This window comes from Magallana gigas, chromosome 8 (genome assembly GCF_963853765.1).
Source record: "Magallana gigas chromosome 8, xbMagGiga1.1, whole genome shotgun sequence".
Lineage (NCBI taxonomy): Eukaryota > Metazoa > Mollusca > Bivalvia > Ostreida > Ostreidae > Magallana > Magallana gigas.
In genome coordinates this window covers 23004868-23060767 of record NC_088860.1, presented here as the reverse complement: position 1 = coordinate 23060767, position 55900 = coordinate 23004868, and the positions used below count along the sequence as shown (strand labels likewise).

Sequence of the window (55900 nt, the reverse complement as noted above, 5' to 3'; positions counted from 1 at the left end):
AGAGTTTTAGAAATAATGGACTCCAAACTGTCTTCATTCGAGCAAGAGATATCCAAACATCAAAAACAGCAACACGAACAGCAATTGTCCAGGATTCAAGCAGCAAATGACAAGACATTTGTTTTTAAGAGGAAGGGAAACAAAGCCCAGTACAAATTCAACAACAGCGTAAGAGAAAAATTGATAGAAGCCAACACCAGCCTAAGCGAAGAGAACCAGAAATCGTCTTCCACAGCATTTCGTCAGGTATAGAGCTTATTCATCAGAGAGAAAAGTTAATTAAATTAGCAGGTTGGCGAACAGTGCAAAAATATACACAGCATGAATTAGCGTCAGACAAGGAGGACGAAAACGTATCTTAAAAACTGAATTCAAAGTGGAAAAGAAATAATAAGAAGAGAGGTCAGAGGATACAGAAGGCAAGGGCGGCCAGGCGTACCAACCCATACTCGGGGCGAGCAAGCAGCGTGCAGAACCAGTCCAAGTCCTACGACAGCAGTAAAAAATCGGGGACATGCTTCAAATGCGGTTTTCGCGGACATTGGGCAAAGAATTGCACCAACACCACCACGACAAAGAGACAGGCTATAAGTTAGGCACTTTAGATAGTATCGTTCAAAGTATGTGTAATGTTTGTAGCAAAGATTTACACGCATATATGAGTGAGAATTTTTCAGAGAGTAAAATAGTGTCAGTTTCAAAACTAGGTCTTTATCAAGATCTTTATCAAGATATTTTGTGAAGATTCAGTTTTTGGAGCTTATGTAGCTACCTCTGAGATATCAGAGGTAGTAGGCCTCTGGACTGGAGAGGAATCCACGAAAAGTTCCACCTGGAGGGAACTAGAAGCAATTCACAGGTGTTTGAATACTATAGGAGAAAGTATTCAGGGTAAAGAAGTAACATGGTATACCGACAGTTAAAATGTTTGCAGAATTTTCGAAGTCGGTAGCAAAAAGTCGTATTTAGTTGAAATTGCTGTTACAATTTTTGAAAAATTACAGAATTTACATATCATTTTATTCAGTGGTTGCCAAGGGCACAAAACATTCAAACCGATATACTTAGCAGGTGTTTTGACAGTGACGACTAGAGAATAAAAAACAGTATTTTTCAAATTATTGATGAAGGATGGGGCATACACACTTGTGATAGGTTCGCAACAGATTATTATAGTAAATGTACCAAATTTAACTCTAGATGGTAGTGTCCAAACACAAGTGGGATAAATGCTTTTAAGCAATTCTGGGGTAACGATAATAACTGGTTAGTTCCACCACTAAGGTTGGTTTGCAAGACAAGAGGCAAATTGGCCTAAACGGTCACCTGAGTAGCATATATCCCATACACAAACTTGTCATGGAGTCTCATATATGCATCTAATTAATTAGGTTTCATACTGGAGTAGAAAAATTATAAATTTGTAATGACGACCACATTTCAAAGAGAACTGTGAAACCTATAATTTTGGTGAAAAATAAAAGATCTGGTCTACAAAATCATGAATTCAGTTTTCCTTTCAGGTGTGTGGGAGTAAAGAAGATAATTTTTTTAAGCTGCTTGGTCCGATTTTTTTGTAATTACGGTATCAAATTTTTTTTCAGACAAATCATTTATGTTAGAAAGTTATGGACTCTCTCCTATTTACACCAGCAGAATCAGTCTCCTTTCAAAGTAAGAAATATTAAAAGTAAATAAAAATAATTTCTCTTTGGGCAAACGAAAAAACAAACCAAAATACATCACGGGAATGTTTAGAAAAGGAAACCGCATCGTTTCGTCCCCCGAATGATTGGGGTTATTCAACCCGCATGCTATGCATCGATTGTAAAGAAAGCAGACTTTGGAAATATTAGCGAACAAAACGTACACATGTTTAATTGTAATTTGTCTGATCATTTCGACCTTTATTTAAAGCGATGTCAAAGTCGTAATACAACCATACCCGTCTCGTCGTCAGGGGTGAAATTTAACATGAGGCGAAATAACGCGGTACCTTTTAATGTCGTTTGTTTTGTTAGCAAATTTTATACGTATTTTTCTTCGTTGAAATTTGGCATAATTGACGGGTAAAACTACTACAATGTCTATTATTATACATATACTAAGCATAGACATCGTTTAAAAGCGTGCATAAAATTTGATATAAAATCGGACCAAGCAGCTTTAACGTTATATATGCATTAACATCTATACATCCATTTTGGCCCCGCCCTAGAGTCAAAACCCATACCCCAGGGGACATGAAAATTAAAATTTCAGTAGAGGACTACCTGGTAAACATAATTATTAGTCATTTTTTTTTATACAGATGTGTGAGAATAGAGAAAAAGATTATTAAACATTATATGCATTAACACTATATTGCCATATTGTCCCCCCCTCATATCCTGAACCCCTGACCCAGGGGCCATGAATTTCACAATTTAGGTAAAGGAGATTGTGGATATCATAACCATGTATTAAGTTTTTTGCCCACATCTGTGAGAGTAGAGAAGAAGATTTTTTAAGATTTAAAACATTTTTACTATTTGGCCATATTGGCCCCATCCTAGAGCCTGAACTCCTAACAAAAGGGTCATGAATTTCACAATTTTGGTAGAGGGCCTCATGGACATCATAACCATGCATTTAGTTTTTAAAAAATATATATGGTAGTAGAGAAGAAGATTTTCTAAGATTTAATACATTTTCACTATTTGGCCATATTGGCCCCACCCTAGAGCCTTAACCCCTGACCGAGGGGCCATGAATTTCACAATTAAGGTAGAGGGCTTCATGGACATCATAACCATGCATTTAGTTTTTAACAAAGATATATGGGAGTAGAGAAGAAGATTTTCTTAGATTTAATACATTTTTACTATTTGGCCATATTGGCCCCACCCTAGAGCCTGAACCCCTGACCCAGGGGTCATGTATTTCACAATTTTGATAGAGGGCCTCATGGACATCATAATCATGTCTTTAGTTTTTAACAAATATATATGGGAGTAGAGAAGAAGATTTTCTAGGATTTAATACAATTTTACTATATGGCCATATTGGCCCCACCCTAGAGCCTGAACCCCTGACCCAGGGGCCATAAATTTCACAATTCTGGTAGACGGCCTCATGGACATCATAACCATGCAACCAGTTTTTTCCTCACATGCGTGGGAGTAGAGAAGAAGATTTTCTAAGATTTAATACATTTTTACTACTTGGCCATATTGGCCCCACCCTAGAGCCTGATGCCCTGACCCAGGGGTCATGAACTTCACAATTTAGGTAGAGGGCTTCATGGACATCATAATCATGCATTTAGTTTTAAAAAAACATATATGGTAGTAGAGAAGAAGATTTTCTAAGATTTAATACATTTTTACTATATGGCCATATTGGCCCCACCCTAGAGCCTGAACCCCTGACCCAGGGGCCATAAATTTCACAATTCTGGTAGAGGGCCTCATGGACATCATAACCATGCAACCAATTTTTTTCTCACATGCGTGGGAGTAGAGAAGAAGATTTTTGAAAATTTGGCTTTTTTTGCATATTTGGCCCCGCCCGTGGCACCCCAGGGGTGGTAGAGCCATAAATTTCACAATTTAGATTCTTCTTACCATAGAGATGCTTCACACCAAAAATGGTAACGATTGGCCTGGTAGTTTTCAAGAAGAAGTTAAAAATGTAAAATTGTTAACGCACGACGCACGACGACGGACGAAGACCAATTGCAATAGGTCACCTGAGTGACTCAGGTGACCTAACAATAAAAGGGTAAGGGTACCCTTATTATTCCTCAGTGGAAATCAGCTTCGTTTTGGCCATTATTGTGCAAAGGGGAAGAATGGGATTATTTCCTTAATAGTGTAAAAAAAACTTAATTCTTTGATAACCGAAAGAGGCAGAGGGGCAAACGGCATATTTGGGGGCCACAAAATGTTCGACATGGCAGCATCGCGCCTAGAATTTTAGATATTAAATGCCACTTGTTCAGTTTTTTAATTTTTTTTCCAGAGCTAAACATTAAACAGAGAGTACAAGACAGTTTATTTTTAGCTGGCATCGACACATCATCATCGGACAATGCAGCTCTAGCAGAGAAAGTGTGTGAATATATTGTGAAAGCACAAGCAAAAAATATATGTCATCATTCAATAGGTGGTCAGAATTCATTAAGAACAAAGGAAAATCAGCTATTCCGGCCAATTCAATGCATGACGCTCTATATCTGACACATTTGTTGGATATCATATTTTCTTTTCACGTTATTTCCAGTGCTGTGTACGCTATCAAGTGAGTTCATTCCATTTTAGGATATGAAGATCCAACAGAACACCCATTCATTAAAAATACAGTAGAAGCCTCCAAACGTTACAACAAAGCCAGAGTTATCAAAACAGAAATCTTCACGACTAAGGATCTCGTCTTATTATGTGATATTTATGCAGATAGTTCCAGTTTGTCGGAAGTGCGTGATTTGTGCATGATTCTACTTTCCTTTGCAGGTTTTTTACACTACGAAGAACTAAGTTCACTTCGTTGTTCGGATATTACATTCTTAGATGGATAGGTCAAAATTTTCTTCAACAAAAGCAAAACCGATCAATATAGACAAGGAAGTGAAATACTAATTCCAGCAGGTGTTCGGCTTGTCCAGTAAAAAGGTTGCAACGTTATATATCGCTAGGAAATATAGACATTTTTTCTGATCATTTTTTGTTTAAGTCCGTGTTTAAATTTAAGGAGGGTATAAAGTTAATATACAAAAATTCAAAACAGAGTTACACACAAGCAAGAGAGTGCAAAACTTAAATCCATTAATATTATGGAAAATGTCAATTTCGGTCTTCATTCCTTGCAATCGGGAGGTGCAACAGCAGCAGCACGTTCCAACGTAAACGAGCGATGTTGGAAAAAGCACGGAAGATGGGCATCAGATTCGTTTAAAGGTTTCTATAGTTTTTTTTTTCAAATATTTTATCTATGGTTTTTCCTAGGCGGTCATTCATGGGGAATTATATTTATATGTTACATTTTGATTACACATGATTTCGATGATGTTTTATCATTAAAGGCCAGCTGCCCGCAAAGCTCGTCTGGCTCATACCTAAGTTGTGTTGATGTTAATGTTTTGGAAATATTCCAGTAAGTGTATATTATACCACTTTTGTCTTCTGATCATCTTTGTAATCTGTTGTTAAGGATACGTGATAAGAGCTTCTACAGGCAGCTTAGTAGGGTTATGTCCCTTTAGTTCTTTGGAATCTTGTGATCTTTTTTGAAAATTTGCACAATTATACCCAATTTCCAATTTGAAGGATAATAACCACTATCAAATATTGAATTAACGAAGCTGGGCCTAATTTGTTCTGTCCTAGAATTTTGAATGAAAGTTTTTACAAGAATTTCACTTGATATGATTATTATTTTAAGATAAAAAAAATTTACCAAAACATTTACCACACCGTTTGTTTAAGGGGTCATCTCAAAGTTTGTTAATTTTGAACATAAGACCCTATGGGATTTTCATTGAAATGTATCAATTTTGCACATTTTTTTTTTCTTTTTTACATATTTTGAAAACTTCTGCCCTCGGGATTTCTTTTTCTGTTCTACATATTAAAGTTATTGCTAAAATGCTCAAATGGTCAAATAAAAAAAACCTTTTATCTCCTGGTTTGTTCCAGGGGTCTTATCAAAGTTGGTTTTTTTTTGTATGCCCAATTTCCAAGATTTGTCAGATAATGGCTATTTTTTATTTGACAAAGGCGGAAATTGTGATCTTTATAGTATTATAAAAACATTCAGAAATATTTAAGTAATAAATAAATATATTACATCACATATTAAGGGTTATTAATATAAAATACATGGTAACTGTCTTAAAATATATCAATTAAGCTATATTTAGGCGGGTTCAGAAAACGTGACAGAGGGCTAGGCTTGCTGAACCCTCTTCACGTTTTCGACCCGAGCCCAAATATAGCTTATACTTTTAGACATTTATGTTTATTCCACAATATAATATCAATTTTCCGCATCAAACGAACTATTTTCAACAAATTTCGCTGAATATATCCAGTTGAAACTATCACGCCATGGCGTCAACCAAACAAAAAGATGACGTCACAATACAAATGAAACGCTGCGCGAAAGCGTGCGTACTCGATCTGTACTCGGCCTCGTTAAATAACACATTCAACACTGGTTCAAGGATCAACACTTCTGCACTGAGCATCTCGTCGATAATGTTGCCATGATTGGATATTGCTTGTCTAGCTTTGGAAAGGCGGTCTTGATCGGGTCCATTTCTTTGGTGTCCTGCACGGTGACATATGCATCCTTTTCGGTTCGCAAACACATATCCTGAAAATAGCTGAAAAAATCGTCAGGTGCCACTTTCATTTGATGCGCCTTCTTGTATGGACTCAATATTTTCCAGAATTCTTTGGGATTTTTTGATTTTTATTTGCTTTAATTTACCTCTATGGTTAAGTTTGTAGCTTGCAATTTTCCTTCGAATAAGAAAAATATTTGTAGCATTTCTTTAAATACATAATATAATGTGTTTCATTTGTCTATTGATTACAATATCAACTGAGAAATAATATGTTAATCCATATTTTTATCTACTATTAGCACTCCCAATCAATAAACAAAATACAAATGATCAAAAGAGTTCATTGATATAAAGTGGAGACAATATTAATTCCAAAAGTTATTTTAGTATTAAAATTTCTTTTGTCACCTTTCCCCCCTCAGCTTCCTCTGATGATTGTTGCAAACAGATACACGGTCAGAGACAGATAAAGTAGAAAGAAACTCCAAAATGCCAGGAAATCGATTGCGTACGTTACATCCTTCCATTCAGGTCTGATTTCCTCCTCTTGGGAAGTTTCCCCTATAGAATCAAAGTCATCTCTGTATTCACTGTCCTTATTTTCCGCGGGGGATATTGTTTTACTCTTTTTACAAGATTTGCGGCAGTGAAAGTAATGCATGAGGCGAACCATAAACCGAAAGGGTTTTGATATTGGAACTGACGTGTCTCGGTGATGCAAGCGTATTTGTAAAGCTGTGATGAACAAAACAAGAAAGCCCATCGTCATCTGCATAAGAAGGTATATGCTAAGAACAGGTGTTGTTTCCGAGCTTACTGGAAGCAGAGTGTTGATAATGGTCAGAAAGACAGTGTAAGATAGGAACACGGTCATTGCATAGGTTATCTTTTCTCCGTCATCTACGGGTATAGCAAAAACGAAAATGATTAGCATTCCCAGAAAAAGAATTGGAATGATAATGTTGATTACATAATAAAAGGGCTTCCTCTTGATGTGAATTGAAAATGTTACCTTGGATTCAAAGGACTCTTTGCTTACTTTAACATCGGTTCGTGTGATTTCCCAGACGCCACTTTCTGTGTATTCGTTCAGGTTAATTCCATTCGCGGATTTGAAAATCTCAACTTCGAACACCGTGTAACTCCAAACCACGAAGACAATCTCACAAACTATATTTTCGTAAGGGAAGTATGTGGTATCGATACTACATTGTGTTTCAAAGACTTGGAAAGGTTTCCAGAAAACGTCACCAAAACTTTGAACTTCAACATTGTAAAAACTGCCCCCAAATTCTTCAAATTTCTTGAATCCATTGCCCAGCACTATATCTGGTTTCCAAATGTCGTTCTAAAATTAATTATTTTCCATTTGATAAGATCAAAAAAATTTAAAACTGTAATTGCTAACTGGTATATTTTACAAATTATTTGATATTTTCCTAATAAAACGGATCCTTATCATTTGTAATGTTAATGTTTACAGATAAACTGTTAAATATGCAATATGTGTCATCGAAGGTACATAAAGCCTACTAATCTATAAATAACAAAATGTTATGTTTAATAAAAAAAAAGTTATTGAGCTCAACAAACCTGAGGCAGAAATATCGTGGAAATACCGTTATTGCTGGCCGGATCCCATCTGAGAAGGGAGTCTGTCCACTGTATGGTCAAATAACCGGACGTCTCTAGTTTTTCGTTCACCTCATCCACCCCTATGATGCTGATTAGGCTAAAACTCACGTCTAGAATCACAGGGAGAGTCTGGTCTTCCACCGGACGAATTCTCTTGTCGTAGTTAGAGAGAAGATTGTCCACAAGACTCTTAACTTGCACCGGTGTCTGGCTATTGACCCCTCCGAATAAACACACAGCAAGGACAGTTGAAACTGCAGCCATAGTTTGACACTAAATAGTTTATGCAGCAAAAGGTTTGGATCTAGAAACTGTTAGACGGCATAAACTCAGTTTGAAGGTAAAAAATGGAATCTACAAATTAAATAGTAATCTGCGTATTAAACTATCAAACAAAGGTCACTGCACGACTTAAGGTAATGGTCCATACCCCACTAGATAAATAAAATGCGTACAGAATTTTTTCATATTTTTCAAACGTGTATCTGAGGATATGTTCTTATCAAATTTTAACCTGTTGGCTGGTCCATCGGTATTATAAAAGCTAGGACCGTTGCTAAAAATAGAACCGATTGCGGAAAATGGCGCTTTTCTCATACATAAAGAATATAAACCTAAGCCTGAAATTTGACTTCCACAAAATCATTTTTTGACTTATATCCCATGTAAAATAAAGGAATTATTATTTCAAAACAAAAATTTCATGTTACACTTGCTAATTTATCAAAAAATTGATAAATCTGCATACAAATTAGTTAAAATGAATAAATTTTCAAAGAGAATTTAAGCTCTTATAAATTTATTTACGTACAGAATTCTCTAAAATTTTGATATTATTTACACCTCAACGCCCTTAATCAATTGAAAATAAAATTACCCAAGGGACCGGCCTTTTCAGGATCACAATTGGCATATTTTTGGTAAAATCATTAAAATATATATTTTGAAAAAATATCCGTAAAAATAAAACTGTGCATAGGTTTATTATTTCATAACTCTAAAAAAATATGTTTTGGTTATTGTTAAATAGAAAACATGATTTAAACAAACTGTTGATTAATCTGTATTATTTAAATCGCAAAAGATGGTTTCTTTGAATATCGTCAAGTATTACGGATCGAGATCGGTATTTAGAAATTGCAGTCACATTCGTGGATAATGCTAACTACCTGATATATGCCTTCAAGACAAAACCTCTATTCATACCTTTTTTACTGGTTTTAAAGACTGTTCTTATAATGAAATAACTTCTCTTCAGCGCATGATTTTAAATCTAAAAACATTTTTTTTGTGGAAATAAATCTATGCTCATTGCTAAGCGAATTGGATAAAGATGATAACGTGTTATAGGTCAATTTAATTCCCCTTGTGTATTTATCTCCCTTACGCACTGGAATATAAACTCGGTCAGGATTTCATTTTCGATGTTTATAGACTTTCGGGGATTTATGTTCAAAGAATTGGATTAAATTCAACCTTATAACGGATTGATGTTTATGCAGGACAAAAGTAAGCGGTCTAACGTTATATTTTCAAAACGAGTACGCAATCGACACAACCCAGTCATGTTATTTCGCTGATGAATACCCCGGTAGGCCTAATTGATTGCAGTTGTCAGGATTTTTGATATATTTGTTTTGAATCAATTTCTATGTCAGCTTGATTTCTTTGTTTTGAAATACACTTTTTAACGTAAGGTCTCAATTAGATCGGGCACGGATAAGACGTAATAATGCGTGAATTACGTCAGACGTTGTTTTGTGACGTATGGATAATTACCTTAATCACTCCGAAAATGCCAAAATTTAACGTTTTTGTTTTATTCATTTTGGTTTTAAAATTTTAAAAACCAGTTGAGTTTAAAAGCCACCAATAACGAAAAATGCTTCTTTACGCGTTGTATTAAACTTTCAAATATTTTTTAAAATGTCACGTATCTGATATCGGCTGTTAGAATAACTTTTCTTTAAAGTTTCTTAACAATGTGTTTCAGTTTTGTCCAAAACTATCATAACGTTTATTATTTCTAAAATCTTGAAGGAGCAACCGTATCATATTTTTCATTATAAGAAATTATGTTGTGGATTTATTAATTATTTGATTAAAAAACACATCTATTTATTACATTAAATAACCTGAATGATTAATGAAAACAAGGAAAAGAAAATTGACAAAAGGTAGGAGATATGATTTAACTCTTCCTTAGAGAAACAAACCAAAAATATTGTTCACATAACTGCTTTAAATAGCACCGTATTTGAATATTATTTAATCTTTAAAAAGGTTTAAAATCAACAATTGTTAGCTATCGATGTTCGAAAATGAAATAAATTAAATCATGAAACAGTTTTTCTCCGCTTAAAAAAGCGAAATTGAAAAATCGAGGAAAGCCAGAAGATCGAAATTAAGGTGGAATAACACACCTGAAAAAGTAACTAAATTAACAGTAACTTGTTTGATTGTAAATAATATAAACTACACATATGTCAAATAAGCAAAAATTTGCAGTAATGCAGTAATCTTCAACAAAAAGCCCCTGCTGGATTCGAACCCGGGATGCACAGATTACAAGCCCGACACTTTATCCACTCGGCTATGGAGTAAATTACATGTTGCCGTATATAAAGTTCTTCAAATAAAATATAATGTCGTTTCGATCTGAGGATAGCCATTTTGTGATGATGTGTTATTCCACTATAACATATCTAAGATATGCCAATAAGTACGAAAGCCCAGAAACTCATTCGAGAATTCGAGATTCTTTATCTGAATTAGACGATCAGATCATCTTAAAACATGTTTCTTTGAAACATCAAACTGTTCTAATAAAGATATCTGTATATGCTCCTACCTGCAAACAAATGTTATTTTATCCCTGGCTTAATGATTATCTGTATGATTTATAGGAAGGAGTACAATTAGTATGCAATGTGATCACATATATAATGTGTTAATCAAAACAAAAATCATCATTCCGATTTCATTAACAAATATAATCACTTTATACTGTTTGTTTTGTTAACAATACGATTATAAATTTATTAATGAAACTGTTACAATTAATTACAAGACAAACTTTCAGCACTGTTTTCAATATAGAAAAAATTATTTTTTATAAAGTCAAAGTTGGATGAGGGAGTACGGATTTGTTCACGTTTAGAAAAAATAAAATATTTATTCCACACATTTTTCAAAATTAATATTAGTTTAATTTTTGTATTTCATTCTACCAACAAGAAGGAATAGAATGTATAGAAGGCAAATGTATCATACCTTAGTTAAATCTTTCTGAATTTTACGATCCCCCAAACTCCTGCCAAAATTGACAATAACATTTTAAGCATGCCTTTACTTCGTATATAACATTATTAAGATGTAAACATGCACTGCAAATATATGTGTACTTACACTAGTACATTATAAGCTGTACATCACACGCAACCGGATAAAATTTTAATGATGGTAAATAACAATGGCGTTAGATATGCAAAATCACTACTGCACATATAAATCCTGTTTGTGATGTTACATTAAGGATGACATGCAGACTTCACACATTTTCTGACCGTGTCAATTTCAATTTTACTTCAACATTAATTATAAAGATTTTTCTATTCATGTAATCTTCTATCATGTGTTTTACTCATTAGATTATCTAAAAATGTATTTATTTCCCATCAATATTTTTTGATATATTAACATAATCACTTAAAAACTACTGAAACTCATAATTATGAACATTCTTCGACGATAACTAAATTGCTAATTGTTTATATGTATATTTATCAAAAGACATCTATTCTATGATTCAGATATGCATAGAATATATATGTCCACTTACATTTGCATGTAGAACTACATCATAATCATTGAATCCATAAAAATTTTACACTATGATTGAAATTTTCTTAATTCTGAAAATAATACAAATTCTTAATTCTATAACAAATGAAATACAGTTTATGAATGGTAGTGACATTAAATAGATACAAAACATTAAGTTTTCGCCCCCAATTTTTATAGATATTCTAGTCCGAATTTCCTCTATCAGTTTTCAAACTACAACCCATATATCGCTTGATTGTATCAGCGACACTTAGTTTGAAACACGATTACATTAATACCACTCAGAAAAATCTCCTATAAATTTTAGAATTCAAACTTTGAAACCTGTGGATCACGAAAACAAATTTGCGGGGTAGATTTTCTCACAAGCAGTAAACCCGCAAGCCACCTTAATATTGCCTGCAAATCAAGTGCCATTTGTAACGAAAAAACATCAAGAAGTGAATTAAACAATGGCCTTCTAATTGGTTACAATTAGCCATTTGCTTGAGTCAAAGGTGAACCTCACTGCTCGCAAACAAGGAAAATCATTAATTAGATTATCATGAAATGAATTGTGTATAATAACGCAAGAAAGGATGAAAGTAGAAATTACCTTCAGTATTTTAGCACGTATTTTTTTTCTCTGCGAAATAAAACATATACGAAGTCAACACTTTTTATCTTGAAAGCAGACACTCATTTTAAAATATGAATGGAATATAAAATATTCGATAGAGTTTCCTATCTTTGTGTAGTAACATAGAGACGACATACGAATGTTTGGTTTGCTGGAATTGTTCTCGTGGAAAAAATATTTTATAAAAAAAATCTATTGGCCATTCGATTATTTAATATAGAATAAAACAAAATTATTTTGAAGATGACGAGGTCGACAAAATCCGTAAAAGAGGATATTCAGAGGCTCAACAACTCTAGTGTTCTATGAAATAAGATACGTACTACACTTATACGATTATATACCAATGATTATGTTGCTAATGTAATTACAAACCATTTTATACAGTCACTAAATTAGAGTATACCAGGAAGATATGTTAAAGGAAATTCATAGAAGAGATGCATTATTTTCACAAAGATTTTGGCGTTTAAATCTTTACGTCTTCTCAGTTCAACACTGCTTTTACATGCAAAACACTTATGAATGTACATGTATTATATTACTGTTTTGAGGTATTTATTGAAAAAAATTTCAGGAGGTTAATAAAATATCATTGAATGCATTGATTTTGTGTTCACCATCTGTTGACCCAATTTCCTACAGCATGCAAGATAGTCAGCGTTCAAATTAAGTATAATTCTTCTGATAAGATAACACTAACATTCAACATACCATATGCATCCGTTATGATTAATTTTTCTTTGCACCAAGACAGTTAAATCACCTATTTTTAAGGTGTCAGATTGGTAATTGTCAATTGATTACCCCAAAACTCGAGATTATTTTTGGTCTGTTATAGGTATAGGTCTGTATGTTGTTTTGGTTTTTTAAAACCAAATGAATTTGCTTACTTTTAACAAAGGCAATGTATATTTATGCAATTACCTTATCTGGTGAATGTGTGATTTTGGATTTTGCTTGTCTTTTATCATTATTGTCCTTTATATCGATGCTCTTTTAAAAGATTGATTGCTATATGTTTTATAATTACATATTATTCACCTAATTCTGGGAGGTTATGGTTAAATGATGTTGAAACTAAGGTAAAACATTTTAAAATTATATGTTTCTGTCCAGCTACTTTTAAAGATGAATTTTTACCTTGAAAGTAAATTAAAGCTATTACCCTTTAAACCTTTGGTTACCCGATTAAAATTGCAAACCTGAAACCCGTATAAAGCAAATTTTGTTTGATATCTTCATGCTTCCACCGCTAATAAAGGAGTTAAAAGCTTACATTTTTGGTACACTTGTCTTTTATTAAGGTCTTCCGTTTCAAACGGAAGACATTATAGTGATTGTAGTGTTTTTCTTTCTTTCTTTCTTATTTTCCCCCTTTTTTGTCGGCAGAATTTCTACGAGATGGCTGAATTGATTTCCCTGAAATTTTCAGGGATGATAGAGAATATTTCCTTAAAATAATATACTTGTCACGTAAATATTAAGTGTTACGTTAATCGAAAAAATGAGAAAAGTTATCAAGCTTAACAAACACGAGAACGAAATATCGTAGATGCCATCATCAATGGCCGGACCCCATGTGAGAATGACGTCTGTCAGCTGTATTGTCAGGTAACCGGACGTCTCCAGTTTTTCGTTCACTTTATCCACCCCTATGAGGCTGATTAGACTAAAACTCACGTCAAATATCATTGGAAGGGTTTGGTCCTCCGACGTACTAATTCGCTTGTCGTAGTTAAAGAGAATTAAGATTGTACATGAGACTCTTAACTTGCACTGGTGTCTGGGTATTGACCATTACAAGCAAACAAAAAGCAAGGACAGTTTAAACTGCAGTCATATTTTGGTACCAAAATGGTTTGTGCAGCAGGAGATCTTTAAATTGTAAGACAGATCTCGCTGATTTAATTGGAGAAAAACTGGAAAATACATATAAAAAAGTAATGTGCTTAATGTACGAGTCTGATGGATATGTGAACATTAATATATCATAGAAAAGTCACTGCACGTCTGAATCAAAAAATTAAAAAATATATATAATTAATTCATTTTGATCTTTATTGGATTATAAAACATTGATAAACCAGCTGGATTTAAAAGCAACCAAAAACAAAAAAAGGCTTCTTGAAACGTTATTTTAAACTTTCAAATGGTAAAAATGTCACATATCTGATATGAATTCTTGTATTGCATATTAAAGAGTACTAGTATTTACATTTAATGTAAATACTAGTACTCTTTCATATGGAATTTTTAGCTTTGATATAATCGTGACATTTATCTTTTATCTGATATTCTGTATCCATGAATAACTTCCAAATTCCAAGATTATGGTTTTTAATTTTGTACAAAATGAACATTTCTATTTACATCTATTTACATTATTATATTTTGTGATATTTTTATCATTTTAGAGGAGTAATTATATGTTATCTTTCTTTTCTAAATATTTTTATCTTAATATTTCATATTTTGATTTGCAATAAAGCGTGCATTATTAATAATTGTAGCTTTGTGACAAGTATATTATTTTAAGGAAATATGTCGTGAATTAAGCAATTACTTGTGAATTGAAATTCGTATATCTATTACTGAATAATTAAGGGAAACGAGAAAAAGAGTATGGACACAAGATGGGAGATAAAATCTTAACTCTCTCCTAAGGACACAGACAAAAAAGAATTCACCTAAAGCTGACATGAATTCATAAATACACATTATTTTCCTTTTATCTCCGACTACCGCTTTTTATTGTTCTTCTCATCGCTACACACCCCCTATATAAGGAAGGGAGCACTATTCATGCTTCACCGCATTCAGGTATTTCATACACCCGAACACAACCATGACAATGTCTATAATTGCATGGATTTTAGAAACGGAGCGTTTTTGTAGGAACGGATGGAAACGATGTTACGGTTTTACTTTCTTGGATTTACTATCATTTAGCTACTGTTTTGGATATAGTGTCGCCAGGATTTTCAAAAAGATGCAGACGTTAATTATGCACACGTGTTTGATGTGAATACGAAGTAAGGCAGCACTATCTGTCCAAAATAATACGGATACCTTGGAATTTTTTTTCCAAGAATAGATATATTTTGTATTTTATTTATTGTGGTTTCCTTTATTTTTTAGTACAAACATTTTACTACAATTTGTAGTTCATGCATTTGGAAGTCTGTGATACCTGAATGCCTTGTTGCAACCACTATTGAAATAAAACCACTTTTGAAATAAATTATTTCAATAGTAGTTGGGGACGTATTTCATTAGAAAAATCACTTTGCAACAACTATTAAAACACAACCTCTATTGAAGTTATGATTTTATTAGAGGTTGGGGATGTATTTCATGATAAAAAACTACTTTACAGACATCATTAAAGTTCAACTACTTTTAAATTTATTTTTTTTTAATCGTAGATGGGAATGCATTACTTATAATCAAAACTATGTAATCAATATTATGTAACACATTTGGAAAGAAAGAAGTTGTTTATCATATTTGCAAACTATTTTGAAATGCAAGAAATCTAACAAATAATATCAAATACACAATTATGTTTCAATTTTCACTGCTGTGTAGAAGTAAATTCTCGCAGATAAACATGCATATACATTTGTTTTTATCCAACAAATAATTTCAAATACACAATTAAGGTACTAAAGACTTGCATATTTTACGGTAATAGTAATCAAAACTATGATAAAAATGTACTTATTTTAGGATTTTCACTGTTGTGCAGAAATAACCAATCATCGCAGATTAACATATTGAATTCTTTACACATTTTTTCTTTACCTTTTTCTTTCTATAGATATATTATGTTTTATGGAAATTGTAAATTATTTGTACTAGAAGACAGCGTTGTAAATTGCCAGAACTTCTATTCAAAACCCCTGCATATTTAAAAAATAATTTGTAGCTTATATATCATTATAGATTTATGTAATAAAGAATATCACTATTAAGATAAATAATTTCAATAATGGTTGGGGATGTACTTCATTAAGAACAATATTGAATGAAATAAATTATTTCAATAGTGGTATGGTATGCGTTTCATTATAACCACTATTGAAAAAAATTATTTCAATAGTGGTTAGGTATGCATTTCATTACAACCACTATTGGAATAATTTATTTCAATTGTGGTTAAGGATGCGGTTCATTACAACCATTATTGAAATAAAATATTTCAATAGTGGTAGGATGTTATTTTAATGCCTATTATTCCGACTGTGTATAACACTTTCGGTTCCAGATGACATGTGGTATGGGAAACATGACCATATAGAATAAATTAAAGAACATCATAATCAAAAAGGAATTCATCATCTCATAAGACATACTTCTTTTCTTATGAAATTCCCCTAGCAGAATGGAAAGTGTTACAAACAGACATTATAATAGACATAAAACTGAAATGAATCATACTTTATTTCAATAGTGGTTGAAATGAAAGGTATCCTCAACCACTATTGAAATAAATTATTTCAATAGTGGTTAAAATAAATCCATTCTTAACCACTATTGAAATAATTTATTTCAATAGTGGTCGTAGTGAAGTACACCCCCAACCCCTATTGAAATAATTTATATTAATAGTGATATTTATAATAATATTTATCAATAAATAATTATTCAATATACAGGGGGTTTAAATAATAGTTCTGAAAAAATACAAGATGTTCACAATAATATCATAGGACATGATATGTTTGTAGAAAGAGAAATCTAAAGAAAGAAAATGTAAATTTTCAAAGAAATATTAATGAAGAAATTCATTCTAAGCTACGATTGAAAAAATAATTTTAATTGTAGTTGTACTTCAACAGAGTCTGTAAATTGATTTTCAAAATGGAATACATCCCGGAACACTATTTAAATATTTTAATTTAATAGTGGTTGTATTTCAATAGTGGTTGTAAAGTGATTTTTCAAATGAAATATATTCCCAACCAGTATTGAAATAATTTATTTCAATAGTGGTTTTATTTCAATAGTGGTTGCAAATTGATTTTTCTAATGAAATACATTCCCAACCACCACTATTGAAATAATTTATTTCAATAGTGGTTTTATTTCAATAGTGGTTGCAGGAACGCAACCGACCGTAACTTTCTCAACCGGTATATATACCCCAGTAGCAGTAGTGGAGTGATCAAAACTAATATGGCGATCAAATGCATTTATGAATTTATGTCAGCTTTAAACAGCTTTTATCAACATCACTTAGTAATTTAAATTCTTTAAAAAATATATAACACCAACAAATTTCAAAATCAACATTTGTTTGCTTTCTATGTTTCAAAAAGAAAAGGATTCAACAAAACAAATAAATTCCCCTTGTTTTGCATAACGAAACTGAAAGTTCGGGGAAAACCATATGATCGGAATGAACTGTAAGAGGTGTCAAAAGAACCAATAAAATGTTTTGTAAATGATCATGTGACTATCGTTCTTCTTGTCATAGTTAGGCAAGATTTCAGGCAAGTGTTGTATCAAGGCTTAACTAAATATCAAGTTGACATTACGGTAAGAAAATTATCTAACGCGCCTTTGCCTTTAGTTAGATAATTCAAGCACAATATAATTTTTTCGATTCGTTTTATATGCATTAGGATTTGATAAAAAATAACCTGATGTTTTCTCCTTATCAAAGTTTTGAGAGAAAATAAATTAATTTAGTTTTTACTTTTGCCTAACCTTTCGTTAATGTTTTTTTCATGTTGCATATAGTAAGAACAGAGCTTTCAATTTATTTTATTCTTATTTGTTCTTCCGTAAATGTTGGTGCCTATGAATTTTTGTATAATTATTTGTAACAATAACTTTGTGACTTATGCACCTGTTATTTGAATTATATAATAATTATAGAAATTGATTTGTTCTTAAATATCCTTTTTTGAGCATTATGAAAACAATCTATATTTAGGTTTAACAACAATCTATAATTAGATAAGGGAAATCCCAAGAACACACCTCGGGCGATATCAGGGATCTGAACGAAAAAAAATGAGCGACAATATCTTTACTGGAGGACTGTTGATATGGATATTAAGAGGAGTCCTAACAATTCCATTCTGGTTCAAGTCTTTGTAAGTTATAACAGTAATCTAAGAAATATTCTGTAATAATCTCTCTCTCTCTTTCTCTCTCTCTCTCTCTCTCGTTTGCGTGCAACAGAAGCACGACGTATATTATGTTTCTTCTACTCAATCACCTACGAATTTATTTTTGTGCTGCTCTTAAGGTTTGCTTTTTAATATGTAGGTCAATTCCTTTCCATGGATTGGCAATCTGGCCCTTCTGTTTGGTCAGTGGAAAGGTAAGTACACCAGATGTTGATCGTATGGAAAAAAACGGAACCAACCTCGTTTATTTTTAGGGTGTTTTTATTTTATTTTATTTTTTTTTGGGGGGGGGGGTTAAGTTGTGTTTTGTTTGTGTTTCTGGTTCTTTTTTTTCAAAAGCCAATTTACAAAAGAAATTCATTATTGAAATATGTAGAGACATTTAACTCAATATGTAACAAAATCATATTGCGCTTTACAATGCGCATCCCAAGTTCTGAGATATGTGACCTGTAAATAAAGGCTAGAACAATTGGGGGAAAATGGGGTTAAGTTGAGCAAACAGAAATTGATACTCGTATTTTTATCGTTAGAAAAACCTGCCGATCATAGTTACACATACAATACTGTCTCGTGATAAAGATATATAAAGTAAAATACATTTGGTCTATAAGACGCAATTGACATTTCTAGCATTAAAAAATAATACTATTTAAATGATTGTTCAAGTTCTTAAAAGACAAGATAATAAACAATCTTATTCATTCATATCATAGACTGTCTAATAGAATGAATCCTCTGACTGAAGTATACAACTGGCCCATGGTTTTGTTTGTTACAGATCATATTTGACATGACCTGCCTGCTAATGAATTCTTCACTTGTGAGACGTAAGGTATTCAAGCCTTACAAAACAAAGAGGATGACGATTATTCTGACCATATTATTGGTAAGACCTTCCTCTATAGTCACTTTAAGTTATGTATTTTAAAAAAAACACCGTTTTATTCATTTTATCATTTCGTTTTCCGTTTTCAGAGTTTTTCTGGGGCAGATTGTCCAAGTGGCTTTGTAAGGCACAAAAGTCCAAGCAAAGAAGTTTGCTGTAGGTTTATATCATGTTCACCAGGTAACCAATCCAATTATAAATACATATACCAACAAGTCTTATTTTTTGAAATGTAAATACAAATTTCACAAGCATTTTCTCAAGTCTAAACGTTTGAAATATGAATTGCACTCTAAAAAAAACCAAAGGAGGACTCTTGTTAAACATCAGAATATATTTAAGGTACCTTTGTGCAACCTTGTCAACATAACATGACCTCTGATGTTTGTCTCCCATGTGCGGCAACTTCTTATCTACTGGATTCCACCAATTCCAGCTTCCCATACCCCTGTATCAAGACCAACTGTCCTCCGAGTACGTGACACTGAATATATATATATATATATATATATATATATATATATATATATATATATATATATATATATATATATATATATATATATATATATATATATATATATAATGCGCAATATTACTTTAACACACTATTGTAAAATACATATCGTATATAAGAAAAAATACTTATTTTATCTTTCTAGTGTCACAATTCACTGAAGAGTTTTATGGTGTTATTATTGTACATATCCTAATAATTATTATTTTTGAAATTTCTTGAATACATAGAACATTTTCACAACCTTTTCCTGCAAATCTTGCAGAAAAAGTCTTTCAAATACTCATGTGCTTTTATGAAATACAAAGTTTCAAGTAGTAGATGTGAATTGAAACTGCTTTGCAATTAAAATGTTATCTGTTTCTTCAGATGTAATCAATATAAATATTTCTTATTAATTTAAATGCTGGTAAGATGCAATAAAGATTTAATTGTTTGTAAATATTAAAATTTTCAAATTAAAATTTTATTACAGAGGCCACTACGTCAACAGCTTTCTCTCGGTATGGATGCAGATTAAGATGTAAATGTAACGAAGAAAGGGGATACTATGGAAAAGACCCTTGCAGTTGCAAACGGTACTATTGCGATAGACAAATCTGTGTTCACGTAGCTGAACTTTTAAATATTTTAATATACAGTTCAAATAATAATATTTAATTATATCTTCTCCCAACTCTCTCTTTTTCTCAATCATTACCTTCTTTTATGTCATTTGTGAATTTTTAATTCGAATTCTGCATAATTTATAAAACATAAATTCTAGCATTGTAGACAAAACGAACAAACAACGAAAAGAACAAGGTAAGAAACATAATTGTAATGCCCTTTAATAAAGATGCACTGCATTTAAGTAAAATGATTTTTACATTTTATTTTAAAAATTTCATGTAATCTATTTGAAGCCGACTACGAAAAACAGCGAGATAACCTGATGTTCGTCCATAACCAAACACAGATCAATTTAGTCATGTGAGTATATGAATCGACCAATCAGTACAGAAAATGTTTATTTTTTTCTCTACAAAAATTGATTATTTTGCATGGTATATTAAATGACGGTTCTTTATACTCTCCAGTATTGCTGTGGCCATCACCATAGGACTCATGATCATGATGTGTTTTCTGTATCTCTACTGCGAGCTACAGAGTAGACGATCAACATCATTGAATTTGGGCCAAGGGGGACCAGGAGTTTATACCCCTTGAGGTTTATGTATATAAATGGATTAGGCAACAGGCAATGTCTATGTAAGCCTTTTCCATAAGCCTTTTGTCACAAATTTCTTTAATGTTTATCTTTAAGTTTGAGTAAATATTAAAAATTTTAATGATGTTTTTTATTCTAAATGTTAAAAATAAATGTTATAAATTTGGGCTTATATAAATACTAATTAAATGTATAAATTGGAAATTGTGTTTACTAATTTATATAATAAAGTATATACATGAAGCAGATTTCTTAGATTGTTTTTTAGATTAAATGGGCTATGATAACTGAAAAAAAGAAATCCAATAATCATTTTTAGGTACATGTACTTGCGTGCCTTCCCCGAAAAATGGGAATGGTGAATTTTAGAAGTTAGGTAAGCAACACAAAAAACCTAAACCTAACTCTTACCCAACTGTAACATTAACCCAACCAAACCCAACTCAATTATAAACCCAACTCAACTCAACCCTCACTCTAATCCATTATCCGTGATACGAGTATCTTAAACGAAAGAATCGCCTCCAAATCCACTTGATAGGGCTCAAGTGTCATTAATAACCCAGACACATCAAGAAGTTACCATTAGAAACTTTTAACTGGTCATAGTCAGCTTTGTGCGTGGGCCAAAGGTAAACTCTACCACAAGCCAACAATGTGAATCCAGGGATATTGCATATGTTCTAGCTTGGTTACAAATAGTGTCTTGCCTTTATTTTTGGTATAGATTAAAACAAATATCAATATATAAATTTCGATTTACTTTGTGACTCTAAATAAGACGAAAAATGTTTTAAACATCAATTGAAGAGGAATAACACATCATCACAAAATCACTGACCTCTGATCAAAACGATATTTCGTTTTATTAAAAGAATTTTACCGACAGCACTATGAAACTTACTCCATAGCCGAGTAAATAAAGTGTGGGCTTTTGATCAGTACATCCCGAGTTCGAATGCCGCTGGTGCTTTTGTTGTTACTTACTAAATCGATTTTTTTTTTAGATAATTCTTTATCCCCAGACTGCAAATTTTTCGCTTATTTGGCAATGTACAGTTAAATAAGCGTTATATTTTTCATAATCAAATAATTTACTGTTAATTTGAGTGACCTTTCCAATGTGTTATTCCAACTTAAGTTGAAGTTGAAATGTTTACAAGTCGTGTAAAGAGAATTCTTTAAAAATTTATCCTATTTCTTCAAAACGAAATTTTAGTAGTTGTAAAACCCAAAGTATATAAAGTATATAAAAGTATACAGTACAAAGTATATAAAGTGGTCCAGATATTGAAATAAAGTTAAACTTCATCAGGTATCAACATGTTTAATGGCTGTTCCATTTATAATTCATATTCTTGACAACGAGCGTTACAATAATTCTAAAGCATAAAAATTGATTATATGTATATTATGTTTAATGATGTATAAATGACAAAAATTTAATATAAATTTCACATAGTAAGCATTTATCTAGAAAAATCTCGGGAAAAAGGTAGTTTAAAATATTTGATAGTTCATTTTCGAATGGCCAACAATTATCGAATATTTGAATATTTACATTATTAATAGGATTAGAAAAATCCAATAGAATTTACTATCTTTGTGTGGCATCATACAAGAACCATACGAATACTTGATTGGTTGGAATTGCACGTAAGCAGAAACTAAAAAGCCCTTTTAATATTTTCATTCCATTACTTAGCTATCTTCAGGTAGAATAAAAAAAATGTCAATTAGTCTATGACGAAGATGTCACATTTTGCCAAAGATAATACAAGCTTAGCAATCTGATTCGTTGCTTTAAACTCTCGTCTGATCAAATATTATTCCAAGGTGTGTCGTTTGGTTATGTAACCCCAAACTATTCCATGCACTGACAAATGTTTAGAATAATAATTCGTAACATTTTTAGTCCCAGAAAGGCACGATTGAGGAAATATTTATAAATATGTTGTGCATTATATTATTCTCACACACTCAGACGTGTTGATGCCTATTGCAAACATTCATGTATCAAACTTCTCAGTTAAGCACTGTTTTCTTAAAGTATCAAGATTTTATACACTTATGAAAATATAAGTTTCTCTGTAACATCCAGCACATAGATTTACAACCTCTCTTTTTTTAAATTTCAATTTCTGTTGAATCATGACAAACAAAAGAGTTACCAATGTGTCTTATAAAACGGCCAAAATGCATTTTCCTTTCCTCACAACTCGAGATCATTATTTGGGATCAACTCTAGATTATGACTACCTGCATGAACATCCGGTTTCTATTTCAAAGTGATAAGAAAACCGCAGGTGAGTGTACAGTTAATTTTAAATCCAAGTATTTTCTTTGCTTAATATTTAATGCGATAAAAGATGATCAAAGTATTGATTATTTAAATGATGCTAAGAATATAGGCAGGATTATATCAGTTTCAGAACTTTAAGATAATGCATGCAGCATCTCGCTCATCAAAACATTTGATAAGATATAATGACCTAGATGAAGTATGTTGTTGGTTGTACTAATATACAAATGTAAATAATTACACGAGTTGTACTAGTATGTTAAATCATTAAGATGCATCATTAATGTAATACTGACAAACTATTTTCAAGCAATATGGGAAATACTCTTTGTTTTTTGACTTGCCATTTTCCAAATCTGTTAATATTTTCCGTCCCAAGCCCTCTACTATATTGCAACCACACTTATCCTGTCTTATCTGTGCCTCAACTTTGTAACTTTGTGAACGTTAAACTGTGAAACTAAGATACTATCATAACGTTTGAATGAATTAGAATGCAGTATCTAATTATTTATCTATTACTTTATTTGTAAATCTATTCATTTGGCTATATTGACTTGATACAAGAACTATGGAAAGGTATGTAAACAAATGATCGAGCAAAGCTGTTATATAACGAATCTTTAAGTGTCCTCACGTTTCAGATAATATGTGCTTACACGAGGTACATGATCAAAAATTAAAAAATAGCGAGGGAGGGGGGTTCACGTTATTTAAACATTATATCTTTTAATTCAATTGTCATTTAGCGAACGCATTGTATTTTTCAAACATAGAATATAAAACAAATCTTTGCAGTTTAAAGCTATGGCAAACAATGAATATTCCATATTACTTTACAAAGATTTTTTGAGAGAAATTCTTCTTTTGAAAGCCTGGAAATAAGTCAGAATGACATTTCTAGTCGACAGATGTCTTTCAAAAAAATTATTGCCAGTAGAAAATTTACCAATCAACTTTTAGTTGTATAATTCCTCTTTCTTTCCGGATTTGTTTAAAATGCCATTCAAAATATTCTCAGTGGAAAATACCTTTGTGTTAGTCTATGTCACCGCAATTTGGAATTTATAAACATTAGATTAGATTAAATGAATATTGCAACATCTCTTGAAAGATCATCTCACGAAGTCAAGCTAAGGTTTTAAGTTGAAAGTGTATAATGTTTCTGAGGGTTTGACATTTAGAGCACTTTTCAAATGGTACTGAGTCATGTCTTTGCAAAATCCTGGGTATATATATGGTAGGATACTAGTATGCCATTTTAAATGCAATTTCGGTTATCTTCGTACGTAAGTCAGACATATTCCATATAAATATGACAATACAATCTATATGTTTTCAACTATAATTGTATCATTTTAAACCGACGTAAGTTTGTTGGTATTGCACTTCGAAACCTGCAATGAACTCTAATTGTCTTCATATGAGTATGACGCAGGTCCGTGTACCTTGTAGTTTCAGACAAAAGCGTACTAGTTGTTCGTATAAGAAATGTACAACATCGCCGATTAACTTTTATTTGCTTAATTTTTGCAGAAACACGCAGTGGATATGTAGGTTGCTGGTAAGACAGCTCATCAACAGGATCAACAAGTGTGATAGGACGGTCCACAGCTAAACTCCTTGCAGCCAAGGGTTGTTCGGTCTTGGTGACGGGTTCAAGGTCACCTGATGATGCACAGGAAGCCCTGAAGGATATCCAAAGCACGTGAGTATGCACGATGGTCTCATATATCGTTATAATTGCCTTAATATACTGCGTTGTTCGAAAACGACAAAAGAAAAGGCGTCAATCATAAAATACTTTGTCCTACTTTGCAACGAAAAATGCTTCAGCATTTTGTGGCAAAAATGTCTTTAAAAACGTGATATTTTCATTAATTGCTAGCTAAAAAGTGTTCATTTTCGTATATTGAATATTTGAATATCATATTTATGATATCTAATAATCACTTATTCTAGAATTATAGCATTTTATATCTGTCATCAGATAACAGAAAAGGTTGATAACATTGCTTTTTATGTTTGGATTTGGCAATACTGAGTACTTTATGATAAACAATGTACATTAAATCGATCCTTTATTCTTGCAAGATTGAGTTTAAAATACTCATATAGATACTTTTTATTTTTCTTTGGTATGTTCCGAAATCTTAAAATGAGATTCATTAAATATATCTGGTTATGTCAGTGCCTTTGTGATTTGTTTGTTAAGTAGGATTATGTTAATTACTCTTCTGCTTGGTTGGTAGGTCTGATATATAGTGTGTTATATGTCCTATTTGTCGATAAATACTGATGTATACTTGCACATATGTATGACTTGGGTACATTGACATCTCTATCTAAAAGTTGTAGCATCGCTCTTCTACGCTTAACATAGCATATTGCACAGGAGCAAGATCACAAATCTATTTTTAATCTAATTAGATTGGATATGTTGTAGTTTTTATTCATTATTTTGTTTCTTTGTCGGGTAGGGCTGTTGACAAGGTTCAGTACGTACAAAGCTCCGAGATGTTACTCAGGTGCTAGAACTGTGCAGACAAGCAGACAAATTATTTCCGGAGGGAATAGATATCCTTGTTAACAATGCTGGTAAAACTTTTGAATTTCCTGAAGGTTATATCGATGGCAAATTTGAAAACAACATGTACACTCTTTGAAAATGCTGGACCTTAAAAAAAGATGAATGTGCTTTACAATTCAATTTGATATCAGCAAGTTTAATATATAACTCAAATGGATATTCATGATTTGATATTGATGATATTGATGTTTTTAAAATGTTCGTGTGATTTTTCCTTTCCAAAACTATGATAAAATTAATATATTTTGTATTTCTAGTGTTTGACCAAGAGGTTATTGAACATAAAAGATACATAACTTGGAATAAAAATCTTTGTTATGGCATAAAATATCGTAAAGTGGTTTGTTTCTAATGGTATGTATTGTTAAATGTGAGAATCAAATATTCTATTTAATTGAATTTAATTTATGAAGATAATTTACTTAGTTTTTCTGTAATTAGTAATTAGTGTAACTAGTAATTTTATTTATCCCTTTCTTTACTTGAAATGTAAACATAAAGGGGTACGATAAACCAAATCAAAGTACTGAAAGTACTGTTAGACGGTGGCGCCGTTTGAAAGTGGCATATTACAGGTATGATAATTATTGTTGACGAAAATCCAAATGTTGTCTCTCTTTATCGTCATCTTTTGGGGAAAACCCATAGATTTTTCACAGTAGCCTTTGTAGTATAGAAGTTTGTATCTATGTGTTTGTATCTATATCAGTTGACATTAAAACTCCGTTTTCGGTAATACATGTACTACATGTTTGTATTTTGATTGCCCCAGAATGACTCATTAAAGATGTGGGTTGCCACCACATATTGAATGAATAAATCAAATCAAAAGCGATTTCATAACAGTGCGCCCAAATATTTGATTGTATAAAGAAGGGGATTTTTGGGTTTTTTCCCTTTTGACCTTTGGGTTGACCCCGTAAAGGGGAACAACTTTTGAAAAGTGTGGATTGGATATAATAAATGGATAAAATACTTATCAGGTTTTTACTAATTATTTGGTAGACATGTAATATGTTTATTGTCCCTCTCGACAGCATTTTCCGTCAATTTCTTCACGGGGAAAAAGTTGCAGTCTTGTGGACCATCAACTTGCTTTTGTCTTCATAGTCAGTTGATACGTTTAGGTGTAAAGAAAATAGAATGGTTTACAAGAACCTGTTTGATAAAACTGGTATTGCTTTTGGAATGCACGTCATCATGAAACCGAAGAGTCAATCAATATTTTATATTTTTTTATCGACTAAAAATTTGAATAAAAATATCATACAATACTCAGTCGCGGCAGTTTCATTAATCATTAATTGTATTTAGCTATACATTCATTCAAATCATTTGAATGGATTTGGGAAAGCCACATGTATATTTTATCGCTTCTCATTTGCTCACAGCGAAAGTGAATAAAAATTTGAATAAAAATATCATACAATACTCAGTCGCGGCAGTTTCATTAATCATTAATTGTATTTAGCTATAGATTCATTCAAATCATTTGAATGGAACTGGGAAAGTCACATGTATATTTTATCGCTTCTCATTTGCTCATAGCGAAAGTGAATAAAAATTGGAAAAAAAATATCACACAATATTCAGTCGCGGCAGTTTCATTAATCATTAATTGTATTTAGCTATAGATTCATTCAAATCATTTGAATGGATTTTGGAAAGTCACATGTATATTTTATCGCTTCTCAGTACACTTTAACACGCATAATTTACTTGCTACATTAAACTCTTCTAGTAAACTTACAACAAATATTGATAAATTATTTAAAATTAGTTTTCAAAAAAACCAAACAAACAAAATCCAAGTTGAACGCATGTTTTTCTGACCGTACAGCTGTGTATATAAATTTCATTTTATTCTTTGCATGTACTATATACACTTTATCTAGGGTTTGCAAATTCCAGCAATATTTCCGGAAAGCTATAGTTCTGTAGCCCAGCAGAAAACTACAGTCATCTATGAAGCACTTTTTTTGCCTTCATGTTTCATTATTTATCGCAAATATAGCATGGATGTATACGCTATGGCTGATGTAGCATTTCGTTGAGTGATGACACTTTCTGACCGTTGTGTATTTCGATTGCGAGTCGCAACAAACTGGCGCATTTATATATTAGGCCTGCCTATTATGAAAACAAATGTCGAAGAAAGCTCATAATAGAGTTGTACTCGCGAGATAAAAAATATTTGAGAACAAAAGGGGCAATATTTACGTGCATGTGTAATAATGTTATCTGCTAGTGAAAAAATCCCCCCAAAACCAAAGAAAAGGTTCTCTAATAGCAGAGACGTCGACGGGTGCATATGGATTAAAGTCACAGAATGAGATTGTACTTCGCTAATCAAACTGCGTTATTCAATTTATTGTGAAAAAATTCGTCAGAAACTGTTTAGTGAACAAAACTATTATATCTTACATTACCGTTCACAATGTACCATAAATGTATATGGAATATTGCATGAGTTGAACAGATTGTTTTTTCTCACAAAAAGCTAGCGTTTGCTGCAAATTATGTAATGGATAAATAACGAGATAGTGTTGAATAGTTTAGAGAAAACATTCCCTCCGAGGTTCAATTCCCCCATTGAACCTCCAAGAAGCATTGACCCATTCATATATCCAACTGTGCTGTAATACAAAAGCATCAAGGTAATTTGAGATTCCAATAGTACCATACACAATAGCCTAACCAAACACACCTTTTATTCATGGACGAGTGAACAGGTGGGCATGTGATAGTAAACCATTCCGCTGTACTGAGGAGACTTAAATGTAGATGATGAATTTTTTAACGCAAAATACATTCAATGTATATAGATCTAAAGGTCTAAACTACCGGGAAAGACACGAATACCGTTTGAATGATATTTTAGACTTGCAAGGAGAAAGGACAAATCAGAAAGTTGACGAAAATTAACAGACAAATGATTTGTGAAAAATTTTATAGGAGTCTAATGAAGTCAAAGTGCGACAATATTCCCTATATTGTTAAAACTAAGGAAAAGGAGTGATATGGTTTAAGGTTCAAAGAGGAAGTCTAAAAGTGTCTATGGAAGTGATTTATATGTGATCCCAAATCTATTTAAATTAAGAAAAGGAGATATTTCTGCTGAAATTTCATTTGTGGCTTATCGGATATACATTTACGGATGACAAGATTCTATAAATTTGGATTTATGTTGGAAATACATGTTTTAACATTTTGTCATTTTTATTTGTTTTATGCACTGTTGGATATTTGAATATCCAACTGACGGGCGGTTGGATATTAAAAATATCCAACTGCCCATCAGTTGGATATTTATATATCCAACCACTGTTGATTGAGTAGTGAAAATAAACGTTGACAAAATACAATGGGTGACGTCATAGAAGTTTTTTAATTAGAGATACACGAGCTGACACGCCGTGAAATCCATAAGACGTTTTACAGCATATGTCTTCAATCCCTTATTTGCTTAAAGAAAATCTGAACTGAAAATCTTTGAAACATCGTAAAATGTGGTTTGTTTATATATGTAAAATTGTAAAATGGCGACTCGATTTGCACGTGAATTTTACAATCCGAGGTCGACCGATTAGCGTGTTTGAGAGAAAGTCAGCAGTAAGTAAAGCGTCAAATTCAGTAGTAAATATTGTCTGATGAATATTGAGGTTCCTGTAATAAAATTAATGTTCCTACAGACTGAGTGGGTTACAAAATAAGGTTCATGTAAATCACAGGTCAGTCCAAAATTAAACACATTTGTATCGTAAATTTCAAGTTTTTTGTATGTTTGAAAACACATGCACACTTGTAGAAGAAAGTGTGCCATTGATCGGTTGAAGTTCAATAAAATGTAATTTATGAAATATTCATTGTCAGTATCTGTTGTGAATTCTTTGGAATAAGCTACAACAAAATAAATATTCTGCCTCAACTAAAATTAATGCGTTGAAAAATTGCTGAAATATGAAATGGCAAACCTGTTTAAATAGTGTGTTTCTGACAATTGTTTACATCATAAAAAACAAGAAGCGATTATTGTGAGATCTCTTAGCAAATTATCGCAGTGATATAGTTTATGCAGCCCTGATACAGAGTTTAACGTCACAACTGGCAGTTGGTGCATAAATTATCGATACCGCGTAAGCAGACAGGGTAACGGCCAATTTTAAATAAAAAACAATTTCATAAATTATTTAAACATATGTACAAAATAATTAGCAGCTATAATGCTTAAAATATCTGATAAGATAAAAATAAGTTCTCATACTGAAATCGACACATAGATAAAACATTGTCTGTAACATTGCATACCTAACAGAGTTATCGTTCCTTATCCGCCGGGGTCCCTGTGAGAAATACTCTCTTGTCTGGACGGTAGCAATAGACCGTGGCTATTTATAGCCACCGTCTAAAAATGGAGTAAAATTGATATAAAATTCATTCAAAATGAAAGGGAGAAGTGACTTTACGTTCATGACGTCGTGAAGGACATATATGTCCCTCTCGCAGCCAGCGGCAAAAGGACATATATGTCCCTGCCGCAGTCAGAGGGTTAAGGTAGCATATGGAATCTGAGTTACATGTTATTCCGTGAAATCACAAATCTTAGTTATTATGTACGTACTCAAATATCTAAGCAACGAAACGTAGACCAAACACAAATAAAAATACTGAAGACAATTTTTTTTCAGAAATAAGTTTGTATTACGTAGATTTACACATTGATGATGTCATGACTGAAAGTTGAATGTCGTGTGAATTTGATCGGAAAGCACTGTAAACATATTCAAAATATAACTAATATAAGAACTCTAATAAAGTATTGTTGTGTGATTTATTGAGAATTGAACATAAGAATACTATGAGAGATGTAAGTTTTATCAACCATCCCTAAAAGGTATGTAAATTTGCTTCTATTTCTCGGCCAGGCTTTCCTCTGTTATTGTTTACGATATAAAAATCCGACTAGAACAACACTAACCCGTATATATTGAACTTGAAATTTTATACATATCGTTAGTTTGATCAATTCTTAAATCGAAAAGTGCTAGAATCCCATGTTTTGTGTTGTTTTGATGCAACACACCGTTTTCCGTGCAAACTTTATAAAAGTTGGAAAGGTTTTACGCTAGCCGGATGAATAGCTATTTAATTAAGAACATAGAATTCTAGCAGCGGTTTTGATTAAACTGAGATGTTTTGCCTTCACTTGGTATGTTTATTTTATTTTGGAAACCGCGGGGTAGTGTTGTTCTATTACATTTTGTGTTAGGCCCCTAAGGAATATTCGTAAGCTATTTATAGTTGTCACGTGATAATGCACCAATGTGGCAGTAATGTACAACCCGATTTTATTGCACTGACATCTATTTTAAAGGATAATACTAAGTTTTTGATATTATTCAAAATAGTTATTTAATTTCACGATTTTCAATATAACAGTCAAAATAAGACGTTAAATTGCCCATATGCTTCCTTAACACCCCCGCGTTCTTTACATAACAAAGAATTGTGAGCCCTGTATCTTGCTTACAACACTACGATTGACTCTCAAATTTTATATGATCATTAGAAATGTATTTCTAAAGCATTTTAAAAAAACATAAAAAACGAATTTGACCAAAATCGTGACCATGCCCCTTTTAATACTTTGTGAATGTGAATTAAATGCTTGCTTGCCGCTCTTCCATAAAGAACTTTGCGTAACAAAATGAATAGATTTGAAGGATTTTATAAAGGAGCTGCTAATTGAATTGTTTGAACGCTAATTAAATTGTTTGAACTGACACAGGCCCAAAAATATCGAGAATATTCAATACACTATTCATGGAGAACGGTATCTTTTAGTACATCTGTTATGCATTTAATCTTAATATAATCTTCTAACTTTTAAATCAGACATTAAGCTCGTGTATATATTTAGGCGATCAATAAATCCAGGTTTAATAAGTTAACCCTGGTCAGACATTTAATTAACTAAATTCTTTTATTTTTGGTAATAGCTTTTTCACAGGTCTTTTTATGGTTTTGTTTTCTGGTTTTCTGTCTTTTCTTAGTACGGGTTTAACTATTTTCATTTATAAGAACATCGACATTTTTGTCTTGTCACTGAAATTATACAGGATATAATGCAAAACAAGGCCAGTAGGTCATTAATTCAAATTTAACAGAGGGACAACTCATGGTAGCAAGCATAAACAATATTTTGATGAAATATCCTATATCAATGATATATAAATCTAACAAGAATTGCACATGGTAGTGCTCTTGTCATTTAAAAAGTGTGCTTTTTGCTGCATTATAGAGTCGATACGAGATGTTAAGTCAAAAGTAAAACGTAGAAAGTAAAATTATTCTTCAAAATTCAGAGACATAATTATAATAATTTATACTGCATTATCAAGATGGTTTGTTTTGTAATTTTGTCCAATTCTCCATTAGTTTTGGTGTTAATACTCATGTGGCGATTAATTTTAATTGCTTAGAATTAGCACTGTCAACACTGGATTGAACAAGATAATATTACGTCATATAAACGCTACTCACTAAGAGAACTATTTTCACTCTTACTTTTAGATGAGATTCTCATATGAATGAAAACATGCAGTTTAACATAATTATTTTAGAATAAAGAATTAAATTGTCCTTCAAAGTTAAACTTTTTACTTAACGTCTTATTTTGAGCTGTGTGTGTATTGATTATGATTGATAGGAACGCTTAGCATAGCGTTACTTTTCTCAGAAAATTGTAGGTTTGTAGGTTTTATAATTATTTAAAACCGAATGTATTTGCATACTTTTTACAAACACAGTGTTCATTTATGCAATTACTTTTTTAGTAAGTGTGATTTGTGCTTTTACTTGTTTGTCCTTTGTTATCGTCGTCTTTAATAACAATCCTCTTTTTATAAATCGATTGCTAATGTATGCTAACGTACTGTACACTTGAATAAACATAGGAGTTTATGGTTAAAAGATGTGGAAACTAAAAATAAGAAGACATTTTGGTTATAGTTGTTTCTGTCCAGCTAATTCTTTTCAAGGATGAATGTTTACCTTGAAAGTACACTTATTACCCTTTTAACATTAGGCTACTCAAAAGAATTGCAAAGATAAAATCCGTATGAAGTAATTTTTGTTTGATGTCTTCATGCTCCCACCGCTAGAAAGGTAGGGGTTAAAAGTTTACATTTTAAGACACTCGTGTGTTTCCAAATTTATCATATTTATTCAGAATTATTTGATAATCAATTAAAAACTGACAAAGACAATGAAAGTAGTTTTAGATATGGTGCATGACAAAACATTATGAATACATTGCCAACTGTTAAACAACTGGAGACTCTTTAATGCTGCTCTAAAACGCATTACCTTACTAGTTTCTTTGCATGGGTCGATTGATTGAGGTACATGTATATATCGACCAGTTCATTCAAAATCTAAATGCATGAATACTTGTATTCTTATTATAAAGCTTCCAAATAATTTTATGCTATTTTTTAAACTAAACATTGCAATGAAGGAAGCATACATTTCTTATTTGATAATGGATCGATCTAAAATAAATTACGTGTACATTGAGCATATAAGTAAATTAATGTGTTTCATTTGTCTGTTGATTACAATATCAATTGAGAAATAATATGTTAATCCATATTTTTATCTATTATTAGCACTCCCAATCAATAAACAAAATACAAATGTCCAAAAGAGTTCATTGATATAAAGTGGAGAAAATATTAATTCAAAAAATGTATATTAGTATTTAAACTTCTTTTGTCATCTTTTCCCCCTCAGCTTCCTCTGATGATTGTTGCAAACAGATACACGGTCAGACACAGATAAAGAAGAAAGAAACTCCAAAATGCCAGGAAATCGATTGCGGACGTTACATCCTTCCATTCGGGTCTGTTTTCCTCCTCTTGAGAGGTTTCCCCCACTGAATCAAAGTTATTTCTCTCTTCACTGTCCTTGTTTTTCGCAGGGGATATTTTACAAGATTTGCGGCAGTGAAAGTAATGCATGAGGCGAACCATAAACCGAAAGGGTTTAGATATTGGAACTGACGTGTCTCGGTGATGCAAGCGTATTTGTAAAGCTGTGATGAACAAAACAAGAAAGCCCATCGTCATCTGCATAAGAAGGTATATGCTAAGAACAGGTGTTGTTTCCGAGCTTACTGGAAGCAGAGTGTTGATAATGGTCAGAAAGACAGCGAAAGATAGAAACACGGTCATTGCATATGACATCTTTTCTCCGGCATCTACGGGCAGAGCAAAAACTAAAATGGTGAGCATTCCCAGAAAAAGAATTGGAATGATGATGTTGAATACATAATAAAAGGGCTTCCTCTTGATGTGAATTGAAAATGTTACCTTGGATTCAAAGGACTTTTTGCTTATTTTAACATCGGTTCGTGTGATTTCCCAGACGCCACTTTCTTTGTATTCGTTCAGGTTAATTCCATTCGCGGATCTTGAAATCTCAACTTCGGCGATCGTGTAACTCCAAACCACGAAGACAATCTCACAAACTTCTCTGTCGTAGGGAAAGTATGTGGTATCGATACTACATTGTGTTTCAAAGACTTGGAAAGGTTTCCAGAAAACGAAACCAAAATTGTCAACTTCAACATTGTAAAAACTGCCACCAAATTCTTCAAATTTTCTTATACCATTTCCCAGCACTATGTCTGGTTTCCAAATGTCGTTCTAAAATTATTTCCCATTTGATAAGATCAAAATAATTAAAAACTGCAATTGCTAAGTGGTGTATTTTACAAATTATTTAATATTTTCCTAATAAAACGGATTCTTATCGTTTGTAATGTACATGTTACAGATAACTGTTAAAATATGCACTTTGTGTCATCAATGGTACATAATGCCTACTTATTTGTAAATAGTAAAATTTTATGTTAAGTAAAAAATTTATTGAGCTTTACAAACCTGAGGCAGAAATATCGTGGAAATACCGTTTTTACTGGCCGGATCCCATCTAAGAAGGGAGTCTATCCATAGTATGGTCAAATGACCGGACGTCTCCAGTTTTTCGTTTACTTCATCCACCCCTATAATGCTGATTAGGCTAAAACTCACGTCTAGAGTCACAGAAAGAGCCTGGTCCTCCACCGGACGAATTCGCTTGTCGTAGTTAGATAGAAGATTGTCTACAAGACTCTTAACTTGCACTGGTGTCTGGCTATTGACCCCTCCGAAAAAACACACAGCAAGGACAGTTGAAACTGCAGCCATAGTTTTAAAAAGAAATTTTTATAGGAGTCTAATGAAGTCAAAGTGCGACAATATTCCCTATATTGTTAAAACTAAGGAAAGGGAGTGATATGGTTTAAGGTTCAAAGAGGAAGTCTAAAAGTGTTTATGGAAGTGATTTATATGTGATCCCAAATCTATTAAAATTAAGAAAAGGAGATATTTCTGCTGAAATTTCATTTGTGGCTTATCGGATATACATTTACGGATGACAAGATTCTATAAATTTGGATTATGTTGGAAATACATGTTTTAACATTTTGTCATTTTTATTTGTTTTATGCACTGTTGGATATTTGAATATCCAACTGACGGGCGATTGGATATTAAAAATATCCAACTGCCCATCAGTTGGATATTTATATATCCAACCACTGTTGATTGAGTAGTGAAAATAAACGTTGACAAAATACAATGGGTGACGTCATAGAAGTTTTTTAATTAGAGATACACGAGCTGACACGCCGTGAAATCCATAAGACGTTTTACAGCATATGTCTTCAATCCCTTATTTGCTTGAAGAAAATCTGAACTGAAAATCTTTGAAACATCGTAAAATGTGGTTTGTTTATATATGTAAAATTGTAAAATGGCGACTCGATTTGCACGTGAATTTTACAATCCGAGGTCGACCGATTAGCGTGTTTGAGAGAAAGTCAGCAGTAAGTAAAGCGTCAAATTCAGTAGTAAATATTGTCTGATGAATATTGAGGTTCCTGTAATAAAATTAATGTTCCTACAGACTGAGTGGGTTACAAAATAAGGTTCATGTAAATCACAGGTCAGTCCAAAATTAAACACATATGTATCGTAAATTTCAAGTTTTTTGTATGTTTGAAAACACATGCACACTTGTAGAAGAAAGTGTGCCACTGATCGGTTGAAGTTCAATAAAATGTAATTTATGAAATATTCATTGTCAGTATCTGTTGTGAATTCTTTGGAATAAGCTACAACAAAATAAATATTCTGCCTCAACTAAAATTAATGCGTTGAAAAATTGCTGAAATATGAAATGGCAAACCTGTTTAAATAGTGTGTTTCTGACAATTGTTTACATCATAAAAAACAAGAAGCGATTATTGTGAGATCTCTTAGCAAATTATCGCAGTGATATAGTTTATGCAGCCCTGATACAGAGTTTAACGTCACAACTGGCAGTTGGTGCATAAATTATCGATACCGCGTAAGCAGACAGGGTAACGGCCAATTTTAAATAAAAAACAATTTCATAAATTATTTAAACATATGTACAAAATAATTAGCAGCTATAATGCTTAAAATATCTGATAAGATAAAAATAAGTTCTCATACTGAAATCGACACATAGATAAAACATTGTCTGTAACATTGCATACCTAACAGAGTTATCGTTCCTTATCCGCCAGGGTCCCTGTGAGAAATACTCTTCCGGTCTGGACGGTAGCAATAGACCGTGGCTATTTATAGCCACCGTCTAAAAATGGAGTAAAATTGATATAAAATTCATTCAAAATGAAAGGGAGAAGTGACTTTACGTTCATGACGTCGTGAAGGACATATATGTCCCTCTCGCAGCCAGCGGCAAAAGGACATATATGTCCCTGCCGCAGTCAGAGGGTTAAGGTAGCATATGGAATCTGAGTTACATGTTATTCCGTGAAATCACAAATCTAAGTTATTATGTACGTACTCAAATATCTAAGCAACAAAACGTAAACCAAACACAAATAAAAATACTGAAGACAATTTTTTTCAGAAATAAGTTTGTATTACGTAGATTTACACATTGATGATGTCATGACTGAAAGTTGAATGTCGTGTGAATTTGATCGGAAAGCACTGTAAACATATTCAAAATATAACTAATCTAAGAACTCTAATAAAGTATTGTTGTGTGATTTATTGAGAATTGAACATAAGAATACTATGAGAGATGTAAGTTTTATCAACCATCCCTAAAAGGTATGTAAATTTGCTTCTATTTCTCGGCCAGGCTTTCCTCTGTTGTTGTTTACGATATAAAAATCCGACTAGAACAACACTACCCCGTATATATTGAACTTGAAATTTTATACATATCGTTAGTTTGATCAATTCTTAAATCGAAAAGTGCTAGAAACCCATGTTTTGTGTTGTTTTGATGCAACACACCGTTTTCCGTGCAAACTTTATAAAAGTTGGAAAGGTTTTACGCTAGCCGGATGAATAGCTATTTAATTAAGAACATAGAATTCTAGCAGCGGTTTTGATTAAACTGAGATGTTTTGCCTTCACTTGGTATGTTTATTTTATTTTGGAAACCGCGGGGTAGTGTTGTTCTATCACATTTTGTGTTAGGCCCCTAAGGAATATTCGTAAGCTATTTATAGTTGTCACGTGATAATGCACCAATGTGGCAGTAATGTACAACCCGATTTTATTGCACTGACATCTATTTTAAAGGAAAATACTAAGTTTTTGATATTGTTCAAAATAGTTATTTGATTTCACGATTTTCAATATAACAGTCAAAATAAGACGTTAAATTGCCCATATGCTTCCTTAACACCCCCGCGTTCTTTACATAACAAAGAATTGTGAGCCCTGTATCTTGCTTACAACACTACGATTGACTCTCAAATTTTATATGATCATTAGAAATGTATTTCTAAAGCATTTTAAAAAAAACATAAAAAACGAATTTGACCAAAATCGTGACCATGCCCCTTTTAATACTTTGTGAATGTGAATTAAATGCTTGCTTGCCGCTCTTCCATAAAGAACTTTGCGTAACAAAATGAATAGATTTGAAGGATTTTATAAAGGAGCTGCTAATTGAATTGTTTTAACGCTAATTAAATTGTTTGACTTGACACAGGCCCAAAAATATCGAGAATATTCAATACACTATTCATGGAGAACGGTATCTTTTAGTACATCTGTTATGCATTTAATCTTAATATAATCTTCTAACTTTTAAATCAGACATTAAGCTCGTGTATATATTTAGGCGATCAATAAATCCAGGTTTAATAAGTTAACCCTGGTCAGACATTTAATTAACTAAATTCTTTTATTTTTGGTAATAGCTTTTTCACAGGTCTTTTTATGGTTTTGTTTTCTGGTTTTCTGTCTTTTCTTAGTACGGTTTTAACTATTTTCATTTATAAGAACATCGACATTTTTGTCTTGTCACTGAAATTATACAGGATATAATGCAAAACAAGGCCAGTAGGTCATTAATTCAAATTTAACAGAGGGACAACTCATGGTAGCAAGCATAAACAATATTTTGATGAAATATCCTATATCAATGATATATAAATCTAACAAGAATTGCACATGGTAGTGCACTTGTCATTTAAAAAGTGTGCTTTTTGCTGCATTATAGAATCGATACGAGATGTTAAGTCAAAAGTAAAACGTAGAAAGTAAAATTATTCTTCAAAATTCAGAGACATAATCATAATAATTTATACTGCATTATCAAGATGGTTTGTTTTGAAATTTTGTCCAATTCTCCATTAGTTTTGGTGTTAATACTCATGTGGCGATTAATTTTAATTGCTTAGAATTAGCACTGTCAACACTGGATTGAACAATATAATATTACGTCGTATAAACGCTACTCACTAAGAGAACTATTTTCACTCTTACTTTTAGATGAGATTCTCATATGAATGAAAACATGCAGTTTAACATAATTATTTTAGAATAAAGAATTAAATTGTCCTTCAAAGTTAAACTTTTTACTTAACGTCTTATTTTGAGCTGTGTGTGTATTGATTATGATTGATAGGAACGCTTAGCATAGCGTTACTTTTCTCAGAAAATTGTAGGTTTGTAGGTTTTATAATTATTTAAAACCGAATGTATTTGCATACTTTTTACAAACACAGTGTTCATTTATGCAATTACTTTTTTAGTAAGTGTGATTTGGGCTTTTACTTGTTTGTCCTTTGTTATCGTCGTCTTTAATAACAATCCTCTTTTTATAAATCGATTGCTAATGTATGCTAACGTACTGTACACTTGAATAAACATAGGAGTTTATGGTTAAAAGATGTGGAAACTAAAAATAAGAAGACATTTTGGTTATAGTTGTTTCTGTCCAGCTAATTCTTTTCAAGGATGAATGTTTACCTTGAAAGTACACTTATTACCCTTTTAACATTAGGCTACTCAAAAAAATTGCAAAGATAAAATCCGTATGAAGTAATTTTTGTTTGATGTCTTCATGCTCCCACCGCTAGAAAGGTAGGGGTTAAAAGTTTACATTTTAAGACACTCTTGTGTTTCCAAATCTATCATATTTATTCAGAATTATTTGATAATCAATTAAAAACTGACAAAGACAATGAAAGTAGTTTTAGATATGGTGCATGACAAAACATTATGAATACGTTGCCAACTGTTAAACAACTGGAGACTCTTTAATGCTGCTCTAAAACGCATTACCTTACTAGTTTCTTTGCATGGGTCGATTGATTGAGGTGCATGTATATATCGACCACACACCTCACAGCCTTATTAGCATAATCGGAACCTTTCTGGTTTTTATATTCACGAAAGAATGAAAAAACCCGAGAAAGTCAAAGCTTCGTATATATCGGGATGTTAACGAGACCAGTCTCATACTCGTGAAAATCGAGAGAGGAGTTTAAATGGAAAAAGTAAGTAAAAGTTTTTGTTTCTTATATTGGCAAGCTTTTAAATTATTTAAAGTTGCAGAACAATTGTTTATTAATGTGAAGTCGAAGTTTGGGGTGATTAGCCTTATCTCTTTAAATTTTGTTCAGCATGAAACAGTCTGAACAGCAATCCTCGATTTTGTCAATAATCTAAAACGTGCTAAGGAGTAGTCATTCGTCGGTAAGAACATCCTTACTTACATTGTTAAACTACTCAAAAACTCTTTTAAAAGCATACAATGCATTAAGTCTAGTACAAGTGTTACAAAAATGTCGATAATTAATGGTCGTTGTGAAATGTGACTTGAAAGACATGTTTTAGTATGAAATGTGTATGCAGGTGTATTATAGTCAGTTTTTACACATATTGTTACGTATCATACGTTAAAAAAATATTGTATGTTTTTCCTAGAATATTGACTATTGAGTTTGTGTCAATCATGCTTTCAGTCATTTCCATACAGAATTTCCTCGACACGTAGTATGTACACTGAACATGTGGTTTTGATATCTGTATCTCATTCAAACTGTTAACTTTATGTCTTATTTATCTATTAACGATGAGAGTGTTTATGAATCAAGGGTCTGCATTTGTTATGTAAATATAACATTATACGATTGAGAGTATGAGATAGAGAGAGAGAGAGAGAGAGAGAGAGAGAGAGAGAGAGAGAGAGAGAGAGAGAGAGAGTATGTGTGTGTGTGTGTGTAATTACTGTGTACCGTACATGTAATTGTTATTGATTGCCTAGCTTCCATGAACCATATATATATATTTCAATAATGCCACATTGCACTAGAAATATTGCTGACAAAGATGTTAAGAGAGAGAAAGAGAGAGGGAGAGAGAGAGAGAGAGAGAGAGAGAGAGAGAGTATGAAAAGCCATAGCAAATTTTATAGTTATATGTCATTTCCCACTTAATGAGTTGTTATAGCTGTTATCATGGTAATGTTTTGACCATGTCTCAGATACTGCATGTGCCCATAAAAAAGTGTAATCTATGACACACCCTTTTGTTTGATAATGACAGCATTTAGCTTTGTAATGATAGCTAGTGTATCTTATTTCTTCTAATCTACAGGTTTACCTGCGGCTTCCAGATGATCTGAAGATCAGGAATATAGAAAATATTGTCAATTTGATATTGCTAATGACCCAGTCAAGTCTGCTGAAGCCCAGAAGGTACTTCTTTGTCATGTAATAAACTTACAACTTGTTTTCCATATGTAGATATATTTGGTTTAAGCTGATTGAAAACCAAGCAAGGTCATCTAAATAGCTACAATGTCTTGTGTAAAAGGGAAAGGTTTATATGGGCATCTTGTTGCAAATCTGCTTGATTATTAGCTGCAGATCTGTAGCTCTCTGGTTGAAAAAATTCGGATAGACTGTCCAATTTTTTTCAACCAGAGAGCTACAGATCTGCAGCTACTTGATTATCTGTATTTTAAGGGATGGGAACCTCTGAAAGGAATACCAGGAGTTTGAAAATATTATAAACTTTAAGAGATGTGTTTTACACTCTCTGAGAAAATGCAGAAATCCCATGAATTTCTTATGCTGGAAATATGTTTTTCAGATTAGTTTTTGTTATTGACGCAATTATATTTTGGTGTACATAGAATGTTGATAGTTGAAACTCATACAGACAATCTCTCTGTCCACTGGATATCTAAATATCTTTGAAGTTACACCATAAGTCCATTGAAGTTACACATTCATTACATTTATCATGTGTGTGCAGAATTGATTGAGCCAGGTTTCCTGATGTTTCCTGATGTTGTCATATAAGTGATACATTGTACTGCTTTAAAAAGTATATATCACTTGTGACTTACTGGTATATTAGTACATATTTCATTGTACAATCATTTGACAAATTTAAGTGTTTTGTAGTACTGAAATGTTTTTATGGCTTTTAAAATTACTGAAAGTACATGCACATGATGCAACTATCTTTTGACGCTGTATATATAACAAAAAGAAACTGTCAGCTGGGTTTAAAATTAGTGGCAAAATGATGTAATACATGTATGTACAATAATAGAAAAGATTACATTGTTAGTAATTGCACATTCCATAAATAACTTCATTGAATATACACATGTAAGTATTTGATGAGTGCACAATGTTTGCAAAAATTACATGTAATTCTCTTAACACTTTATGTTAATTCTATTTTAGTTTCCAGACCATGACATTAATAAATATTCCTTGAATCGAATGCATGAGGATTAGAATGGAACCTTATTCTGCCTTTTTACCAACTCACACCATCTTTTCAAGATTTATGGAGCCAACCACAGAAGAATTTGTTCTATACAAATCATTCATAACATTCTTATTTATGTTGCTTAACTTTAAATGTTACTGGATGAATTGTGTTCACATAATAAATACCAGCAAACTTTTTATCTAACATATGTTTTTATATTACATATTCATATACATGTTACATAACATTTTTGGAAACAGCTATTTTTTTGAAATTGGAATTTAGCCCCACTATTTTATACAAGTTTTTTTTAAAGGGACTTGGACACGATTTTAGATTAAAATTTTGTTTTCAATTTCTTGATGGATAAAATGATTTACTTGCACATTTTGAATAATTGACCATAATTTGAATGTTAGAAGTCAAGTTATAAGATAGATACAGGGGTACGAATTTATTGTTATGTAAACAAAGCTCGAGTCTTATGTTTGTTTACAAATAATATAAAGTATGAAATTACCATACTGATTCTATGTGATCATAAATGATATTAATGATATTATTAATAGAAAAAAGCAACATTTGAATGAAACTTACACCAATAAAACACATATGTAAATAATAACAAGACTCGCGCTTTGTTAACAAAACAAAGAATATTTAATTCTTTATCTTTCTTTTAACTCAATATTTGACTTTCAAAATTAGTATAATGATTTTTTTAGAATGATATATGCAATTTCATTAATTTATTTTTCATTTTTAGAAAATTCATTTTAAAGAAGATCTCTTACAACCTGTGTATTTTTTTTTCAGTTTACATAACACAGTGTATTAATTGAATGTAGTTGTGTAGATTTATACATGTACCTACAAGCAATATACATTTAATATTCACTACATGTACCAGCCTACTATATTTGATAAATAAATGTACTTCTTTCATGCCTTTTACTCATTGTTATATGTATTATTTATGATTAAAATACTTTGAAAACTTTTCTCAATTTATTTATTTTAGTAAGATTAAGAAACGGACTATAGTTAATGCATGTTTTCAAGAGTTGTCTCTCTTGGGGACAATAATGAATGGTCCCAAGGGTTCATGACCCTGAATATTGAGTAGGCTGTGAGGTGTGGACCAGTTCATTCAAAATCTAAATGCATGAATACTTGTATTCTTATTATAAAGCTTCCAAATAATTTTATGCTATTTTTTAAACTAAACATTGCAATGAAGGAAGCATACATTTCTTATTTGATTATGGATCGATCTAAAATAAATTACGTGTACATTGAGCATATAAGTAAATTAATGTGTTTCATTTGTCTGTTGATTACAATATCAATTGAGAAATAATATGTTAATCCATATTTTTATCTATTATTAGCACTCCCAATCAATAAAAAAAAATACAAATGTCCAAAAGAGTTCATTGATATAAAGTGGAGAAAATATTAATTCAAAAAATGTATATTAGTATTTAAACTTCTTTTGTCATCTTTTCCCCCTCAGCTTCCTCTGATGATTGTTGCAAACAGATACACGGCCAGACACAGATAAAGAAGAAAGAAACTCCAAAATGCCAGGAAATCGATTGCGGACGTTACATCCTTCCATTCGGGTCTGTTTTCCTCCTCTTGAGAGGTTTTCCCCACTGAATCAAAGTTATCTCTCTCTTCACTGTCCTTGTTTTTCGCAGGGGATATTTTACAAGATTTGCGGCAGTGAAAGTAATGCATGAGGCTAACCATAAACCGAAAGGGTTTAGATATTGGAACTGACGTGTCTCGGTGATGCAAGCGTATTTGTAAAGCTGTGATGAACAAAACAAGAAAGCCCATCGTCATCTGCATAAGAAGGTATATGCTAAGAACAGGTGTTGTTTCCGAGCTTACTGGAAGCAGAGTGTTGCTAATGGTCAGAAAGACAGCGAAAGATAGAAACACGGTCATTGCATATAACATCGTTTCTCCGGCGTCTACGGGCAGAGCAAAAACTAAAATGGTGAGCATTCCCAGAAAAAGAATTGGAATGATGATGTTGAATACATAATAAAAGGGCTTCCTCTTGATGTGAATTGAAAATGTTACCTTGGATTCAAAGGACTCTTTGCTTATTTTAACATCGGTTCGTGTGATTTCCCAGACGCCACTTTCTTTGTATTCGTTCAGGTTAATTCCATTCGCGGATCTTGAAATCTCAACTTCGGCGATCGTGTAACTCCAAACCACGAAGACAATCTCACAAACTTCTCTGTCGTAGGGAAAGTATGTGGTATCGATACTACATTGTGTTTCAAAGACTTGGAAAGGTTTCCAGAAAACGAAACCAAAATTGTCAACTTCAACATTGTAAAAACTGCCCCCAAATTCTTCAAATTTTCTGATACCATTTCCCAGCACTATGTCTGGTTTCCAAATGTCGTTCTAAAATTATTTCCCATTTGATAAGATCAAAATAATTAAAAACTGCAATTGCTAAGTGGTGTATTTTACAAATTATTTAATATTTTCCTAATAAAACGGATTCTTATCGTTTGTAATGTACATGTTACAGATAACTGTTAAAATATGCACTTTGTGTCATCAATGGTACATAATGCCTACTTATTTGTAAATAGTAAAATTTTACGTTAAGTAAAAAATTTATTGAGCTTTACAAACCTGAGGCAGAAATATCGTGGAAATACCGTTATTACTGGCCGGATCCCATCTAAGAAGGGAGTCTATCCATAGTATGGTCAAATGACCGGACGTCTCAAGTTTTTCGTTTACTTCATCCACCCCTATGATGCTAATTAGGCTAAAACTCACGTCTATCTAAGTCACAGAAAGAGCCTGGTCCTCCACCGGACGAATTCGCTTGTCGTAGTTAGAGAGAAGATTGTCTACAAGACTCTTAACTTGCACTGGTGTCTGGCTATTGACCCCTCCGAAAAAAACACACAGCAAAGACAGTTGAAACTGCAGCCATAGTTCGACACTAAATAGTTTATGCAGCAAAGGGTTTGGATCTAAAAACTGTTAGACGGCATAAGCTCAGTTTGAAGCTAAAAATGGAAACTACAAATTAAATAGTAATCTGCGTAAGGTGGGAATGTAATGCATGGATATGTGTTTATTCGTCAAAGACAATTAGAGAAGAAAATTATGGAATGTACAATTTAGTCAACAGTTTGTGTACACACTATTTAGCAGTGGTAATTGGTAAAAATCATTATCAAGAATTAAATGTATCATTGAAAGGTCACTGCACATTTAAATCGCTACTAAAATGCCAGTATTAAACGTTTTTATTCATTTTAATTTTGGATCGGACTATAAAATTAAAAAAAAAACACTTGAGTTTAAAAGCAACCGATAACGAAAAATGCTTCTTTACGCGTTGTTTTGAAATTTCAAATCGTTTTAAAAATGTCATGTATCTGATATCGGCTGTTAGAATTACCTTTTAAAAGTTTCTTAAGAGAGTTTTTAATGTTGTTCAAAACAAATACCTATAATATATTATTTTATTACATGATTGAATAATTCCTAGCTCTCTAATTGGTTCATATCCAACTATCTAGAAAAAATAACACTTTTTCTTATATATTAATTCCTAGCTTTTTGATTGGCTCAGATTCAACTATCTTGAAAAATCCCAGAACGTTATAATCACTTGTACGTGACCTAAGAGGTCAATATAACATTTAATTTCTCAACATTGGACTAAAAATAGATCGTCCAATGAAACATCGCGTTTCTCAATATGTTTGGCAATGGCTTCAAACTAAAACATTGCTTGATAACACTCAATTTGATATTTGTCTGTATGAATTCGTCGCTGAATCATATAATTAAATAATTATTAATACGATGATTAAGCTACCCTCGAAGTACAATATTCACCTCGAGTCTAGCTCAGTAAATATTATACTTCTAGGGTAGCTAAATCATCGTATTTACCTCAAAAACAGCAATAATTGTATAATATTCAACTACTTGACCTAGGAGGTCAATATAACATTTGATTTTCTCTTCATTGTACCAAAAATAGACGATCCAATGAAATAACGCGTTTCTCAATTTGTTCTGCTATGGCTTCAAACTAAAAGCTTCGCTTGATAATATTCAATTTGATATGTCTGCATCATTTTGTTGCTGAATCATATAATAAAATAATTATTGCTGGGGTTTTTTTCGATCAATACGATGAATTAGCTATCCTTTAAGTACAATATTCACCTCGCCTCCGGCTCCTTAAATATTGTACTTTAGCTAAATCATCGTATTGACCTAAAAAAAAAAAAATAGCAAAAATTGTATGTTATTAAATTTTTTTTTTTATTTTTTAAAGAACAATCATTTCATATTTTTTCAAAACATTTTTTTTATTTAAATGCTTATATGTCAGTTTGCAAGAAAGTGTGCAGAGTTTATAACTCTATCATAGTAAGAAAATATGGGGTTTTTTTTATTTTTTAAATTATTTATTTTATAAAATACTTGTTGAAAAACCCATTTATATATTGCATTATACAACCTGAATAATTAAGGAAAACAAGGAAAAATAAATGGGCAAAAGGTAGAATGTATGATTTAACTCTTCCTTTGAGAAACAAAAAAAATCACATAGTTGTTTTAAACACCACCGAATTTAGACTATTATTCAATAAAAAAAAAAATGTTTGTTCCAAAATGAAAAAACTTAAACCATGAAATAGTCTTCATCGCGCTTTTAAAAGCAAAACTAGGGAGGGGGAGTCAGAAGTATTCAGAAGGCTCATTCAAAATCAGTCAGTTATATCATTTATCTTGAAATCTGTATCCTAGCAACATCAAACTATTCTAGAAGAAGGTTATCCGTACATGCTCTTACTAAATGATTATTTGTATGATTTATTAGAAGATAGTACTAAACGTATACAATGTGATTACATGCGTAATGATTGTGTTAATTAAAGTAAAGATCATCCATCTGATTTCATCAATAGATGAAAGCACTACATATCGTTTGTTTTGTTAACAATATGATTATAAACTAATTACTGAAAACATTTAATTACGAGACAAACTGTATCACTGCTTTCAATAAAGAAATATGCATATTCTAAAAAGTCAAAGGTAGATGATGGAGTGCCGATTTGTTCACAGTGCCAAATTTTATGTTTAGAAAGATTTAAATATTCAACGCACGTATTTTTCAAACGTATCGTTTTACCTTTTTTATATTATATCATACATATATCAGAAGAAAGAATTGAATGTATAGACAGGCAAATGTATCATACCTTAGTTAAATCTTTCTCAATTTTACGATCCTCCAAACTCCCGCCAAAATTGACGATAACATTTTAAGCATGCCTTTACTTCGTATGTACAAAGTAACATTCTAAAGATGTAAACAAGCACTGCAAAATATGTGTACTTACACTTAAATTTTAATGAGGGTGAATAACAATGGCATTAGATATGCAAAATCATTACTGCACATGTAAATCTTGTTTGTGATGTTACATTAAGGCCTCCATGCAACCTTCACACACTTTCTGACCGTGTCAATTTAAATTTTATCGCATTTCAACATTAATTATAAAAGATGTTCTATTGTTATGTTATCTTGTCTACAAATTATCCGGCGTTTTTTAATTGAAAAACGGAAATTACATAATCTAATTGGAATGTCAAATTCACCAATGAAAATGCTTCTTGTAAATATCACCTGATTCGCCTATATATATGTTCGCCAAATATTTGCCAAACTTTTCAACGTTGTTGAAACTCAGTCTGTTTAGAGACAAGTGTTTAAAAGTATTTCAATTCAACCGAGGTAGGTACAAGTGCAGTAAAAATAAAAAAAGGCAAAGAAACTTGAATACAATAAGGTTAAGTTTTGTTTCGTTCTGTATACCATGGAACATTTTTTATGAGTTGCTATATATACATGGACTTCTAATTTAGTGTCTTATCTTTTTTTCCTTGACTGGGAAATTTTGTGTTTAAAACATCAACAGGTTGAAATATCGTTTTAGAATCTCAAATATCATCTCATGGTATATATAAACAATTATTGATAATATCCAAGTAGAACTGGTATGCGTAACTAAAAAAAGACTTTTTCTTTATTTATTTCTGTTAACTATTTTTAGATAGGGACTTTCCCAAAACAACACATCAGGCGATCAGGAACCTTAACACTTCAGAAATGAGAGATAACAAATTGTTGAAAACAAGCATACCGTTGTACATTTTCTCGGTATTGATGTTAAAATGGGCTTCAACGAAAACATTATTGCCCAGATCTTTGTAAGTAATTAATAAAAATAGATAAAATGTGAATGAACTTAATACAAATTTCTCTCTCTCTCTCTCTCTCTCTCTCTCTCTCTCTCTCTCTCTCTCTCTCTCTCTGTGCGTATGGTTGAGTAAACGTGCGCTAGAAATATGAAATGCTCATTCTAATTAATCACTTGTGAGTCATTTTTAATTTACTTACATATATATGCTTGTTGTGCTTTAAGGTCAATTTATTTCAATGGATTCACAATATGGGCTGCCAATTTGGTCATTGCAAGGTAATTACATTTAAGAAAATGGATGGTTCAATCATTTTTCAAATACAATGAACTCATTATTATTTTGTTCTCTTTAAAATGCAAAAATAATATTTTTTATAATATTGTTAGGTCATAAATGCCTTGGAAAATTGCAACCTCCTTTTTTATCCTTGATTTTGATCCTTGTGTGTTTTATCATAACTTGATATTTTTTAAATTCTGTTATGGTTTCATTCTATATTCGTTTTGGAGGGGGTTTTTTGTCTTAAAAAATCTTGTTTGAATAAGGATAAAGAAAAGTACTTTTTTTAATTTATTTTATAAACTTTGAAGTAGTGTGAACCATTATTATTATTTATCATATAAACTTTTAAGCAGTGCGAGACATCTGATTGGGGTGTACTTCTGGTTCATGGTTTTGTTATATTGTAGATAATATTCGACATGACCTGTTAACTTACGAACTCTTCCGTTGTGCGACGTAAGGTATTTAAGCCTTACAAAACAAAGAAGCTGACCATTGTCCTGGCCATACTATTGGTAAGATCTTTTAATATCGTCACCATTATTATTCCAATTTAAGATAAATCCTTCTTTTTAGAGTTTTTCAGGGGCAAATTGCCCGACTGGATTCATTGGTCACAAGAATCCAGACGAAGACGTTTGCTGTAAGCCAACATCGTGTTTCCCTGGTAACCAATCCAATAATTATGCATATATTCTATAGACATAATTGCAGTGAGAAATTATCAATTGAACAATTTCTATCTGTTAAAAAGTTGTGAATATTTAAAGCAATATGAGCTGTAATTTTCATGTTGAATTTTTTTGGTACAAAAATGTTATTGTCTACTAAAATGACAAAAGAACCATGGTTTTTAAATTTCTGTTAGCCATTTATTTGTGGAAAAGGCTTTGAAGAAGTTTAATTGGACCAAAATTCATTTTTTGTCGTCCTGTACAAAAATTGATCTGCTATATATTCCTTAGAAGAGAAATCTTTCCTCTGACAAAAATTAATGTTTTTTTTCAAATTTTATTGATCATAAAAGTTTAAGTTACATGTAGACTTGTTATACTAGCAGGTTTTTGCAGCAAAATAAAATTCTGAAAATTACAGCTCATATTGCTTTAAAACACAGCATTTACATGTTTTCTTCCAAATCTAACCAAAAAATTGAAATCTGAAAAGGCAGTCTGGAATATTTAGGATACTAATTTAAAAATCAAAAAATGGTTAAGGTACCTTCGTGCAGCCTTGTCAACTTAACTTCACCTCTGATGTTTGTCTCCCGTGTGAGGCCAATTCCTATCAACTGGATTTCACCAATTCCAGCTTCCCACACCCTTGTATCAAGGCCAACTGCCCCCCAGGTTCGTTCTGCACTGACACTGTGAATCTTTAAAACTGAAAACATATATAATGCACTATGAAAGGTCTCTATTTAACAAGCTATTTAGAAATATCGTTGGGTAGCAATACACTTGTTTTATCTGCGAAAGCACATCCTAATCACAATGCACTGAAGAATCTTATTCTTATGTGTATAACAAATATTACCCATTTTTTCTCTTCAAATATTGCAGATAAAGCCAATGAGATATTATATATGGGGTTTTATTGTTTTTTTGTTGTTTTTTTTTTTTTTACATCAAAACAATATTTAAAATAATTAAAAATTTAAATTGTTTAAAATCATTTCAGCACTTTCGAATGTATTCAATATAAATAGTCATATTAATTTGAATGCCTATAAATTCTGTAATGACTGGTTATTAAAAAATTTATTACAGGGGCCATGATGACATTAGCCTTTTCCCGATCAGGATGCAGGTTAAGATGTAAATGTGACGAAGAAAAGGGATACTATGGAGAAGACCCTTGTAATTGTAAACGGTACTGGGATTTCTGAGGAGTTTCATCGCTTAATTTTTTAAATTTAAATGTACAATTAATAAAACATTTTTTAAATCTCTCTCTCTCTCTCTCTCTCTCTCTCTCTCTCTCTCTCTCTCTCTCTTAATTTTAATATAGCAAATCAAATTGAAAAATTACTACATGTATGAGACAGTTTGCATTGCTGCATTATTATTTCTATCTAATGCTATTTGATTGATTAAGACAAATCTTATTTTTAATATAAATATTGATTTGAAGATTACCTTTTCATGCTCTTTGTAAATTTTAAATTCGAATTTTTTATTTATTTGTAAACTCATAAATTTTAGCATTGAAGACAAAACGAACAAAGAAAGGAAAGGCCACGGTAGTATTAAATTTTATTGCACTGAAATAGTCATTCTTTATCTAAATATGATTCTTATTTCTCATTTAAAAAAAATTCTTGTAATCTATTTGAAGCTGACTATGAAAAACAGCGAGATAACCTGATGTTCGTCCATAACCAAACACAGATCAAATTAGTCATGTGAGTATATGAATCGACCAATCAGTACAGAAAATGTATTTTTTTTTCTCTACAAAAATTGATTATTTTGCATGGTATATTAAATGACGGTCCTTTATACTCTCCAGTATTGCTGTGGCCATCACCATAGGACTCATGATCTTGATGTGTTTTCTGTATCTCCACTGCGAGCTACATGTACAGAGTAGACTATCAACATCATTGAATTTGGGTCCAGGGAAGGGAGACCAGGAGTGCATACCCCTTGAGGTTTCCCCTGTATAGAGTCTCCTAATTTTAATGTTTACATCTCTCCTTTCAATGACATGGATCCAAACACTATTCATCGAACATGAGGAATAAAGCATTTTACCGGCACGTTATTATAATACACACACTATGCATTTGACATTTGTTTACATAATTAGTTGTAATTTGTAACATGTTTTAGTATACATATGGTTATTTTATCATAAAGATTTAAAGTTATCTCTCTTGATACGCATTTAATCATTTAAATCACTTAATTAAGTGTATATACAAATTAAATTAACTGTGAATGCTGATTTTTATTTAACCGGAATATAAGAACTCTGGAGTTGATATGTATAAATGGCAGATCTGAAATTAACGATTTTCATCTTTATTTTTATTTCTTTTAAGTAAATGGAATCCTACTACAATTTTTTTTATTTATCATATAAAAATTTATATACATGTGCGTAATTCTCTTTAACTTGATTTACAGCTTTTAAGGATTTTCCAATTTATAAGTGGAACGTATACCCAGGGATCTATATATGTCCCTGGTACATCTTTTTGTATTTATATTCAAACAAGTTCACAGTGGTATCTACTTAATTGTGTAAAATATATATATATATATATATATATATATATATATATATATATATATATATATATATATATATATATATATATATATATATATATATATTTATTTATTTATTTATTTATATATAAAAATGGATTTGGCAACAGGCATTGTCTATGTAAGCCTTTTCCATAAGCCTTTTGTCACAAATTTCTTTAATGTTTATCAAATTTAAGTTTGAGTAAATATTAAAAATTTTATTGTTGTTTTTTATTCTAAATGTTAGAAATAAATGTTATCAATTGGGACTTATATAAATACTAATTAAATGTATAAATTGGAAATTTATTTAAAAATTTATTTGATACCTGTATCCAATCTCTCACCAGAGGGCGTATTACGCTGCGCTACAATACCTCTGTTAACGTCTAAATGCCAAGAATCTTGGCAAAACCCATTCTCAATCATGATATCATAAATTATAGTTTTATATGTATTCAGTCTACATTTCGATGTTAAAGCCTCGCGCTAAAATATTGAAATAAAAAGAATGTATTGGTAAATCACGGTAAAAAACAAAGAACTATTTCTCGGAGTAATACTCCATTACCAATATTTTCGTGGCACTTCTTTTTAGACGTGAACAGAGGTATAAGTGGAGCGAAGCAGGAACGATAACTCTGGGTAGAGATTGACCTGTATCAATAAAATTTTAGCCGGATCTATTTTTCTCATATGTTCTGATCTAACACTATTTATAGAACGGGAATTTCCAAAATAAACACTTTCAACAAAATGTAAAGTTACGCTGTTTTATTGCCAGCAAACAAAATACAACTTTATAAACATAAAAACTTGAAATTTTAACCTTCAAAAATAAACAAAACACATTATTTGATTTACGAAACAGAAAATTGAGCGTCTTCTCACGATTTCGTCTGCTTGCGTTCAATCAACATTTACAGCGAGGTTGGCTGTTCCTTTTCCAGGAATATTAAAACGAACATATACACACTTTCACGGTAACACTGCTGTTCAAATTTGGTAACGATAATTTTTAAATTTATACACGTACATGATCGGTCATCAGAATAAGCATCGTAAAGAAAAGCTATGATCAATGCATCAAATCCTTCGGTGCATTCCAAGCGGCAGATATACCATTTTTAAAAGGGTGTTATTTACTCAGGGTTTGAGCTCTCAAATTCCGATTGTTTTAAAAAAGTTCAATGTAATGATTGAAATTTGTTCTAAACACAAAAAGTATTTATGAAATGAATTATTATTGACAAAACATTCAATAGTTTTACTTTATTATGGAAGTATGCTCAAACAAAAATTGACTTTTAGCCAAACAGAGGAAATTCGAACTAAATTTTGCAGATTTTGTTTTCTGCTAAAAGTTTTTTGGCAGTAGTCTAATATTAAAAGTTAGGATTTTATATTTAAGTCTACGTAATTTTGCACAGTTTCCGTTGGTTTTATCTCACTTATTCATTAAAATAATCTTATGGCACGAATAATAATAATATTGAAAAATGCTTAAAAACGATAAAAGACATCATATCTCAAAATTTTGATCATTGACCTCATATAAATTTTATGCCAACAGAATAAGGTCAATATAAGTAGTTCAATATCATAAATGTTTTTGTATTATCATCATTCAATTTTTTGTAAAATTGAATCAAAAATGGGTAGGGATTTGAAAACTGATAGAGGAAATTCGGACTGAATTATTTTTAAAAATTGATGCTGAAAACTTAATGTTGTGTACTAATTTAGTGCCACTACCATTCGTAAACTGTATCTTATTTTTTTAAAGTGTTTATTTATTTGTAATATTTTTATAATTAAGAAAATCTCAATTGTAGTGTAAAATTTTATGGGATTTTTCTTAAATTTTCAATAAATATTCAATGGCCATTAACTCAAAAAGTAGGTCATTGACCTACTTTTCTGAAAGTGAAAAATAACAATACAAGCAAAGGTCTATAACACACAATAGATGGTTTTTCATTATCAGTGGATTTTTTTTTCATTCTGAGTAAACGTCATCCTTAAGTACATCACTGGCTATATAGTTACCACAACTTTTACAAAAGTCGCTTATACATACACGTACTATTCTTTGTCGACATATCAACTATCTTCGTCTACGATCGCCACTCCGTGGATGGCAAAGTCCAGATGCATATTCCAGCAATCTCACATGAAAACTAGTTTTATTACGAGTTTTTCTGCACAGTGAATAATATCACAAGCTATCGCATGTATTTTCCTTTCGTTTTCAATTCAGCCAGTTCACATTTTAACTCACTATTTGTGTTTAATCCAATAAATTCAGCTCAATATACCTGAATCAGCTGAAGGCGCATCCATTTTGAATATTGTTGCTGTTGTTGTTTTGTATTCATTTTTCTATGAAAAATATGAAAAAATTGACCGGAAAAATTTTTCATCAATGCGCGGAAGTTTTCCGGTCAATTTTTTCTTTGATACGTCGATCAATAGAAAAATAATTATCTTCATTTCTTAAATCTTAAACGAAAGAATCGCCTCCAAATCCACTTGATAGGGCTCAAGTGTCATTAATAACCCAGACACATCAAAAAGTTACCATTAGAAACTATTACCTTTTAACTGGTCACAGTCAGCCTTGTGCTTGGGCCAAAGGTAAACTCTACTGTAAGCCAACAATGTGAATCCAGGGATATTGCATATGTTCTAGCTTGGTTACAAATAGTGTCTTGCCTTTATTTTTTGGTATAGATTAAAACGTCAAATACCAATATATAAACATTTTTGATTTATTTTGTGACTCTAGATGAGACGAAAAATGTTTTAAACATCAATTGAGGAGGAACACATCATCACAAAATGACTGACCTCTGATCAAAACGATATTTTGTTTTATTAAAAGAATTTTATCGACAGCACCATGAAACTTACTCCATAGCCAAGTAGATAAAGTGTGGGCTTGTGATCCGTACATCCCGAGTTTGAATGCCGCTGGTGCTTTGTTGTTACTTACTGAATTGATTTTTTTTTAGATAATAATTCTTTGTCCTCAAACTACAAATGTTTTGCTATTTGGCAATGTACATGTAAATTATCATCATATTTTTCATAATCAAATAATTTACTGTTAATTTGAGTGACCTTTTCCATGTGCGTTATTCAACTTAAGTTGAAGTTGAAATGTTTACAAGTCGTGTGAAGAGAATTCTTTAATCACTGATCCAATTTCTTCAAAACAAAATTTAAAAGTTGTAAAACCCAAAGTATAGAAAATATATAAAAATATAAAGTACAAAGTATATAAAGTGGTTTAGTTTGAAATAAAGTAAAACTTCATCAGGTATCCATTGATTAATTATTGCCAGATTAAATGAAACGTTCATACTTACATAACCAATTTGATATGTACGTTTGAAAAATAATCCTTAAATCATATATATCCTTTCTCTGGTAAAGTTCCTGGCACTTTATTTTAGCTGCCGAAGTGCACTTAATTTTAACATGTTTAATGGCTGTTCCATTTATAATTCATAATCTTGACAACAAGCGTTACAATAATTCTAAAGCGCCAAAACAATTATTTTTCATACTTATTAACATCAAAATTGATATGCTTTTAAGCATTTAATGCTTATTTTTGGATATCGTCGGTATTTTAATGTACCAGACAAGGCTATGCAAATAAATTGAATCGCAACAGGACCTGATGAATTAGTCTGCACGACCTGCAGGCATGTTCACAAAGCTATCCTAGGACTATGGTGTGTCCTAAGTACATCTTAGGATACGTCTTACTCTTACGTCTGTTTCTCGAAGCTCTCCTAAATTTAAGAACCGCCATAACTTTGTCCTAACTTTAGGATATCACTTACCTTG

At 31.7% G+C, this 55900-nt stretch overlaps 5 protein-coding genes across 8 annotated transcripts; 2 read left to right on the top strand and 3 right to left on the bottom strand.

Moving 5' to 3' along the window:
* Positions 1-6542: 6542 nt before the first annotated feature.
* Positions 6543-11368, bottom strand: LOC117690417 (neuronal acetylcholine receptor subunit alpha-3). 3 transcript variants are annotated; one of them, XM_066067827.1, is made up of 4 exons: positions 11237-11368; positions 7922-8274; positions 7341-7676; positions 6543-7097 (listed from the first exon to the last, which is right to left on the bottom strand). In XM_066067827.1, exons 2-4 carry the CDS (start codon positions 8225-8227, stop codon positions 6747-6749), a joined length of 993 nt encoding a protein of 330 aa, XP_065923899.1. In that variant the 5' UTR covers positions 8228-8274; positions 11237-11368; the 3' UTR covers positions 6543-6746. The 3 variants fall into 3 exon arrangements, with proteins under 3 accessions (XP_065923899.1, XP_065923900.1, XP_065923901.1); XM_066067828.1 differs by lacking the exon at positions 11237-11368 and having other exon boundaries at positions 6543-7228; positions 7922-8329; XM_066067829.1 differs by lacking the exon at positions 11237-11368 and having other exon boundaries at positions 6543-7228; positions 7368-7676; positions 7922-8329.
* Positions 11369-17816: 6448 nt separating this feature from the next.
* On the top strand, positions 17817-51471 carry LOC105320912 (uncharacterized). Its single transcript, XM_066069815.1, has 11 exons — positions 17817-17972; positions 18373-18535; positions 18711-18765; positions 19353-19460; positions 19550-19640; positions 19803-19934; positions 20453-20555; positions 20744-20781; positions 20883-20949; positions 21057-21187; positions 51439-51471. The coding sequence occupies exons 2-10, from the start codon at positions 18453-18455 to the stop codon at positions 21184-21186; spliced, it is 807 nt and encodes a 268-aa protein (XP_065925887.1). The 5' UTR covers positions 17817-17972; positions 18373-18452; the 3' UTR covers position 21187; positions 51439-51471.
* LOC136270898 (neuronal acetylcholine receptor subunit alpha-6-like) lies at positions 33666-35330 on the bottom strand. Its single transcript, XM_066069816.1, has 2 exons — positions 35025-35330; positions 33666-34787 (listed from the first exon to the last, which is right to left on the bottom strand). The coding sequence occupies exons 1-2, from the start codon at positions 35328-35330 to the stop codon at positions 33870-33872; spliced, it is 1224 nt and encodes a 407-aa protein (XP_065925888.1). The 3' UTR covers positions 33666-33869.
* Positions 43446-45195, bottom strand: LOC136270685 (neuronal acetylcholine receptor subunit alpha-6-like). The gene is made up of 3 exons (XM_066069060.1): positions 45169-45195; positions 44886-45041; positions 43446-44648 (listed from the first exon to the last, which is right to left on the bottom strand). The coding sequence occupies exons 1-3, from the start codon at positions 45193-45195 to the stop codon at positions 43731-43733; spliced, it is 1101 nt and encodes a 366-aa protein (XP_065925132.1). The 3' UTR covers positions 43446-43730.
* Positions 49186-51471, top strand: LOC105323385 (uncharacterized). 2 transcript variants are annotated; one of them, XM_066069817.1, is made up of 6 exons: positions 49186-49300; positions 49362-49452; positions 50555-50657; positions 50990-51027; positions 51123-51189; positions 51297-51471. In XM_066069817.1, exons 3-6 carry the CDS (start codon positions 50560-50562, stop codon positions 51451-51453), a joined length of 360 nt encoding a protein of 119 aa, XP_065925889.1. In that variant the 5' UTR covers positions 49186-49300; positions 49362-49452; positions 50555-50559; the 3' UTR covers positions 51454-51471. The 2 variants fall into 2 exon arrangements, with proteins under 2 accessions (XP_065925889.1, XP_034329983.2); XM_034474092.2 differs by lacking the exons at positions 49186-49300; positions 49362-49452 and adding an exon at positions 50009-50134.
* Positions 51472-55900: the final 4429 nt, after the last annotated feature.

What these genes read in the sequence shown, in the direction of transcription:
- LOC105323385 (XM_066069817.1), top strand. Translation starts at nt 50,560, where the DNA reads ATGATGACATTAGCCTTTTCCCGATCAGGATGCAGGTTAAGATGTAAA. An exon ending in GACCCTTGTAATTGTAAACG is followed by an intron (nt 50,658 to 50,989) that starts GTACTGGGATTT and finishes CATAAATTTTAG; the next exon opens with CATTGAAGACAAAACGAACA. An exon ending in CAAAGAAAGGAAAGGCCACG is followed by an intron (nt 51,028 to 51,122) that starts GTAGTATTAAAT and finishes ATCTATTTGAAG; the next exon opens with CTGACTATGAAAAACAGCGA.
- LOC105320912 (XM_066069815.1), top strand. Translation starts at nt 18,453, where the DNA reads ATGAGCGACAATATCTTTACTGGAGGACTGTTGATATGGATATTAAGA. An exon ending in TTATTCTGACCATATTATTG is followed by an intron (nt 19,461 to 19,549) that starts GTAAGACCTTCC and finishes TTCCGTTTTCAG; the next exon opens with AGTTTTTCTGGGGCAGATTG. An exon ending in ACACAGATCAATTTAGTCAT is followed by an intron (nt 20,950 to 21,056) that starts GTGAGTATATGA and finishes TATACTCTCCAG; the next exon opens with TATTGCTGTGGCCATCACCA.
- LOC136270685 (XM_066069060.1), bottom strand. Translation starts at nt 45,195, where the DNA reads ATGGCTGCAGTTTCAACTGTCTTTGCT. An exon ending in CAGTTTCAACTGTCTTTGCT is followed by an intron (nt 45,042 to 45,168) that starts GTGTGTTTTTTT and finishes TCTGTGACTTAG; the next exon opens with ATAGACGTGAGTTTTAGCCT. An exon ending in CCACGATATTTCTGCCTCAG is followed by an intron (nt 44,649 to 44,885) that starts GTTTGTAAAGCT and finishes AAATAATTTTAG; the next exon opens with AACGACATTTGGAAACCAGA.
- LOC117690417 (XM_066067827.1), bottom strand. Translation starts at nt 8,227, where the DNA reads ATGGCTGCAGTTTCAACTGTCCTTGCTGTGTGTTTATTCGGAGGGGTC. An exon ending in CCACGATATTTCTGCCTCAG is followed by an intron (nt 7,677 to 7,921) that starts GTTTGTTGAGCT and finishes AATTAATTTTAG; the next exon opens with AACGACATTTGGAAACCAGA. An exon ending in AAGAGTCCTTTGAATCCAAG is followed by an intron (nt 7,098 to 7,340) that starts GTAACATTTTCA and finishes CTTCTTATGCAG; the next exon opens with ATGACGATGGGCTTTCTTGT.
- LOC136270898 (XM_066069816.1), bottom strand. Translation starts at nt 35,330, where the DNA reads ATGGCTGCAGTTTCAACTGTCCTTGCTGTGTGTTTTTTCGGAGGGGTC. An exon ending in CCACGATATTTCTGCCTCAG is followed by an intron (nt 34,788 to 35,024) that starts GTTTGTAAAGCT and finishes AAATAATTTTAG; the next exon opens with AACGACATTTGGAAACCAGA.